Source organism: Melitaea cinxia, chromosome 16, assembly GCF_905220565.1.
Source record: "Melitaea cinxia chromosome 16, ilMelCinx1.1, whole genome shotgun sequence".
NCBI classification, from domain to species: domain Eukaryota; kingdom Metazoa; phylum Arthropoda; class Insecta; order Lepidoptera; family Nymphalidae; genus Melitaea; species Melitaea cinxia.
Genome location: NC_059409.1, coordinates 12,414,194 through 12,486,282, shown reverse-complemented (window position 1 = coordinate 12,486,282; position 72,089 = coordinate 12,414,194). Strand labels below are relative to the sequence as shown.

The 72,089-nt window shown below is 32.4% G+C and overlaps 2 protein-coding genes across 2 annotated transcripts; one reads left to right on the top strand and one right to left on the bottom strand.

The window, feature by feature from the left end:
* The first annotated feature begins 21,519 nt into the window (after window positions 1–21,519).
* LOC123661018 (UDP-glucosyltransferase 2) lies at window positions 21,520–24,278 on the top strand. The gene is made up of 4 exons (XM_045596034.1): window positions 21,520–21,588; window positions 22,254–22,751; window positions 23,112–23,340; window positions 23,546–24,278. The coding sequence occupies exons 1-4, from the start codon at window positions 21,535–21,537 to the stop codon at window positions 24,124–24,126; spliced, it is 1,362 nt and encodes a 453-aa protein (XP_045451990.1). The 5' UTR covers window positions 21,520–21,534; the 3' UTR covers window positions 24,127–24,278.
* Window positions 24,279–26,700: 2,422 nt separating this feature from the next.
* Window positions 26,701–71,573, bottom strand: LOC123660953 (indole-3-acetaldehyde oxidase-like). The gene is made up of 25 exons (XM_045595971.1): window positions 71,531–71,573; window positions 70,623–70,768; window positions 68,047–68,207; window positions 66,294–66,655; window positions 65,883–66,106; window positions 65,119–65,221; window positions 64,916–65,043; window positions 63,663–63,953; window positions 60,592–60,879; window positions 59,622–60,115; window positions 58,968–59,151; window positions 58,627–58,822; window positions 57,764–58,530; window positions 57,147–57,339; window positions 55,452–55,562; window positions 53,810–53,868; window positions 39,423–39,542; window positions 36,641–36,798; window positions 34,132–34,282; window positions 33,027–33,284; window positions 32,124–32,335; window positions 30,783–31,068; window positions 29,796–29,921; window positions 28,040–28,181; window positions 26,701–26,831 (listed from the first exon to the last, which is right to left on the bottom strand). The coding sequence occupies exons 1-25, from the start codon at window positions 71,571–71,573 to the stop codon at window positions 26,701–26,703; spliced, it is 5,334 nt and encodes a 1,777-aa protein (XP_045451927.1).
* Between the last annotated feature and the right edge of the window lie 516 nt (window positions 71,574–72,089).

The following is a 72,089-nucleotide window of genomic DNA, read 5'->3' as shown; positions in this document are numbered from 1 at the left end:
GTAACACACATTAAAAATACAATCGAATTGTGAATCTCCTCCTTTGTTTGAAGTTGGTTAAAATAGCGTTAAGTGGAGGCACGTCAAGTCGTTAAACTTTGTTAAACAGTGAATGGTAAGTTAACTTTTTAATTACAAATCGCAAAAATAGAGCTAGTATCGTTGTCTGACCTAGAAACTTAGCATGTTCAATTATTTTAAATGAGTAACTACCTCTTATTATTTAAGTGGTATTATCCTTTATGGTTTAATAAAATAAAGTATCTATACTAATTTTATAAAGCTGAAGAGTTTGTTTGTTTGTTTGTTTGAACGCGCTAATCTCAGAAACTACTGGTCCGATTTGAAAAATTCTTTTTGTGTTAGATAGCCCATTTATCGAGAAAGGTTATAGGCTATATATCATCACGCTAAGACCAAAAGGAGCGGAGCATCAATGAAGAATGTTTCAAAATCGGGGGTTATTTTTTCCTTTTGAGAGCTTCCGCTGCGTGCGCTGTGAAAACAGTTAAAGTTTCGTAAAAATCGTGTATGACAGAATTGATCCTCTTTAAAAGTTCTAAAAAAAGTCCGCGACAGCATATCTATCTTTTAAGGTTGGCTCACTATAACCTTTTTAATGCTAACCACGTTTGTACTAAAATAATGCATTATTTGCGAAGATGTTTTTATAAACATGATATTAATCCTTATCTAAATAAATACGTTATTCATCACAAGTATTTAATGTAAAATAAAATAGCCTTTACATAATTCGATTTCAATGAGTATCTCAGGAGATATCGCAGTTTTAAAATAACATCGCAGCAAAATAATGATCGAGTATTGCGTGCGCCTCTGTTCCACGCGGACGAAGTCGCGCACTGAAGCTAGTGTAGAAATAACACGTTACATTTTATTAATTTATTAAATTTGAAATTAAGTTACTTTATCTGTGAGTTAAGACGGAAGAAGCTTTCAAAGTTTCAAATTAAATTGTGCTTTCGAAGTCAATTTAATACGCGTTATTAGTGATAACTCAACAAGCACTCACTGATTTCATCCAAATTTAAATGGGACACCATAACAAACACCAGTTTTCGAATAAAAAGACAGCCATTAAAATTGAAACATCCATTTAAAAGCTATGAGGTAGCAGATACAAAAAGAACAGTCGCATTGAAAATTTCTTACTTTTTTTGAAGTCGGTTAGTAAAAGATTATGTCAGCCCTCAACGGAAATCAAATACAAGTTATACTTTTTAAAGCGGCTTTTGCTGCCAACTGTGTCAATTGCCCCGGGATTATGTAAATATAATGTTTACGAGAGTACAGAGGTATTTGAGTTAAATAATAAATTGTCGAAGTAGTCGTGTTATACCGACTACTAGCATTATAAACGAGTGTGCCGCAGTAAGAATATAGCAAAGTATCTCGTTCATATTTGAGATATTGTGAGATAACGAGATTATAAATAAAAAACGACCTTACTTTAGACCACACGACTAAAGTAAAACATCTGAAACTTAACTCTCTCTCTCCTGTCTTCACTGACTTATATCTCCCTCTTAACTTCCATTCACCTCACCCGATCACACTTTTCGTAACGTTCTCGTCATGCATTCAACAGCTTACTCCTAAAGTTAAGTGTTAAAAAGTTATAGTCCAAAAAGTATCTGTGTCAGCTCCGACAGGCTACTGTAGTTAACTCTCTTCGAGAATCAACTAACATAAAAGAATTCAAAAATACTTAATATAAACGTAGACTTAACAAAGTGCAAAGGCGTTTTTGTGACTTATAGATATCTTATAAACAATCTCTGGATATATAGGAAAACTTATTATAGTTTCAGATTTATAGATTCGATTTGTGTTCGAAAGGTTTTTACATATATTTTAACATTCTTTATTGTATCTGATTAAAGTAACATAAATGTGGGCGAAATTGTGCTGGTCGTTTTATTTAGTAATTTTTAAAATTTATTTCGTATTTTTTGTAGATAAGAGAATTTTCCAATCAAAAGTAATTAATCAAAGTCTTGTACTTGTTACAATTCTAGAATTTTCCTCTGGGAATCGCGAGATCTATATTGAGAGCTTTATGTCTGACGGAATTAATTTTGATGTAGAAATTGCTCACCTATACTATACGAGCTATTTAAAAACATCAGGTACTAAAAATCATAGTCACCAGTGTATATGCCATAAGTTTCACATATTTATTTGAAAAATAAATTAAAAACTATTATCTCTTTTAAAAAAAATTTTGCACTGCTACTCCAAGATCCAAGTGTTTCGATTGCAAACGACATAAAGATGTAATTTGGAATTTGTGGTCAATATTCGTGCCAAGTAATCCGAAAGAATCAACCTCCTTTCCGCACGGACATGTGTGTTCAAAGCACAGTGGAGCTCTCAATCGGAGACCGACAGCAATTCTAAAACTGTCATTGTTAAAGTATCCCAAGGTTTTTTGACTGCATTACGTGTAACCAGTGCCCTTCCTATTTGCCACAGCTTGATGCCTGGCACAGGTTTTTCACTTGTAATATTTAGCGTCTAATTTATATGCGTATTTATTTATTTATACTTTATTGTACACCAAAAAAATAAAAAAAACAAGCAACATTAACCATAATTGGTAGAAAAATTTACAAAAGGCGGCCTTATTGCTTAAAAGCAATCTCTTCCAGGAAACCTTAGGGTAAAGGATGAGTATTGTGAAGTAATAGCACATCCCAAAGTTTTTGTTTTCTAACATCCTTGAGGATATAACTATTAGGACACCTTAACTTCCAGTTTTCTATTGCATATCTATCTTCTAATACTTTGTTGAAGGTTTTTATGGAATGTGAAATTCATAAAATGTAGCGATTACTTCAACTTCACGCGTTTAACAATTCGCAGAACAGAACAACGTCTGTAGGCTTAAACTAAATAGTTTGTAATAAAAGTGACGATATCGTCATCAAATGAAATTAACTCGGACAGCGTATAGCATTGAATCACTGGGCAAGGCCTTTTTTCCATATATTATATATATATAATGTTTTATTTTATTTTATTTTTGTATATTATGAACAGTAAAACAATAATTGTGTTGCTCTGAAAAGAGAAACAACATTTAAAGCTATTGCTTTACCAGTTCTTTATAATAAGTATTATTTAAATATTTACAGTTACAATATAATTCTCACAATCGTTTAATATGAAAAAACAGCTCCATAGCAACCAATTCGCAGATCAAATATCCATCAAAGAACAATTACAAAATAAACTAATAACTTAAATGAAGTGTCACGCACTTTGTTTACATCTCCCCCCCCTTTTTTTTTCTAAATTACAAAGTTTTAGTGTCATACTTTACTACTGGAATAAGTTTTGTAATATGGAAGAGGTTTGATTCTGCTTTTTTGTGACCCGTGTCTACTTTATACATTGAATTGGATATTTTGTCTACAATTTCATAAGGTCCTATTCTCAATTCATCAAGTTTTTTTCGGTTTAATTGGTTTCCGTTTTCAACGTATACATAATCTCCTACTTTTAGTTGATGATGTTTTCTGTTTTTATCAAATCTTTTTTTATTATAATTGTGTGATTTTATACTATTTTCTAAGGCAATTTTTCGGTCTTGCAAAAGACAATTATGTGTTGTATTTTTCTTCAGTTCATCTGGTAGAACGTCAAATTTTTTTCCCTCCAATAAATATTTTGGAGAGAACCTTGTTACACCATGTTCAGTTTCGTTATATTTTTCTGTGCATTCGTGAGCAATAGTTGTCCAAGCAATTTTGCCCTTCCTTTCATTAATCTTGCAACGAATTTTATTAACCAACGTTTGGTTTAACCTTTCATTTAATCCGTTTGAAAATGGTGCATTTACTGCAGTGAAAACTATAGGTATATTTTCTTTTTCTAAAAACTTTTTAAAATCTTTTGAATTTATGCCTGGATATTGATCTGATAAAATCATGTCAATTTTATAATCTTTTGTTACTTTTTGGGCCAGTTTTATAAAATCATTCGCACTTTGGGTTTTGGATGTCAAAATATAGGCGTAACGAGTGAAGTGATCTACTAGAAGATCTAAATATTTTTTTGTTGAACGAGTACCACCAAATCCCCCTATGGTATCTATAGACACTATTTCAAACGGATAAGTAGCGGGACCTAAGTGAGACATTAATCCAAACTTGTATTTTCCTCTAGATTTATTTTTTATACAGACATCACAATTTTCGCAAACTTTTTTTATATTGTCCAATAAATTTTTGGCGTGATAAAATGGTTTAATCTTGTTTTCCATTTGTTGTCTGCCTATGTGACAGTAGTAGTGATGTACATGTTTTATAATATTTTTACTAAATTCCTCAGTTAATACAATCTTTTCATTTTTTCCTATCTTTTTATAATATATATTATTTTTTAAAATAAGTTTATTTATATTTTGTTTTATTTTTTCATTTTCATCTTGATCATTTCGTATGTCTTCTAATTTTACAAAATTTACTATTTTTAAACTACTATCTTTATTTTCATACGATTCTAACACTGGGTTTCTGCTTAGAGTATCTGCCTCTATATTATATTTGCCTGGAAAATATATTATTTTAAAATCGAACTGCGACAAATAATATGTTAAATCTCCTAGTTCTTCGTCCGTTCTGGCTTTAATATTCATTTTTTCTAAAGGTTTGTGATCTGAATAAACCGTGAATGTTTTTCCCATAAGCCAGTGCTGCCAGTATTTTACTGCCTCTTTTATTGCTAAGCACTCAAGATATATTGCTTTTTTCTTTTTTTGGGAGTCATTTAATTTTTTTGAAAAGAATGCACAAGGTTTTTCATCACCGTTGGGTTGAATTTGTTTTAAAATCGCACCTACACCTTGTATGCTAGCATCTGTATATATATGTATTGGCAAATCTGGATCAAAGATGGCTAGAATAGGTTTTGAGCAAAGTAATCTTTTAATAGTATCAAAAGATTCTTGGCATTTATCTGACCAAACAAATTTTTCTCCTTTTCTTAATAAATTATGTAAAGGGTCCAGTATAATTGAAACATTTGGCACATATTTTCCATAGAAATTAATTTTTCCTAAAAATTGTCGTACGTTTTTTTGTGTTTTTGGAGTTGGAAATTATTTTATAGCAATCAAATTATCTTTTAATGGAGTGACAGTATTGTTTTTTATTATGTGTCCTAGATATTTTACAGAGTCCTGTGCAAAATTACATTTCGTGAATTTTAATTTAAAACCTTCTTTTAAAATTGCTTCCAATAACAAAGATATGTGCTCAATGTGTTTTTCGAACGTTTCAGAAAATACTAAAATATCATCAATGTAATTAACAGTAAAATTTGACAGATTATATTTTCTTATAATGCTACTTAATATTCTTTGAAAAATAGCGGGAGCAGTTTTTAAACCAAAAGGTAAGCAAGTCCATTGGAAGTGTGCCTCTTGAGTAACAAATGCAGTTTTATGTCTATCTTCAATTTTAAGAGGTATTGACCAGAACGCTGAGTTTATATCGAATGTTGAAAAAAATTTACATTTCCTTGTTTTAACCATTAGATCCTCGATTAGCGGAAATGGTTGCGATTGGGGAACTATAATTTTATTTAATTCGCGAAAATCTATACAAAGCCTCGATCTCCTTCCTTCTTCTTTTTTAAATGCTAGTGTTACCGGAGCGGCAAAAGGGCTATATGACTCCTCAATTAAATTATGTTTTAGCAGTTTTGATATTTGATGTTCAATTTCTTTCATATCCTCAACAGAACATCTATACGGTCTTTTACTACAGTATTTATCTATTAACAAATCAATATGGGCTTCATAGCCTTTTACAGTACCTATATCATATTTGTCTTTAGCAAATACTGAATTATATTTGCGTATCAATTTATCAATTTCATATTTTTTTTTATTGTCTAAATTATTTAATGAAATATCAAAATTATCGACTATTATATTTTCATTAAAGTTTATTTTATACTCATTATTTATAGTTTCTTTTTCATATTTTTTTGTAATATTTACACCTTTTTTTTTCATAAGATTTACCTTCTTTATTCTCTATAGCACTACCTGAACTGCCAGGAATTTCTTTAGTGCTATTAGGTTGCTTTCCTTTATCTTTTATGTAGTCTTTATTATTATTGCTGATAGCATTTTGAGTTATACATAAATTCTCATTTTGAGTTAAATGATATTGTTGTATACAGTCTAACCCAACAAGAAAATCATAGTCGAAGTTGTTTTTATCTATAACAAAAACATTAACATGTTTTTCAATTTCAAAAACTTTAATTTTTAGATTTACCATTCCTATTGATTTTTTTACGCCATTAATAGTTTTTAAACCTGCATTTTTATCATAAGTATTTATTTTTTTCAAAGATAATAACCTTGAATTAATTAAAGACACATTAGATCCTGAATCATATATTCCTAATGTTTCTACAGTGTCATTAATTAGTAATTTAATTTTTATTAATGGCGGCACTATTAGTTTTTTTGATCGATTTCATTTAATTCTACCTCTAATTCAGAATTGTTAACACTCCTTATTTGAGCTTGTTTTGGATTATCGTTATTTTTATTTTTGAACCAACATAGGGATTCAGGATGGTAACGTATACCTTTATTCTCTTTTTCACAAATTTTACATGGGCTAACCAAGGGCTTCACATTTTTCTCTATAGTTTTATTTTTCGAAGTTTCTATTTTTTTATGAAATACTTTTTTTTGTACCATATGCTCTAAGCTTCTTAAGTTATTAAATAAGTCTTCAGTTTCCTTTAAACTATTCCTATCAATCATATCTGCAATAAAGTTCGGTAATCCGGTGGCAATCAGATCAATTATAGTGAGTTTATTTATTTCTAATAGTAGTCTCTCTTTCTTTAATGCATACTCCAGTAATGAGCCTTCTCTGTATTTAAATAGCATTGCATACCTGATCGGCGACCAACCTTTATCCGCATATGTTTCACAAAATTTCTTTTTCCACATTGCCCATTCTGAATTTATTGTATGCTTTATAAGCATGGAACTATACCAGTTTAAACAAGAATCTTCTAAAAATAACCTAAAAATTTCAATTTTTTTGATATCTTCTTCTATTCCTATACGGGTACATTCCGATTCAAAGGTAGTCATCCACTGCGACACATTGGTAATCTTGCTATTAAATTTTTCTATTACAAATTTTTCTACCACTTTCCCCATATTAAAAGGTTTTACTGAATCTTTCTTCATTTCAGCGAAGTTTTCTATGATTTTTGCTAGAGATTCTTCTGAAAACCCTGTTGTAGTTTGTGGTATTGTTTGTTCCTCCAGTATGTATCCCATAAATTGTTTATTTCCATCTTCATCACAATAAGCCGCTTTCATCTCCAGATTCATGGATATCCATACCTGTCGTTTCTCATGCCGTTTTTGTAATGTGGACTTTACTTTCTGAAATATTTGGGTATGTACTATTCCATCATGTAATTTTACAGGTTGTAACTTATCTGGGATCGCAAAAGTCCGGCCATCTAAATCCGTGATTCTAGTTACACAAATAATATTTGTTTTCGTATCTTCACTGGCTTTGACTATGAATTCGAATTTTAATTTTTCCATCTTTTCTGGTAACAAGCTGTAGAAATGTTGTTTTATAATGTTTTATTTTATTTTATTTTTGTATATTATGAACAGTAAAACAATAATTGTGTTGCTCTGAAAAGAGAAACAACATTTAAAGCTATTGCTTTACCAGTTCTTTATAATAAGTATTATTTAAATATTTACAGTTACAATATAATTCTCACAATCGTTTAATATGAAAAAACAGCTCCATAGCAACCAATTCGCAGATCAAATATCCATCAAAGAACAATTACAAAATAAACTAATAACTTAAATGAAGTGTCACGCACTTTGTTTACATATATGTAACTTTATTTACAACGCTGCTCCACTGGAGATTAGCGGAATTTTCTCCATCAAAAGTTCCAATCGCTATAAGGTGTCTATGTTAACATCTGTTGTTGCACATTATCTCTCTGTTCTAGTCTATCTTTCATCTAGGACCTAGGTTCTAGTAAAAACTTGTGTATAAAATAAACACTAATATGTCATAATAATCAGCTTAAGTATTTTGACCTTCAGTCACTTTTTGTAAAGTATGTGTAACAAACTCTAGACGTCAAAAATTTCGAGTTATTCGTTGTGTATTTGTTTTATAACAACGAACAGTCGGGTCATTGACCGTCGCTTTAAGCTTCGTTGAAATAATTATGATAATAACATGTTGTTGATAGATGTAAATTTAAAATCAATAATACGTAGGTTTTAAACAATTATCAAAATATCAATATTATTTAATAAGCCCATAACCAGTTAGAGTTTAAGATAGAGTACCACTGAATATACTCTGGTTTTTGGGTTAACTCCTTAAAAAGAAAGGACATAAGACGCCCGGTGTGAAAAACATCCTTCCATCTATTTTCCACCTACATGGAGACAGAGGCTATAGAGCTGAATGCGATAAAAAACATATAGGGATTGAAATCGTGTGAAACAACGCTGATAAAGATGCTGGAGAGTAACGCTTTACAGCGCTTTTAGCTGTTTACACAAGATATAGGTAATAGGTAATAGTATACGAGTATTTATTGTTTCGCGTCAATTTGTGTTTTGATTTTAGAGTTTTATTGTTAATTAATTTTAATTTAATTAATTTAAAAGAAAAATTGAATTAGTAAATAGCGCGGTAATCGTTTTTAAGGGGTCAACTCCGGTCTCGTATCGGAGCTGATACACACATACTTTTTATCAGCCGTCTATAATCCCGGTACCACTCATTGCTTTTTGGATCTCTGCTCGCGGGTAACTAATCCCAAAATTCCAAGTTTAGAAAAATCGGATTGAATTCTCCTATCATGATACATGTATTACATTTTTAAACACTTGTTTAAAAATATTAAATAAATAAAAAAAGTATCTTAATGACTTTTCACTTACCTGTACTAGGTCTGCAACAGTAGTATCACACATATTTAGTTAAGACATCTTTACTTAATTTATGAAACGTAAGTATTAGTGATAATATAAGTATAGTAACGATTGCTAATATAGCAAGTACGATGAATATTAGGATGTTGAAATTTTGTAACTCGTCGAAATGGTTATGAAATAAACTTGTCCACTTCCTTTTTGATACAAATACACTCGATTAAGTAACACCATTTTTATTTTCTAATCTTTACTAAGATCTGCCTTATTTGGAGGTTTGCTTGCGCTAAAACTGTACCAATTTGCATAGGTAAATCATATTTACATAATATAAAACAAAGCGTTGTCAATGCGTAGAATTATATAGCGCTATATAACTCTATGCGAAGTTGTCTAGTAAATACCTAACCTAATATATTTGTAAACATTGATTTACATGACAATGAAGCGTAGAATTAAATGGTGCAGATTATCCATCCTATTAAGTCTAGACCACACGTGATACACACATTAGGTTTTATTGACTCACGGACCATTTATAGTGTAATGACTTTATTTTTAAATAATTGAATATCTTCTGAGTTATTTGTATGAGTAGGTAACATCTTTCGCTGTGACTCCTAGATGTTTCTAAATGACTAATGCTCAAGGACTTATTTATAGACAATCAATCAATACATATAATAAAAATGTAACGGGTCGCTGTCTGTACATTTAAGATATATTAGAAAAAATATTATTGGAACCTTTATCAACGCAAATAGCACCCAAAACAATGATTGTCGGAATATTTGTCTGTTTGTCTGTGCGTTTGTGCACGCTAATCTGTAAAACGGCTTATCCAATTTAGATGTGATTTTTACTAGGTATATTATTATACTGTGGCAAGCTTAGCTTAACATTTAGTCTTGGTTTCATGTCAATCGGTTCACAATTAAAAAAGTTATGCCAATTTATAAAATCACGTTGAACACGTAAAATCACTATTCCACGCGGACGAAGTCGCGAGCATAAATTAATAAATAATTTAACATAGTGCCTACAATTTTCAAAGACTTTATAATCCCATAAATATCAGACGTGTGCAAACACCTGCAACTTTTAAAAAGACTGTTTGGAAGCATTTTCTTCAAACTCAACAATAAACAAGTAATTTATAATTATAATGTATATATGTTTTATATGTATGCATGCACGTATGTATATGTTTAATTATTTGAATATTTATTATAAATTTGTTGTAACTTGTACACCTATACTGACGCTAGACCATTTCCTTTACCCTAAGGTTGCCTGGAAGAGATCACTTTTTAGCGATAAGGCCGCCCTTTGTACCTAGTGAATATATTGTTAATTTTTTTTTCTTTAATTGCTATGTATTTTTTCTGTTTTTGGTGTACAATAAAGTGTATTATTATTATTGTTATTTGAATAAATTCATACATAAAAAATAAAACAAAATAATAACTGAATACAATCTTATTGCTTTTTTATTTATGAATTTTAATAAATCTTTTTTGAAGTCAGTATAGAAATAGCAACATACCGCCATAACCCGCAAGGGACACGAAGAATATTGAAAAAATACCCATCATCACTTTACTCTTTCAATTTATTCCTTAACTTTTTCGATTAAAGTTTTAGAACTTTACACTAATATAATGGTTTGCATGAAATACACTACAGCTGAGGTGTTGGGAATACTAAGTAAAACTCTATAAAACTTTTGCAGATTACCTTTATTAGGTAATGAGATTTGAAAGAGGACAAATTTGACTAGAGGAATGCCCAGCGGAGCAAGGAACCTCGGCCCTTTTGAATATTATATAAACTCATAGAATTACTATTGAGTTAACTGGATAAGCAATGAAATTCTGATTAACCTCTCTTTGAATTTTCTCTTAGCGACTTAACGGTATCGGGTCGTTTAAAGACATATATATTATATTTTATATGCCCTGTCCTTATACCCTAAGGTTGTCTGGGAGAAATCGCTCTTAGCGATAAGACCGCCTTTGTACATCTTTCTTCGTATGTATCCCTTTTTGTAACATTTCTTTGTAGTGTACAATAAAGAGTTTTTATTATTATTATTATTACATATGTATATGTAGATTATTTTTGAAAGGTTTTGAATCACATAAATTTCGTAACGCAATCTAATTATACAAATGTAAAATCAGACAGCTTAATATAAAAAAAGATATATAGTAGTCGTTATTATTATTAAAAATACATTCATTTTTTATTTTATTTTACAGTTGCATGTGCGAGGCAGTTCGAGTTCTCGAATTTTTTTATTACCACTTTAGTACGAATTTCATTTTTTTTCATAAGGTTTATTGATCTAATTTCGGTGACATAACATAGAATACATTTTACAACGTTAATCTTTCTCTTCTTCTTTAGGATTAATGGCTTTCTATAATGCCAAACGAGCACAGAAGATTTCGCCTATGTCACATAGATTGAAAATACACGAACAAGATTAATCGGTATGGTCGAGGTTACAAACAACGTTAATTTAATAAAACTGGCAGAATACGATTCTTGTAAAATATCACTGGCAAAGCCGGCTACTTCAGAGATTCTTTTAAAATTTGGTGAAAAATAACTAGCATGTGTAACTAGCACATTTTAAAAGTTTTGCACAAAAAATTGGTTGTCTGTAGAGTTGGTTTACAGACGATAGTTTAAGGTGACAACGTCATAACTAAACATCTCCTTAGACGCATACGCCAATCGAGTGGAAGAGAGATAGATGCGGCGCAAGCGTACTATGAGGGTAATGGGACAATTAGCGTAACGCTACAACCAGTCATCCTTTTTCGTGCATGCAACCGACCTTCATCGATTTACTAGACGTTGCCACGTCAAAAATAAAGTATATTTAACAAAGTTTTCTATATAAACATTAATTTCATTTAATCCTTCGTATACAGATTTTTAACAGATGCTGTGTGGTTCCGGCATTAAAGAATATAGCCACCCCCTCTCTTCCCGTGGGTGTCGTAAGAGGTGACTAAGGGATCACACAGTTCCACCCTACCTTGGAACTTATAATGCCGACCGATGGCGAGATAACCATCCAACTGCTGGCTTTGAAATACACAGGTCGAAGACGGGCAACAGCGTCTTCGGTGCGACAAAGCCAGCCCTGCGGTCACCAACATGCCTACCCAGCGTGGTGACTATGGGCAACACAAAATGGCGTAAACTTGTGGAGGCCTATGTTCAGTAGTGAACTGCGATTGGCTGATGTGCTGATGATGATACAGATTTTGAGACAACTTAACAAATGGCGAACTGCGTAGCGTATGTACTGTGCTTGATAATCACATCGTGTGTGATATACATACGCTGTAAGTTACGAGTAAGATTCTCCGAATCAACATTGAAGTTACTTCATGAATATGTTGTAACGATTTGCACAAATCATCTATTCTTAAGCAAATATTGGTTAACCGAAAATGTCAGAAACTAAAATAATAATTATTTATGGCAGTGAAATAAATACTTTATAAGTATATACAATTAAATTTATTTAAATTTAAATCGAGTTTCTCTAAATTCTAACCACATTAGATTAAAATTTTAGTTATTTGTGGTAAACAATATTGATGTTGTTTTTATTATTTTGTATGTTGTACCCGATTGTGATACGCCTCACACTCAACGACGCTCAATAGGTTCTACTCCTGAATCAGGGGTCTGGAAACACACAATTCATAAGCACGAACGTCCAATCTAATGCAAACTTTTGTTTGACCAATACAAATGTATGCCACGTGCGAGGATCGAACCCGTAATCGCAATCGTAACAGTCTTAGGCCAAGTGCTGCGACGGTTGCGCTAATGCGTAGTCAAAGACTCTAATAAAGTAAAAGTTTGTGGTCATTGTACTCGTTTGCAGTTTGTATGTGTGTGTATAATTATTAACAGGCCTAAGAAACCATTATGAGAGTCTTTTCTTGATTATATGTGCTAATGACGCAACGTGTATATTCTAAGGGCCAGATATTACGATAGAGCGATTTACATACGCCTCTCTATCCTTTCTGCATTTTAAGATTATTATTTTGAGATTTATTTAAGTATATATGTCGAATTAATTTGTAACTTTTACTAAAATACATGTAAGTACATTTTGACTGTTATAAGTAGTCAGACCCATTAAATTGAGCCAATACATAATTTAAATTATCGGTATTAGTAATGGTATTATCTCAACTATTTTAATATCAAAGTTTGACATTAACTTGTAAATTGTCCACATTTTGACGAACACGTACTATCATTCCGATAGCTCTACAAAATGCTTGTAATTGGAGTTTACTAGTTAATAAACGACATAAAAAATGTTGTATGAAATCACGTGGGGACTGAAACTGCGTGAAATAGTAACTCTAATACACGGCTCTCTCTCTGTTTTCTGATCTTAATTCTTTATTATAAGCTATCTATATTTAATTATATATATCTATATTTTATTATATTATCTATATTTAATTATAAGCTATCATAAAGTCTACATACAAACTAATACGAAACAACTAGCATCAGTACAAATCACTTAATCTCTTACGTTCTTATACTTTTGAAAAAAAAATCCCACCAAAAAACATTTTCATGTAAAATGTTGGCAACATTTTACATGAAAATGTTTTTGGTGGGATTTCACTTCTTTTTGTAAGTTGTTTATGACAATATTATAGCTGCATTTTACCTCCGACACATTTTATACCAAAAATATCATCCAATCTTCATCATATTCGGTTTAAGCACGCTGTTTTTGATTTTATGTTGAACTGATATGCAAACGGTGACCTCCGCTAAAACTTAAATACCTACCAAAATTACAAAATGTAAATTTTCGACATAAACTAATAACCGATTTTTATTTTTTATGTATTTTATTATTATTATTTATAACAAGAAGTAACAAGGAGTCCCTATATCAATTTTCAGACCTCTAGCATCAAAATTTGCGGAAGTCTCATACAAAATTCCATCCCCTAGTTTAAGGGGTTGGGGGGTAAAAGTTCCAAGTTTTGAATTTTTTTGTTGTTTGTGTACTAATACTAGCTTAAGTACTAAATTTCAGCTTTCTGGGACTTCTGGAAGTACTCTAAGAATTGTGATGATCATCAGTGAGTGACGAAATCGGGTTTTTTTAGATGTCAATAAAATCTAAATTATAAGAGCTATGCAATTGAAACTTTATAAGTGAACGTTTAATAAGTCTACTATTGACATCATATCCCCAGAATTTTGTTTATCTGGTATAATCCAAACCCAAGTTATGAGGGTTCAAAAAAACGACGAAGCGCTTCGAGAAAAGATAGGTAGTGCTTTTCGTTTTTTTTTTTTGGCTCGTCTTGGCGGGGGCACTACCGTGCCCCCAGATTAACAGAATACACGAAATTTTTGTGTACAAATCTGATGTTTAATATGAATGACATCTAACATTACTCAACATTTTATTCTTAAAATGTTTAAGTGTGAAATACCGTAAAAAAGGTCAAATAAAAAAATAGAGAACCTGTTATCCATCGAATAATGTACCTAATGTGTAAGTTTTTGCGTTGTTCGTTTCACAATATCCTAGTAATTATTACCTCAAAGTGTGATCTTGTACAACACAAACACGTACGATAACTATTACCCACATTCGCTTCGCAGTCGAGTAATAAATATCGTACTAGTAAATGAGTAAATAAAGGTTCTACATGCATATTGTTGTAAAAGCAATATCGTTAATTGCTAGATCAAAAATTTTGTGCAAATTTGTACGATAGAAATGAGAATTTTTCATATATTTTATTCCGATAACTTTTTTTGGAACAAATTTTAGGTATGCAATTCTCCAATCCGCAAGGGAACACTTTGGTTTATTATTTACAACCCTTTTCCTATACCGAAAATAATAGAGAAGAGCACACTCAGTAAAGTTTACAGGTTACAATCAATCAATTAAAAACTGTATAATTGTTTATTTAAGCTTAGTGATGTTTCATGGTTAAGTAGTTATTTTACTTTTCTTTTTGGTAATTAAACACAAAACGAGTCGTCGAAATTACGATAAATCTTATGTTATTGTGAGATAAGGAATGTAAGTTTATTTACGTAAGTTGTTTTAGACTATACGTTTTGACCTGCTGAGAGAGTGGTCTCAGTCGTTGGCGGCTTTGATTAGAATCATTTATTATTACTTCTTTTGTTTATAATAAATAATTTTTAATGTAGAAAGCCGATTTTAATAATGATTTTAAAGTTTTATAGTAACATAATTAAAAAGCATTCATTCAATTATTTGTCTAGATATAACAATACGCTTAAATGTGACACTGTGACTTATAAAAGTTGAACAATAAGTGAAATGGTCAATGAATCTGTCGTGTAACTATTGAATTAAAAAGTACTCTTTTAGCGATAAAGTTTGATGTATTGTACATTTGTATTGTATTTTGGTGTACATTGCAAATTAAACAAATAAAATAATATAAGCATTGCCCAGTAAAAGAAAAGCAATTCGTCTATTGGTTCATACACTAAATAAAATTCGCGCACCATGATCCGCATTGCTCTCAATGATTTCAGGTTTTTTGAATAAAGTTGTACAATACTCACGGACTCGTAATTGCTCAAGTCTTTTTTAAGCATTTTGCAATTGTGGAACTTCAGACTTCAGCTTGCTTAGAAGAGCTAGGAAAAATAAATAATTTTTGCTTTGCTATTACGGATCAAACTATTACACTTAATACAAAAGAAAATGAATTTGTACACACCTAAGCTAAAAATATCTTAGTTAATTAAACTAAATAAAAAAAAATATTTGTGCGTTAATGCAGAGTAGACCGACAAAGTAAAGAGGATTAATTTAAAAAAAAAAAAAAAAAAAACAGCACGAATTTTTTAAATTTTAAATTTAGTTAAGGGAGAAATGAAATAGAGGATGAAAAGTTTGAAGGAAAGTTCAAAATCGTTATGAAGTCAAAAGTTAAACTTTGTTTTTGAATGTTTGAGTAAAAATAAATAAATAAATACGCATTTCGGAGTTTTGATGATTCCTCTCCTGAAGAGGTGAAATGGATGAAAGTTTGTCAGAAAGTTCTGCATTAAGATATTCTTATTATAAATTTATGATCAAGTAAAAAAGCGCGACACTTAAATGCTATTTATTATATTTATCTGTTTTTAAAACTAACAATTAATTTTCATACAAATTTACGATGTACAAATTTTGCAATTAATGTTTTAAAGTGAGGATATGATGAGTTAAGTGGTAGCATTTATTTAATACTGCCGCTTCTTTTATGAATGTGGCCACTTCATCAACACATCAGAGCAAACAAACAATCATCAGACAATCATCAGATTAAGAAAAACAAGGAAACCTTCAATTCCAAGGTCAAGCTCAAGATTTACTTCAAATATTATAGACACCAAAATAAATATAATGCTTAGCAAAGTATTTTGGTCCAACTAAATAAATATATAATGTTAACTAGCTGACTCCGCAAACGTTGTTTTGCCGTATATGTTATTTGTCCCTCTTAACCCCCCCCCCTCCTTATAACTTGGGGACGAAATATAGATGTTGGCCGATTCTCAGACCTACACGATATGCACACAAAATTTCATAAAAATTGGTCCAGCCGTTTCAGAGGAGTATGTTAACTAACATTGTGACACGTGAATTTTATATATAATACTAGCTGACCCCGCAAACGTTGTTTTACTATATATGTAATTAACCCCTTAACCGCCGCCCCTTATAGCTTAGGGGTATGAAAAATAGATGTTGGCCGATTCTCAGACCTACCCGATATGCATACAAAATTTCATAAAAATCGGTTCAGCTGTTTCGCAGGAGTATATTAATTAACATCGTGACACCAGAATTCTATAAATAAGTGTCACTTAATACTTTTCATAATTTTTCGACACGACTTAATAAAGTAGTACCTGGATGACCGAGCTCAGCTCTTTATTTTAAGTAAATGGTGAAGGACTAGTAGTATTAGAGAGAGTTAAAATGATTCGCTGCCGGTTTGGATGAAGTCTTTTTTAACCGACTTCAAAAAAGGAGGAGGTTACTCAATTCGGCTGAAGAAAACTCAATATATATACAATGTGTCCGGTTTCCGATGTCCGATACTTTAAGGGGTTAAAATACATTTAATTTTATCGACAAATCAGCGATCAATGATTTTTTTTTCGCCATCAATAAAAAATGGCAGCACTTTAAAAAAAAATTGTTGGCGAAGCATAGATGCTTGCATTAATTTAACAATATCTACCCAAGTAGAAGACTTTCAAACACAAAAGTGGTCTCAAATGTTAGTTAATAGTGTAGACAATAAATCTAGATTAAAAATATTATTCTTTAATTTTTCACTATTAGTAAAAAACATTTTTGAAAAAATAAATTACACAACAAATTGATGTTGTTTTTCACATTCTTAGCTTTTCAAAAAAACCATCGTGTTAACCAATTTTTTTTATTTGTTTTTATAATAATACAGGATATTTGCTGTAAATGCACATTTAAATTTTAACTCTGAGTTAGATAAGTGCTGCCATTTTTTTATTGATGGTGAAAAAAAATCATTGATCGCTGATTTGTCGATAAAATTAATTGTATTGTAACCCCTTAAAGTATCGGACATCGGAAACCGGACACATGGTATATTTTTTAATGTAACTTCGTCGCTTATGAAAAGATTTTGAAAATTCTTTTTTTGTTGGAAAGGAGATATCCCCGGTGATACTATGATAAGGAAACCAGGATCTGATGATAGGATCTCAGAGAAATCGAGGGAAACACTCGAAAATCCGCATAACTTACTAACGCTAACTTTTATAATTAATTAACGCAAAATAAAAATAAAAAGTAACGATAAATTAAAAATTGATACAAAATACACAATTACAGTTGAGAGTAATTGCTTCTCAAAAACTGATAGGCGCTCCAACAAATCGTGTTTTTTTTTGAAAATTTATTTAAATACGAATTATATATTTATAAAATATGAATAATAATTTTTTTACCGACAATATTAAAAAATATAAATAAATATAAAAAATCAAAAGTAAAAAATAATTTAAAAATAATAATGATATAGATACTTAATATGAATAATATTTTTCGATTTTACCGACATAATAATAAAAAATAAGAACTGCCTATTTAAATAAAAAATAACGAGTGCAATTAGAAAAAAAAGAAAAGATAATTGATCAGGGACATGGGGATGGTTCAAACCATGATCTTCTCGGTTGATCCCCAACGGCCGATTTCCCACCAAGCTTTTGCAACTAAATTGACAAATGCGAAATTCACCTTCGTATTTTAACGATATTTTTTCACTCCCTCAAAACAGGGATAAAACCACATTTTCTAAAAACAAGTCCGAGATGGATTTTTCTCCCCCGAAACCTCCTATATACTAAATTTTATGAAAATCGTTGGAGCTATTTCCGAGATTCAGATTATATATATATACAAGAATTGCTCGTTTAATAGTATTAATATAGATCATAACAATTTCGAAATAAATATTGTACGAGTACTTGCGAACTTACACAATACTAAATTAGTTTTAAAAATAATTAATGGAAAGTATTCGCTCTTACAACAGACTAATCATAAAATGTTTTTGATGTGGAAGTATTGCTTCATTTTCGTTCGGTACGACCAAGTTGTGCAAAGCTATCAATCTAAGCAAATAACTTATTATCACGTTGGTTGTGTATTTGGTGGTTGTTAATTAATAAACATAATAAGTTTAAGAACATTATGAAACTGTAAAGTTTGTTTTTTTGATCGTTTAAGCGATAGTCTTAGAAACAACTGGTTCAAATAGAAAAATTCTTTTTGTGTTGGATGCATTACCGAGGAAGGCTATAAGCAATTTTTTCCTCAAATTAACGCGTGCGAAACGGTGGGGAACAGCTAGTGTCTGTATGAAAGGATTACTAAGAAGGTTTTAAAAAATTATGTAATCGTATTATTTATACATAGGTATAGGCAAACTTTTTAATGACTTTGTAAAATTTTATATACATGGAGTTATATTAGTTTGTTGTATAAAACATAAAATTTTTACAGAATATAAGTTTAAAAAGGCAACGATATTATTTTATGCATTTGCAAACAGAGATACAACACAACTACATCTGTAGTAGTTGTTTGAAAATTTTTAAATAGCTTCAAATTTACCGAACAATTTCATTATTGTCCTTTCTCTTCATCTACGAAATTTTTTAGCTAGTGAAAGCCATTTATTATTTATTAACTGAATTAATTTATAGACCAATAGGGTCTAGAAATTTAGCGCACTTTATAATATAACTAGCTTCTGCCTGTGACTTCATCCGCGTAGAAAAGTTTATTTGGGCTAACTGGGGAAGCTCTCAAAAGGGAAAAAGCCAATTTTGAAACATTTTTCATTGGTGCTCCGCTTCTATTGGTCTTAGCGTGATGGTATATAGCCTATAGCCTTCCTCGATAAATGGGCTAGTAGTTATTGAGATTATCACGAACAAAAAACATTCAAACAAATTCTTCAGCTTTATAATATTAGTATAGATAATTATTAAAATTATTTTAACTTCAATTTAATAGACATCATTTAACAACATCAATATTGAACCATTTACGTACTGCGTTTTATAATAAGATAATAAGCATACATTAACAATATTGCACACGTACGGGTACTGGAAGATTCGTGTAGTTCGCGCAGATTCAGTGCAAGATTAAATTTGAAATTATTATTGAAAATGAATTAATTTAATGACAATCTTAAGTCTTCTAACGATTTATGTTGAGCTTATTAGATATTTTTGTTTTGTTCAATTTAGTTGATACACATTCAAAAGCTATTTGCGTGGTGTACCGTTAAGTTGTGTTATGATATATTGTGTTATGTCACGTTATGCAATGGTTTCCAAATGTTCTCAAATGTTCCCGATGGTTTACAAATAGCTGTAGACTAGGAATGTCAGAAATCACTATAAATGATAAGATCGCCTTTGCATACAATAATTTTTATTATATTTTTTATTCAATTATATTTATTTTCTATTTTTCATTCAAAAGCGTGCAATAAAGTATTAATAAAATTGAAACACTACTATCGTATTATAAATAAAATTTAAACGAGAACACTGAAAAGCTAAATTAATTTAATGTATTTAGTACAGGAAATTGAGGTGCAAAAGTAATGTAAACAAATTTAATTAAATGCACTAAAAATAAACTTAACAAAAGTATATATTTTTTATTCAATAAAGTCAATTGCTACACCAAGGCTAAGTTTCTTCTTGATAATGGTGACAAACAACCATTAAAATTAACCTTTGCAAAGAATTTGTGTTTATTTATTTATATTTTTGTAAAACCAAATGAAAATTCAAATCTTAATGTGTGAGAAATGTAACTAAGGGCTAATTAAATTGTTCATTAAACTACTCTAACATTCACTCCGATCCCTAGCAGTGTTACTTTTTTTGAAAATGCTTCATGTGCCAGGCCAATGGTGGTAATCAGAGAGAGTTACCCTCTCAACATATAACTAATGCGTTTTGAGAGCTGACAGTTAAAATATCGAACTGCAAGAAGTATAAAAAAATTTAATCTGGAGTTTTGTAGATTCACGTTTCTCATTTTAAAATAATATTAAATTTTGCATTAATATTAAACTTTTTTTTTCAAAGATTCTAAGGGGTTTTATTCCGTTTGCCTAGTATTTTCATTTTATCAATAATTTCATTTTTGAGATACCTATTATTGATTTATTTATTATATTATTCATTAGATTTTGAACGTTTTTGAGTTAAAATATTGTTATTTTCTTTAATGTAATTTGAAATGTGAAATAAAGTATTAGGTAAATAAGTTATATTTTTCTATGATTGGTACAACTATATATTCAATTTTTTTCTTGTGTTTTCAGCGGAGCTCGCGGTGGCCGGTACTATGTCTTCCGATGCTGTTAGCAGCGTCAGTGTGTGGCAGCAACATACTTATGATAACCATGGGAGGGACAAAATCACATAAAATACCATTTTTGGAACTAGCTAGAGGACTCATTCGAAGGTACTTGCAATTTTAATGACTAATATGCAAAAAATTTATATCGTCTAAGAAAATGTATACTTAAACTGTGTAATTATTATACTTTACTATCTTCTAAGATTCATAAAATCATAGTCATAGAACTCTGCTCAGTTTAACTAAACATATAGCTTATGGAATGTGCTAAGCCGTGGATACATTCAGGGCACTGCGACGTCACTGATAAACTTAGTAACTCTCAGTATACGTCCAAAGACAATGCTCTATGAATTTTGAAGTAAGCATTTTTTTTTTGTTTTTCTGTACATTTATTACTTTTTACAGAAATCATAATATCACTCTTATCAGCCCATTTCAACCAGACTTCCATCTAGAAGGTTTAGAGGAAATAACGCCTGAGGGGTTGGCCGCTTTTGTACGAGACTACATGACCTTCGACCTGGTGGGAGCAAGAATGAAGGGAGAAGAACCTTTGCCCTATATGGATATAATTAGATACGGATATGAGGTATTGTTTCCTTTTAATTTTTAAACATACTTGCAGTTTTACTTGCTGTGACATTTATGATTATCTACTTGTTAACATGATTTTCAATAGCTTGTGTGCAAGTGAAGGTAAAAAGTTCTTATAATAGTTTGTGCAGTGTGCCTGTTACAAACAATTAGGAAGTTTTGGAAATAAATTAGAGAAAAATAAGAGTTTATGAACTAGCTGACCCGGCAAAAGTTGTTTTAGCGGTTAATGCTATAAAAAATAGGGGTTGCTAGTAGAAGAATAGAAATTTTGGGTTGTTTGTATTTTTAATGCCAAAACGTAATAAAATAAAGATAAAAAATTTGTAAAAATAAAAAAAAATGTATTTGAGGGTGGGCCCTTATCATTTCGGGGTATCAAAAATAAATTTTAGCTGATTTTCAAACTTACCCAATATACGAGTACATACAAAATTTCATAAAAATCGGTTCAGCTGTTTTGGAGAAGTTTTATATATTAGACTTTATAAAACTTCAGGGGTAGCTAAAACTTCATCATTAAAGTCATAAATAATAAAAGCTGTAATAAAATTAAAATAGAAATTTAAAAACAGACCACCATGTTTTCTATTTATACACTGTAAAGCCTTTGATAGTAATATATTAGTGTCGATGAACAAAAGACAATGTATTTTCCAGGCGTGTGATGCGTTCCTCAGCGACATCGAGACGAGATCCTTCTTAAGATCTGGAAGGAACTACGATCTTATAATGTTGGATGGAGCTTATCCTGAATGTGCTTTAGGCCTGGTCTACCGCATGAAAGTACCCTTCATGTACATTAATACAGTGGCATTCTACGCTTCTCCAACAAGTGTCTCTGGAAGTCCAGCACCATTTTCCGTAACACCCTTTTTTGCCAGATCCTTTACAGACAACATGGGCTTCTTGGAAAGATCAGTCAACGCTTTTTGGCACCTTGGGTCTTTGCTGGGACATGGTATAAGTGTGACTATATTACAAACTGTTCTTCGACGACACTTCGGTTCAAAAATGCCTCACGTATACGATATGGCCAAAAATGTTAGTTTTATTCTTCAAAATGGACATTATTCCGTGACGTACTCAAGACCTTTTCTACCAAACGTCGCTGAAGTTGCTTGCATTCATTGCAAAGAATCAAAAAAATTACATGCTGTAAGTCCGATATTGAATTTAAATTTAAAGTTAAAGAGTTAAATTATTTATTTTAGTTGATAGAATTTTGCATGATTTGGTGACGATATTCATTAAGGGATATTTTTTATTTTGATATAATTATCCTATGTTTTATTATTTTCCTATGTTTTATTTTGGTTTTTTCTCTGTTTCTTAATTATGTTTGTATACTGCTGTTTAATTGTATGGACTTTGTCTGAAATAAAATTATTATTATTATTATTTTGATAACTTAATAAGTATCGTTTAATCATTATTCACTCTTACTGATATATTAACTTAGTTATTTTGGGTAATACGAGTATTTCCTAAATAATTGAGTACCATTTGTATTTTTAGGATTTAGAAGAATGGATATCTGGTGCTGGCGAAGCAGGTTTCATTTACGTATCCATGGGATCTTCAGTAAGAACAAACAAAATGCCACTCGCCGCCCATCACTTATTTATAGATGCTTTGAAAAGACTGCCACAGAGGGTACTTTGGAAGCAAGATGGAGATCAAAACATGACTGACATTCCTTCTAATATTAGACTATATAAGTGGCTGCCACAACAGGATTTGTTGGGTAAGACATTTGAAACTTTGACAAAAAATGTACAAACTTTACGTAAATTATTCTCTTTCTTTTTATATTTGATGTTGTTATTTATGTTTAAAAATCAAGATCATACAAATAAAAATACCAATTGATTTTATTGTACAATCAGAATCAATATATGTTATATAAAATATGCAAGGAAAAATCATATAAAACAACTTTATGGTTTCAGGTCACCCCAAAATAAAAGCGTTTGTAACCCATGGCGGACTACTCAGCATGTTTGAAACTGTCTACCACGGAGTTCCAATCATAACTATCCCAGTTTTCTGCGACCACGACGCAAATGCAGCGAAAGCCGAAGTGGATGGTTACGCAAAGAAACTCGACTTACAGCATTTAACATCAGACAAACTTTACAAAGCTATAAAAGATGTGATTGTTGAACCAAAATATAAGATCCAAGTTAAAAATCGACAAGTTCTTCTTAAAGATCAAAAGGAGTCCCCGTTAGAAAGAGCCATTTACTGGACCGAATATGTGATACGACACAAAGGGGCGTATCATTTACAATCGCCCGCTAAAGACTTGAATTTTTTCCAGTACTATATGTTAGACGTAGCGTTAGTCTTCTTTGTTTTACTAGTTACAAGTCTAGGACTTATTTCGTATTTGCTAAGGTTCAGTTTTATTTGCTTGAGCAATTATGTACAAAGTAGACGTATGAACAAATTGATCGACAAATCGAGCAATTTGTTGAAGAGATCGACGAAGCTAATAGACGAAACATCACTGAAAAAGAAAAAATTATAAGACCAAATGACATGAAATGAAATTTTTAGTTACCACGTGTTACCATAGATTTGTAAGTTTAAAATTATTGTGATGACAAATCCGTAGTAATATGTATTAGTGCGTAGTGTCTGTAAATATTTATTTAAGTTTAATAAAGTTTGGTTTTGTAATATTCGTTTAATTTATAACCTAATGAAGACGGTCGATGCCTGGAAATATAAAGTCATATTTTATGTTACCATAATCCTCAAAATAACTCTGACATTTTGTTTAAATAATATGTGTACTGTTTATTAATCATCAAATATTTGTATTTTTGTGTGTTTTTATACAAAATATCAACCTTACTTAAAAAAAAAATATATTTTCAATCCGGGTAGTTGATGAAATTGACAGCTACTTTATTTTTAAACCAAACGCTCTTGCTCTTTCTTACATGTATTTCGTCGAATATATAGTTTAGCCTGTATTAAATTTCCATCACACATAATAATTATTTTCAAGTTTTAAAAGTTTAGTTTATATATAAAACATTTTAAATGCTTAGATTGATTCGTAAAAAGTATAAGGAAATTTTCAATGATTTTAACCATTTTAATGAGTTCCTTACACAAACAATAAAAACTTGATTTACTTAAATCTACAAACATTATAATGATTTGAATCTGTAGTCTATATCGTCATTAAGCAAAGAAGTATACTATAAGTAAGATAACGTAAAATGGTTCTCAACTGCCAATGAAAAAAAAAAAATGAAAAAAATAATGTGTAAAAAGGTTTAAATGAAACAAATTAAATAGTTTCTGAATTTTAATGAAATACTAAAATAAATAGACCACTTAGCGGACAGTGCTTATATTATGAGTCTAATTTAATGTTTATTTTTAATCACGACTAACAAAATAATTTATAAATTGCTTAAGATGTTATAAATTGATTTATAAATATTAAATATCATGTCCAAGAGTAGTATAAAATAATTAAAATATATATTTATGAATATAATTATAACATTTTAGAAACAAAATTAAAAACCACAAACAATAGTTATGATTCATAATAAGATTATATTTTCATATGTTAATCGAATTTATATTCACTTATTAAAGTAACGTAGTTTTAAATGCTATTTTCTATATTCTATTTAACATTTTAAAAATATTTCATTAAAAAAAAAAATAATATGTTACGGACAAAAAAAAAAAACGTTCTTGACAAGAAATTATTAATAAAAACACTGTAAAAAAAAAATCAAATAACGAACTCAGAATTGTAATCATATATATTAATACGCTAAAATTAAGATGTTTGCCTCCCTTTTTAGAAAAAAAAAACTCAAAATTACCCCCACATAGATTATTTTACATTGGAACGTCTTCAGCTTTCAATATTAGTACAGATTACACGAATTTTCGAAAATATACTTTTTTATCGATCTATATTTTGAAATCGAGATGAATGTAATGATTTTGATGTTTTAACGAAATAAACAAAACACAATCGTCATTGTGTTAATCATTAAATTTTCTACCTTAATCTGTACTTACTATCAACCTATTTACTACCTTAATTCTCTACTTATTCGAGTCCGCTATTTACTACCCTACTAGTGTCATAATTGCTACCCTTGTAGTGCATGCTAGTAAAATATTTGCCGTCGTGTTAAAAAAAAATTAAGGTGTGAATTTTAAGTTGTGCTTTTAAATTCGAATACATAAGTTTAATAATATTTAATTTCTATGCTATAGATGAGACACATGATAAATCTCCTATATTATACACTAGCTTGCTAAATATACATTGTACTTTCTTGCGAACTGTAAAATATTTACTGAAATTTTCGGATTTTAATTTTAATTTTATTTTTCAAAATATTTGAAATATAAAATAAATCAGTTAAAGTTGTTTCAGTCGTTATGTACCCGGAGCTTATATAATTCTTCGGTAACTCGCGTAAAGAACTTAGGATATGATAATTGAAAAATAAGATTATTGTTAAAGGTTTTTGTTATTGAAGTTATGTTTTGTTAGGTACTAAGCTTATCATAAAGTGTTCTACTCACATTAGTACATGGTGTTTACAGTGTGGTGTTTTACAATCTATACAAGTAAATAAAATTGGAGTGTCTGTTTGTAATAATAAAATAGCCGCTTTTTACTAAATGCATATGGGACGTGTACACGTTGCATAAGCCAAAATAACTTTTTTAAAATTTTTGTTTGTCTGTCTGTCTGTTTATTCCAGCTAATCTCTGAAACGGCTGGACCGATTTTGACGGGACTTTAACTGGTAGATAGTAAATGTAGTAAGGATATAGCATAAGCTACTTTTTTTTAAGAAATTTATTATATTTTTTTGAATTCCACGTTGACGACGTCGCGGGCACAGCTAGTATTTACTTTATGAGGAAAAAGTGTTACTTTAAACGTTACGTATTCGTATTTGACAATTATGAGAGGTGCGAAATGTATTTGAGTTACTATATACGAGTATTAGCAACAAATATAATATGGACGGTAACGATGGCAACATTTTGACTATAAATATAGTCACTATGTGATCCTTAAATACATTTTTATTAAAACTTAAATCTAAATTTCAACTTTAGACGGTTCCATAATAGTTTTTCCTACTATACTTATTTCTTTCTCCTCGACGGTTTCTGGGTTTACTTTAGTGACGGTAGTGGAGTCGGGAGAGACGGTGAAGCGCATTATGTAGTCTGAAAATGTTATTTAAAAAAAATATTGTTTATGACAGACGGTGCATAACCTACATTTAGATAATATCTTGCTCATAATTTGGAGCAGCCCGACTGGGGTGGTACTCAACGTTAAAGAAGATATATATAGCTTAATAATACTGATTTCAAGTAGTGTTGTGTTCCTGTGTTGAGTAAAATAGTCAGAGCTCCGGAGAAGGATCGAGGATAAGGTCGGCAACACGCTTGCAATGCTCATCAGACGGACCGTATACTTGTTTGCCGCGTTTGTGGTATTTTTTATTTAAATGCTAGGTTGGTAGTTCTCTAGTTTATAAGTCTTTTGAAATGTAATGTAAAAGATTAAACAATAATTTCAAAAAAAATGAAAACTGCGTTTTTACACATCGATTCGCTAATTTTTTAAACGTCTTGTAGTTAACTACAATCTGTACCATTGGAAAGACATAAAAAGAGGCACGATTACATGTTTGTTCAAAGTTACGAAAAATCCTGATAATAATATATTTTATGGCCCATGGGTAATTTTATATCACTGGTAGTTTTTTACACCAAAACTAATGCGAGAACAAAAATTTCTAATAATTATCAAATATCTAAATATCCTTATAGTACATAATCACAGATAGTAGATATGACATCTAAATAACAATATTTTTTATAAGAAGTCTATTTCATTATGCTCTATAAGTCGAAGAAATATAAATAAATATAATTTCATAATTGTGATATAAGCTAAGCCTTAGGAAGCTAATAAGGTTTCATATCACGCTACATAACACAGCAGAAAAAATAAAATATTTATTAGATAATGTATATTATGAATCTTATAATGCTATAGGCTTAAGCAGTAAGCTCTATTTAGCAGTGAGTAAAAAAGTTTGGAAGAAGATAATGATAACTGCATTTAGTCTGGTGTCCAAAATTGTTAGACACAATTATTTGTTAATACAGAATAACGAATGACAACCGACATAGTACGGTGAAGTAAGGATAGCAATCGTTACTCATAGTTGGGAACTAATCAGCAGTAGATCAGCGTGGTGGATTTAGCTCCAACCCTTCTCCGTTATGGAAAAAAAGCCTATGCCTAATCAGATAAAAAAGGTACATTTACAGCCTCTCCTTCACCTCACCTCAAACTAAGCTTACTGTTCTACTCTACTTAGGATATCAGATCCAATCGACATTTACCACTTTAATACTACCTTTGAAGTGATAGACCAGGCAGACCAGTAGTCCGAGTAAACCAATGGAAACGAGAAGCCAGCGAAAGACCCCGACTATACGCTTTGGTATGAACAGCTGGTTCTTGAGCATGTTGACAAATGTCTTGTTTAACGATAGACCCTAAAAATTAAAATAAATAAGACACTTCAAACTCAACGGCCTCCAGTAGGATTTTCTCCTGTGTCGGGGTACGGAAACACACATTACATAACCACAAATGCCTAGACCACGACAAACATCTATATGGCAAATACAATTTTTTGTCGTGAGTGGGTATCGAACCCGCGACCGCTAGCGGAACAACCAGTGCTGTGACCGCTGCGCCACATGTCGTTATAAAATTTTTTTTAGACCTTAGTATATTTTGTACACTAAGTAGATTATGGATATATGGTATACATCTGTACTACACAATATCCTTACTCTAAATAAGAAATTGTAATATTTGACATATTGTTATTCAAAGTTATAATTACTTTTTATTTAAATACTCTTTGTGTCAGTTAATTTGGTTAAATATTTAGATTTCTCAAGTTAGTAACGGCGGCCTAATTTCTATAAACGATTTCTTACACGCAATAATGAGTACTAGCCACAAAGCAGTAGGTGGGGGGTATTATGGGTAGCGGCGCCAAATGGTTCACAAAATAAAACATTGCTGGAAATATTATATGGTTTTCGAATCTGGGGTAAAAAGGTATCGTGCCCTGAGCGCGAATTAAACTCGTTACATCACTAAATGTTAACATTCTGACACGTATAGTAAGTCCAAACTTTGAGACAACGAACAAACAATAACACAATATAAGTAAATGAGTCTCATTTGTAATGTATTTTTAATTATATGAATGTAGGTAAAGTTTCTGAATCTAACCATGTTAAGCAATTTGACGCGGAATTGCAAACTTGTTATATTATTGCGACCTTTACTGTATACGAGTAGACTGTAACTTCAGGTGACGTTTCCCAAGATAACTCAATTATTATATAACTTTGTCAATTCCAATTAGCATAGCTACTTTAAAAATCGATAGTTAAAATTATTCCTTTTATGTAAGAATACAGATGGTATTATTGTAACTTTGACATTTATAAAAACAGCATACATAGATTTAGAGTACAAAAAAAAAAAAATTAAAGTACAAAAATTTTCATTTTTAAAATACACTGCTGTTTAAAAGACTTATTCAAATTTTTGTTAGACATAGTTTTTAATTTAAAAATAAGTACGTGTCCTGATCAAGCCTCAAGTCGATCTATATATGTACTTACATTTATGTCCTTATCGTAATGTGAGCAAATAATTATTAATAATAATTTATATCGCGATACCAATTTGTATCGTGTGGCCTAAAAATATTTTTTTAGCTATTCAAGTACATATATATAAATGTATGTACTATTTTCTAATTAGTATTAAATGCGAAGTCGAGAGGTTCGATTATTATAAACCTTAAATACGGACTAAAAACGCTGATTATTTTTATGTTTTTGGTCTACAATCATGTATATTTAAAAACATATCTCAAACCTGAACACTTCGCAAGATATTCTATAAAGGTGGGCGATTTTTTATCTAACCAAAAGTCCAATAGTTGGGAATTTACAAGCTTATGTAAATAGAGGCAGAACAATTGCAAGATAAGATGTCTAACATTGAACATAAGATAAACTAAATTATATATAAAACCTCCATCAAAAGAGTTGTGATTAACAATTTAAATTGAAATGTACCTCTTCGATCCAAAAAAGAGGCACGATGACTTCTGGTAAGTCTTTGAAAAGTTCGATCTTATCAGTTTTAAGCAAACGCATGTTGAACTGAATTCTTTGCTTTGCGACCATTGGGGTTCCAGTTATCTATAAAAAAGAATTTATACAAATATTAATAACTTGATTTACTAAGAAGTTCAAAAGTTGCATTATTATATTAAATTGTCAGACTGTGGTGATACAATGTGTAAATTACTATTTGCCATGTACTACCAAAATCGACTATGAAATTTAACGTATGCACAAAATAGGGTTATTATGTACAATATAGGTAGATTTTTTTATCGGAGGTTAAATTTTTGTTAAACCCCGCTGTAACCTTTAAGGTTAGAGTAACGCTTGGCTCCGGCGCTGCGGGAAGTGCAGCCCTTTCGCCCTTGCGTGCTCAGCCGGTCCTCTACGCATTCGTTCGCGCGCTTTCGCACGGCGGGCGAGGGTAACCCTCCCTCCGCACCTCCGGCTTAAAAAAAAACACTCTAGGGGTAGGGCAGACCAAGACCACGTGGACAGTGGGGTGCTCCGATTCGGTTTTGGGTATTTTTCGAATTTCTAAACCTATATTCTAGCACGCAATGTTACTAATTTTATTAGAATATTATGTCTGACGCGTTATTTTGTTTAAAAGTGTCGATTTGTCAGTCGTTAAAGGTCAGTTCGTATCGTATTTTGATCTTGCAGTAAAGATCGTTTTTACGTAAATTTGTTCGAAAATAACGCGTGATAGTCGCCGTACGGAGCATGAGTACACTTACCGCAGCACCAGAATTAAGGTAAAGTCAGAAATAACAAAAATTTAACCTCCGATAAAAATATCTACCTATATTGTACATATTAGCCCAAAATAAACAAAACGCCATAGAATCGTTTAACTTTTGCCTTCCTGATAAACATTGTAAACAAATAAAACATAGGAGACTTATCAAATATATAAAATAGCTTTAAACTTACCGGCTCAAAATCTATAACTATTTCATGTTCATTAACATCTGGATTCAAACCTTTGACATTGTTTAATAATTCAGGATCGCAATCATAAAAGTGTGGCATAGAGACAAGCATTGGCGCTCCAATACATTTAGTCAAATCCATGAGACCTTTTGGCGGACATCGGTCAGGTGCATCACAATAGCATTGTAGTTCTGGGTCATTGGCCAAATCTCCAATATTGGCTATGTAACGGTTGGTCTTAATTCCACGATATGAGGTTTTTTTTTGGTACCAAGGTTTAAAAGTTCTGAAAGTAATGTAGGTAGTTAAATGAACCTAAGTACTAATGATGATGTCGATGAAAAATAACGATTATTAATTTAAGTATATAATTTGTAATTACATATTCAGTAATAGATAGCCAAATACTGTAACTCATTGCCAATAAATATCACACAATAGTTTTTTCAATGTGTTTAAGCAACAACCTTCAGTCATAAATCTTTGGATTCGTAAATAACTATTTCAGAATATGTTAATAATCACTGATAAAGATGAATATTGATAATACATTTGATAAAACTATATAACAGCCCATGTCATAACAAATTGCAGCTAAGCCTATTATTTCCTACCACTAAGTAAAAATCATCTTATAGCAAAAAATCAAAGTATTTGTAATGTTCTTAGTATTCAACATAACTAAACCAATACAACGCTTCAGCCTGGAATATCCCACAGCCTTGTAGGAGAAGGATCAGAGCTCAATCCACCACGCTGCTCCAATGCGGGTTGGTGGATATATATATATGAGTAACGATCCAGCCACAAACCAGTGCTATGACCGTTGCGCCAACGTGTCGTACAAGTAGGTATATCTATTTGGTTTGGTACATGGATACTGTCGATATAATTTTATTAAAATATTCCTATACTAGCTGTGACCGGGACTTCGTCCGCGTGGAATTTAACAAAAAGTTATAGTTCAGTTCGCAGAGTAATAAAATAAATAAATTTCTAAAATAAGAGTAGCCTAAGTTACCCCTTATTATATCAGCTATCTGCCAGTGAAAGTCCCGTCACAATTCAGAGATTTGCCGGAACAAACAGATAGACAGACAGACAAAAATTGTAAAAAATGTTATTTTAGTGTATGCACCGTGTATACATCTATATGCATTTAGTAAAAAGCGATTATTTTAATATTACAAACAGAACGCTTCAATTTTATTTATTTGCATAATAATATAGTTAAAGACAAAATGTAAAATGAATTTGACGACACTGTAAGCTACAAAAACGGCGCTAAATAATGAATATTGAATATATAGTTATTTTTGTCATAAATTGTATATAATATACCTGCATAAATCTCCAGAAAATGATTCCAATCTGTCGAATTCAGTGAGAAAAGGTGGAAACACTGTACCATCTGTACCTTCGTACTCATTGCACTTCCCAGTCCACTTTTCTTGTTCTGTCTTACCATCAATGGCGACCACCTTGCCAACATCCATAACATTTTTGATACCTCTCTTAACGCTGATTACATGTTTGTCCACAGTTGCATTACGCTATTTAAAAAATTATACGTTAGTCACAGAAGATTTGTATATTTGGTTAGTATTATTTTCAAAATTATTTACACTTTTAGTAACTGTATTTATAATATATTATTGTATATTTGGTTTAATGAAAAAACAATGATGATCAATATAATTAATTTTCCCGATTTCTTATGTACCAATTTTTATTCTCATACATTATTTAATTTGATTTGGAAGACAACATATAAAATATGATTTAACAAATTAACAATACCGATATATTTTTTTACAAAAAAATTGTTAAAATCAAAATCAAAAACAGCTTCTTTTTCTTTCAAATAGGCCCCAAGAGCACTTCACTTCACACACGAATCGTCATTTTACAAATTAAAACTTTAAAAATAAATTATTATTATTAATTAAATTATTATTTTCGTAAAAGTAAAGCTACCGCCAATTCGGAATGTAGATTCTGCAGAGAAAAATCGGCAAGAAACTCAGAAGTTAACATCACGTTAACTGCGGTTGTTAACATCTACTTTCCTGACATTTTTTTTTCAATCTTTCGTATGGATTTGGATGTTCTTCCCCGTCACACTTATACAACTTAATTTAAAAAAAAGTGTGATAGCTTACTTATTATTCCCGTTTTCGGTGTCTATTCATTAACTGAAGTTATTGAGTACAACACTAAACAGCAATTGGGTTTATAGCTTACCACTCCAAAAATAGAAAAACGGTATTGGTTGTTTGGTTCAAATATCAAGCTATCCGCTGCTTCTTTCTTCAGCGCCGTACACACTGCTTTTGGAGCAAATTCGGTTCTCGCACAATTGATCACAGTACCTCGGAACAGAAGGTCTAAAACCTTAACTCTTATGAAGATATCACTTGGGCCGTCAAAAATACCGTTCAAGGCTTTACCGAGCATGCTAAGCATGGCTGGTTTTTCTCGAGATACAATTGTTGCTGCACTCTTAAAAAGATAAAGAAGAAATTATATAAATATACAACACTAATGTACACAAGGGTAGTTTTATAAATAATAATGATTTAATAAATAATTTTAAAAAGTTAAGTTTTAAAGCGTTGGGCAAGTAATAAGCATATTAAGATTATGATATTGCACTAAAAGGGAAAAACGTCAGTTTAGTAACACATTGTATATATATATTTCCTTTTTTTTTTAATTATTCTGATGTTCGTTTTATAACTCCTTTTCTACGATAATTTTAGAGTACATGTAATTTTTCCAAAAACTAAAATGAAATAAAAAAGTTACATTTAGCGAAGAAAAAGTATAAACTAGAAATTTAGCAAGTGATTCACAAATTAGTCTATCAAATTAATTGAGACACTATGAAGCTACAATAGAAATACAAACGCATTTAATTGAATCTACCGAAGTTTGTCAAATATTTTTAAAACCAAGTATTGCGAGGTCTTCAATTGACCCTAATATCAGTTGTAATGATGTACTTGATATAGTTAACTTGTCTGTGTCATCAACTGCTATTAAGGAGCTGTACGTCACATTGTTAAATTACGAACACCACATGAGTTAATGAATAAGATACTTGTGTTTATTATTAACGTAACTCGTCAGACCACGATCAAGTTGAAGAAAAGCAAAACCACAGGATAAGCACTAGCTTTAGAATAAAAAAAAACCCATCAAACTCGGAACACCTAGTAAAAAGTTATGAAGTAACACATAGAAAAAACATTTGTACATTCGAATTAAGAACCTTTTCATTTTTTAGTCAGTTAAAATGCAGCATTTTTTATTTAGGATAAAACTTTTAAGCCCGCTAAGGTCTTACCATTATAAATGGGTGAGGTAACACCACCACCTCCTCCCCTGTCAACCCCGGTCCAGATAGATCAGATCTAAAGTAAAACGTGTCCAGTTTTTTGTAATTAATCGTATCAGTATCATCTTGGTCTTCAATATCGACTTTTTCTTTCCATTCTCTACAGAAGAAAAATATGAAAGGATTTTTTTGATAGATCAGTATTGTTTATTGAAGAAAATGTTAAATTTCTTAACACTAGTAAATTAAACATTCGGTATACAGATACAAACACACATCGGGCATAACATTTGTATGTACATAGATATCCAATTTTTTACTTTAATATACATATATTTTATATACATACTGTAGCATTATAATCTAAGCATTTTAACCAGGCAAGTAATATTATATTTAATATATAGTTATTAAGAGTTCTGATGTTTAAAATTGTGTTAATTTTATTGTAAATAATTAGAGCACGGTAATAGTAATGCTTTCGTCCAAACGCTGTTTTGGTAGGATTAACCGGACATCTTTTTATTATTTTGTTCATTATTGGTATGTTAGGTTACCTTACACACTTTTTGTGGTATCTTTAAACGACTTCATAAATGTATGTTTGTCTCACAGTCAGTACATCAGCTTGTTTATAAACCACAACTGTCGGATGCCTACGAGTATAAGGTACAGAGAGTAATACTTTTAGGACCGCGCGTTGGGCCTTCTCTGCAAGCATTACATTTGACTTACCAGCGCCTACCCATCCACAGATGCAATATCTTATGAGGCACTCACAGAGCGCTCGATAGACTTAAATTAGAAGCTTTTCTTCACATATTGAACGTAAATTTTCTAAAATTGTACATTAGCTTTCTGATCCTAGCTATTAAAGTAGTAATATGTAAGTTCTAATTAAGTTGTTCATCCACTACTACCCCCAAGTACTTCAACAGAATTTAATCTATTAAGTGTTACACAGTCACAGTTATAGTTGTTAACGATGTGCTTGTAAGTGTGTATATGTATTTTAAGCCTAAAATTAGGTAATAGTTTATCCGAGCATGACTTGCTAAAGCAAAAATAAATAAATTTGTATAATAAAAGTAGCTTATTACATCAGCTGTCTATCAGTGAAAATTTCACCAAAAGCGGTCCAGCCATTTCAGAGATTAGCCGGAACAAACCGACAAACAGATAGACAGACAGACAAAAATTATAAAAAATGTAATTTTGTTATATGTGCCGTGTATACATTACATATGAATTTATTAAAAAGCGGTTATTTTAATATTACAAACAGACACTCCAATTTTATTCATTTGTATAGATATCCTTAGAAGAAGGATCAAGTATTCAACTGTAATAATGTTAATCCAGATGTTTGCTTTTATATTAAACTCGCCCAAACTTGTTAAGAATAATGGCTACCCTAAAAACTTTCTAGTACACCTCTGAAAACATCTGATTATTACGTTATCTTAGTCTCTATTTTCTTTGGAATATGTCCTATATCATTATGTAAGAATTTCTATACAAAAATTTTTGGACGTACTGTACTTATTCATAACACAAAAAAAAAAATTAAGTGCCATTTACTTTCGAACCTGAAGCCTGAAAAAGTTTACATATTAAAGAATGTTTCGTTTATAAACATCATTTATCTTCCTTAAACATTGTAAATTTAATAAAAGACATTTTCAAGGCCATTACAAAATAATTACTGTTATAATAGCTTACGACTCGCATAGTCATTTTCTTTACGTAATCACATGACATTACTTTTTTTTATTAACATCCACAGGCTTTAAAATTGCCCATGATGCAATATACTTATGTTTATTCCATATGAGATTTATTATTTAAACTATTACGAATTGACAGTCACGTTACTGTCTTTACTGTCATCAATTTACAAAACCACAACAAACGTATCATGGATAATATCATATTTATATAATAACTACTATTATTTATAATTAACGCTCAAAACGGTATGGATAATAATATCTATACTAATACTATAAAGTAGAAAGATTTGATTTTTAACGTGACAACGGCTAATAAATCGATGAATGTCGGCGGCATGCATGAAAAAGGATGACTCATTGCGTTACACTCATTGTCCCGTTACGCTCAGTGATAATAGATATACTTCCATATACGCTCAGTAATAGTATATGGAATATAGATAGATGCGGCTTGCGCCGCATCTATCACTCGATTGGCCTATACGTCCGAGGAGATGTTTTGTTCTGACGTTGTCACGTTAAATTATCGTCCGTAAACCAACTTTACAGACAACAAATTTTTTCTTAAAAGTAAATTCAAAAACTACTGGACCGAATTGAAAAAATCTTTTATCAGTAGAACGCTAGTAAAATATAGGCTTTATTTTTCAGAAAGATAATGAAACAGGCAAAAATCGTGTTATCCATGCAGGCGCTGTCGAGGGCCGACAGATTTCTCTCAGATGTAATAATAACGAAAAGACTAAATTTTACATAAATATAACGTCTACATTTTACATACTTACTCAAAATAAAAAGGTCCAATTTCCTTCACAATAGGCAAGGCTCCTTTTTGAACATCTTCAGCGTTAGTATAGTTGAATAAGTATACCTTAAAGTCGAGTGCAAAAGGAATTTTCTCCCACATTTGCCGAACGTCTGTTTTTTTTGATAACGCCATTTCCTAATAAATACACAGTATTATGTGATTATGACGCCGCGTTGGCGTAACGGTTACGGTCATGGATTGTGCCTGTTGCGCTGGCGGTTGCGGGTTCGATCCCCGCACATGACAAACATTTGTATTGGCCATACGGGTGTTCGCCGTGGTCTGGGTGTTTGTGCAGTCCTTGTGGGTCTCCCCACCGTGCCTCGGAGAGCACGTTAAGCCGTCGGTCCCGGTTGTTATCATGTACACCTGATAGCGATCGTTACTCATAGTAGGGAATACATCCGCCAACCCGCATTGGAGCAGCGTGGTGGATTAAGCTCTGATCCTTCTCCTACATGGGAAAAGAGGCCTATGCCCAGTAGTGGGATATTACAGGCTGAAGCGATGTGATTATCTATTATTTCATATAAATACAGTAAGAAGTCAAAGTTCACAGAAGATAAAGTAAATTATTAAGATAGGGCACAGGGAAATATCATGTTCAAAATTTTGAGCAGCCTGAATTTCATCAGCCTGAGATCCGCTTCAGCAAATGAAATGAAAAAGTAACGAAATAAGTTCGTAAAATGAGTCTGAGAAAAGAGAGAACATTGAGAAATTATCTTGAATCCATAATTTTAGAAATTTTATTATTACTTTGTTTGTTTGAAGGCGAGTCTCTGAAACAGTTTTTTTTTTTCATTTTAGTACATTTCATTAAGAGCTTTAAAACATTATGACACGAGTTTAAAGGTGAAACTAGAACCGTGAATACAGGTAAACGACAATCTATTGAGAATATATATTTTTGAAGTGATACTTCCTTAGGCGTATGAGGGTAACATTTTTACGGATGAAACTTGGAACGTTTTGATGAAACGGCAGCGTTTTTGTCGAACAACAGTTAATGTTGAATTTGGTAGCAACCAACCAGCCACCTAGCGTGTATTCTACTGATTAGATAGAGCTGGAATGGAATTCTTATGCTTTAGATTTGTACAAATATAAAAGAGACTTAAAAATAAGTTTGACAAAGAAGTTTCACTTCTGACATGTGTACTTTGTACGCATGCACGTTTTTTTTTTAAATCTAATTCGGAGAGGAGCTAGAAATATTACATTACATTTAATTCAAAAACAGTTAAAAGAATAAAACAAATGTATACATTTTCCTTTCTCCGTTTTTGAACTAATAATTAAATAATACCAATTATAATTGTAACTAAGTGTAATTACATCGAATAGAATTTAATTAATGGTTATAAGCCAATACGTTCCACAATATCAAATTGTGCTTTATTATTATCCATACTTGATATCAATAAAGTATACTAAAGAATATTTAGTTATTTATTTGAAACACCAACGGCAGCTACATTACACTTACATAAAAATTAATAATAAAAAACAAGAAAATCGTTTAAAAAGCCTTCCCAATTACAGGCGAATACAAACTACATATTAAGAAAACACGTTTTAAAACTAAACAAAATGAAAAGAAATTAATAAATATTAAGATAGGAATAACAAGAGAGAAAAAAAAAAAACAAAAAGAAACATATATAACCATAAGTATACATTATATAAACATATATATTATATGTATAAATAAAACAGAAAAAATTAGTTACAAGCTGATACATCTAAATCATAAGTCCCGTGGAACAGATTGTATCGTTTAGTCATTCTGGACAAAAGAGAACTATACCTAAATTAGTTCACTAATTGGGGATGTATCCCCAAATATATATAATGTTTTGTAAAACCACTTGTAGGTTTTTTGGCGTAGAGTTATTCTTGGAACCTGGAAAGTTAATTCTATTCATCAGAAATGCGCTGTCGATGTTGGTTTTAAGTAACTTGTATAAGAACAAAATATTCAATTGTTTTCAACTTCCTCAATTTTAGCACCGAAGGATCTAGTATCCTTCAAAATAATGTTAGAGATATATTCTTGGATAGTTAATTTTTTATCCATTATGACACTCAAATCTCGTATACTTAAAAGTTTGGTAGTTTCATCATCATTTATATTGTACTCGGTTATTTTTTTTTTGCGTAAGTTGCACCACATTACAAGTCTGTCGATGTAATTCTATAGAAGTTATTGATTCTGTAATGTTCGTATAGGCATTATTTAATTTAAGATCATCAGCGAATAAGAAAGCATCAAAATTTTGAAAAAAGAACAAAAGCATTAAAAAATTCAAAAAGAAAACGTCAAATTAAAATATTAAGAATTGGCTGTCAATCAGTATGTGTATATTATATTTTCTTGAAATATCCACTAAAACAATTAATGAATATTTGAATTAACATGTAAATACAATCTAACAGTTTTACGATGGCAAAAGTAAACCATGATTTGCTACAAGTGTGGTGTGGCACTGTCTCTCACAACAACAACTGTATTAAAGTGGCCGCAAAGTCAAAGCTTTGTTATTAAAGTTATATTTTATAAATAAGAACAATAATCCTTCTTTTAAATGGGAAAAAAGCCTATGCCTGGCCTATTCTGCCTGTACCATAGTACAGGCAGAATCAATCAATCAAAGGAAGACATATTCAGCTCAATTTGCTACTAGCAAATGGATCAAAATTGGTTCTTAAAACGAAAATCTACAAAGAAACAAAAAAATTGTCAAATTATTTATTACCTTTTTCAATTGGCTCTTCAAAATTGTTGGAAATAACACCCAGCCAAAGATGACGCCAAATGTGGCAGCTCCGGTACATCCTGCCGCTAGCTTCAGGTGTTTCGGTAACTGCATTGCTACCTGCCAAGTAGAATTTTTTTAAATTAATATTCTTCTTCGAAAGTTAATTATAAGTAACCGTAGACATAATTCGAGTATGAGATATTTATTCAGTTTTGGGGTTTTAACCGATTTCAAAGAAGGAGGAGGTTCTCAATTCGGCTATATTTTATATACATATAATATTACCTCATAACTTTTTACTGGGTGTACCGATTTTGATTATTATTTTTTTCATAGAAAATTGCTGTTTGCTATGTGTACCATTTAAATTTGACGAGTACTATTTGAGTTATACCCAATAATAGTAATAATGCGTATTTTATTGACTGTTTTACCGACTACCCACATCTTAGTACTTTGTCGATGTAATTGAAGTCGGTTTTCTTTCGTTTGCGAGCAAACATACCGATGTTATGATAATCTTTAGTGTTGTTTTTCTTTGTTGTTTTTTTTATTGGTTATTTAATAATAAGCATTTATTAGTCATTATGTTTATGTTTTTAAAAAGATCAAGAACGATTTTAAAAATGTTAAACGTCGTAATCGCTTTTGAGCTCTTTCAATAACATTTTTGACATGGTACAGGCTTTTATATTTTGACTTATTAACAAGACTTTTATTTATTTTAAAATTTCATTGTTCTTTTGATCACCTTGTATTAATATTTTAATTTCAGTGTTATGATAATTTTTCCGTTCAAATGTCTTCTGGTCATTTAAGTTCTTGACAGTTATCGTAAGTGCCTAACGGCGATTGTTACTATTTGTTAGAATACTACAATCAATTTGCATTTAGAATATTGTGGATTAAGTTCTAATACTTGTATATAAAAACGTTTTAAGAATATATTAGTTTAGTTTATTAATACTTTAGCTTCGCGATACGCAAAATTTTGGTTTTATTGAATTAATTATTTATATATAAGATTTTCATTTAAGGATTCATTGTAAGATTTTTATTTAATTTATTTAAAATAAAAAATAGTGTTAGAATTTTGTATAAAAAATTGATGGTTTTGTTACTATTTTAGGTCGAGAGAAGTTATAAAGAGAATGCATAAGGTTAATAAATAATCGATTGCTTATTCCTATTATATCAGATTATAGAGAAGGATATAATCGATGTGACCGCCGCTTGGCTGTTCTCATGCAGTGACGTTGATTCAGAGCTTGATACTGCATTAACAAGAAAAAATATATTTTATGAGTACTACGTCATCGTACATTATACAAATTATAGGACGTTCAACAGATTTTATCGAAGTAATTAAATTTATAACTAAGAGGGATCACACATATTTCGACATACTGTGATATATCCCATAGTCTTTTATTATCACCATCGTCATTCCAGCCTATTGGAGTCCACTGCTGGACATAGGCCTCCACAATTTCGGGCCAAAAATGCGTGAACCCATGTGTTTTGCCCATAGTCACAACGCTGGGCAGGCGGGTTGGTGACCGCAGGGCTGGCTTTGTCGCACCTAAGACGCTGCTGCCCCTCTTCGGTCTGTGTGTTTCAAAGCCAGTGGTTAGATGGTTATCCCGCCATCGGTCGGCTTCTTAAGTTCCAAGGTGGTAGTGAAACTGTGTTATCCCTTAGTCGCCTCTTACGACACCCACGGGAAGAGAAGGGGTGGCTATATTCTTTGGTGCAATAGCCACACATCACCATAATCTTTAATGGTATGTAAAGATATAATATTCAAGAATATGCAATATATTTATAAGATATCAAATTTCTATATATTTTTTGTAGTAAGCTGGTGAATGGTTGACGAGAGCGTTACGAAAAGTGTTATCGGATCGGGAAGAAGTTTTACTTCAGTCGAGTGGTCTAAAACACACTCGTTTTTTTTAATAATTTTTCTTAATGAAATTCTTTATTACTTTACGTTCTATATTAGCTAAACTATTTGAAATATTTTACATTTTTAGTATTATATATTTGACCATATATTGTTGGCTAAGTTAAAGCTTGTAGTGATAGCTAAGTTTAGTATACTTTTGATATCAAGTACAATAAAAAATAGCAATTAATAACAGTAATAATGTTATTTCTCGCTATTAAAATTACTAACAACAGCAGATTAGCATCAACTAACTTTATCGACAACAGTAATGACAGGAAAAAATTAATTTCATTTTTTTAGTACCTATATTATAAAAAGGAAAGATTTGGTTGTTTGTTTGCATTGGATAGGCTCCAAAACTACTAAACTGATTTGAAAAATTCTTTCACTGTTGGGAAGTAACACTATCCCCGGGGGGCTATATTATATGTTTTTATTATTAATTATTTTTTTTTAAATACCTGTGCAAAGCCGGAGTGAGCTGCTAGTATTTTTTATCGATGGAAAAAATATTTACATAATATATAAGTATATTCTATTTTTTTGGAAGAGTCTTAAATAGTAAGCAAATGTGGCGTACTTCCGACCACAGACAATAGAGTAATATTGTAAGTATAGTAAAGTGACATAAAGAGCAAATGAATGAACAATATTAATAAGCCATAGACAAAAGTAAAATTTATTTTATGTTCAAATATTTAACGCTAACATATTGCTAAAATTGTTTTAAAACCCAATAATATATTGAATATTTTTTTTAAGAATTAGTAGAGGTACAGAATTACGAAAAAAATATATTAATCGAGCATCGAGCATAAAAGGCAACAAATTTATATTTCGTTTATGTAAAATAGTCGGTAAAAAAGACGTCAAAAATAAAATTTACAACAAAATAGGGCCGCCTGTGTCTAGAAAAAAAAGTCGACCCTATTATTGTCACAATATTTGTATTTACTATAAATATAAAGTCTTGCGCCGGCGGCATCCCGACTAGAAAAAAGGTCAGCCTCAACCAGATCATGTATCAGGATAGAATGAGGCACGCCGGATCCGACAAGCTCTATCAGGACCAGGTCTGGTCCAGACAAGGGTAGCCTAATGTAAAATGTAATCAAGTATGGTAAGGCATACTGGATCAGGACCCGGTCCGGTCCGGATAAGGATAGCCTGATGTAAGATATAATCAAGTATGGTAAGGCATAACTGCATTAGGACCAGATCTGGTCCAGATTAGGATAGCCTGAAAGAAATTACGCGAACTGACCCTGAACCACGCTATCGATGTTTTTAAGCGCACTTAGTATATACACAGTTATCAGGACAGTCTAGCAGGGAATCCTTTTCTACACAGTGGAGCAGTCGTAAGTAGTAAGAAGTAGTCAATTAGTAGTTAATTAATAGAAGTTAGTAAATAAAATTTAATTAATAATAATAAATAATTAATAATATAAAAATAAATAAAAATAATTAGTATTTAAAGTAAAAAAATTAACGGAAATAAATATAATGATAATTATTTTAAGTAACATATTTATAATATCAATTCACTTTTTTTTATTAAACAATTTTTCACGAATATACATTCGTGTTTTTTAAAAGGACCGGACCGGGCATACTCGACCCGAACCAGGCACGATATGTAACGCAGATGATTGATCTGGACTCGATCAGGGAAATCTCATCTCATACTGATCAGGTCCAGACAAATCTTCTGCGTTACATACCTTATCCGGTCCAGATCAGGCATGCCCGGTCCGGTCCTTCTAAGGAACACGAAAAACATTCTACTCGGGATATCGATAGAATGCTGATGTAAGTTTCTGCCATATTCTGGAGTTTTTTAAACTTTGCTAAATAATAATTAAATTAACGAATGTATAAATAAGATGTATTTATATTTATGTATTTTTAATTTTTGCTACAATTTTTGTAATTTTGCAGTACTGTATATTTGCATGCTGTTATAAAATAGTTCTGTGTACAAATTTTTTTTCTTGTTTCGCTACCAATTAAATCTACAATTCACATTAAATTGCAAATAAATATAAATGTAGTTATAACGCTATTATGTTATAATAACTACTGATAAATTAAAAAACTAATGCTCTCAATTTTTACCACGATTTTTGAGAAATTCGTAACCTTTTTCATTTCTAATTACAACATTTTGTAGATTGACACATGAAGTTCGAATCCGAAAATCGAATTATTCAAGAGAAAATGCTATATATACTATTCTTTTGAATATTGAACTAAACAGAATTAGCCTATGAAAGTGCCATATCTGGAAAAAGATTATTAAGTACCTATATGAATTTTTTTTAATACTTATAATAAGCGCTAATATAAATTTTCTTACTTTAAATAGATAAAGGTCTCATAATAGCTAAACTTTTCGGTTACTTTACGGATACGATGATATTTTTGTATGTTTATTCTACCATAATAGTTCACATGCATAGCATAATAATATTTTATAGATGAGAAAAATATAAAATCTTAATATATATACACATAAATGATATACGTACGTGGTGTGTGCTCTGAGACAGCTGTTGGTTTACTCGAAGCGCTGCAACGCTTTTCATGGGCGGGGTGCAGTCGGACACTCGTGTGAAAAACACGTTTCCGTAAAATATTTACTTGTTCTTGTACATTAATTTTTGAAATTTATTGAATATTTTATGGCACGTATGAAATGGTACAATGTAAAAATATTACTATTACTTAATACTTCTATGGGGTAAAATAAAGTATAAACATATGTATATTCAAGTTAGGGGTTGTCCTGTAATTACCTGATGTTTTTTAGCAATTTTTGACCCCCTACCTACCCTTGTTGATATATACCCCCATACCTAAAAATCGTGTATTTTTTGGGCAAATGTATATTGAATTTTTCAACTAGAAAAAAATACTCGTGATATCTTATTACAGCCCTCTCTCCCTCCTTGTGATTTCGTGATTTTTCTCCGAACGCCTCCCACCCCTCACTTCCAAGCCACTCATGATTAATGGTCAAACCCCTAGTAATATAAAACCCAGTTTAGGATTTTAATTAGAAGTAGGCTTTTAAAATTATTTTGAGTATTAATTAAAGTATGCCTATAACTTATCATATCATCTATATATCCTCTGCACTAGCGTCATAGTTTCAAGTAAGTAATAAATGAAATAAAAACAATGACCGTCTTTATCGACGGTACCGTCTCCGCCCCCAAACCAATGGTATCGTTAGTTGGAGGTAAATAAGTCATATTTCCTCGTAATTAGAAAAAAAGTGGTTTGTGATTATCGGTACCTATAATAAAAAGATTTATTATGTGGTTGTTATTGTAAATTATTTTAAATTACTTTATATCAAGGGAAAGTGACAATCTGTTATTTTAGAACAGCTATATTGATTTGAAATAGTTCTGTCTGTTTGAAGTATTCGATTATTTTTAGGCAATAAAATTTTACTGATATTGATTATTATTATATATATCGTGGCGTGGCCATTTACCTTCGAAGTCACATACCTTTCTCTCTTCTAAGCAAATCTCCTTCAGTTTATTCGGAATCCGCAGAACATATTCTCTTGGAAGTATTATTTGGCAAGCTAAAAGTACTCTTAGGAGTATTTTATTCTCCCTCACTCCAAATTAACTACTTCCAAACTTTTGAAAGCTTGCTCGAAACTTATGTTCCTAATGCCGATCACACCATTATTATGGGCGATTTTAACACCTGCTTGGTTAAAGATGACTCACGTGCTAATCAACTCAAGCATATAATCACCAGCTCTAACCTTTCTCTGCTCCACACTAATCCAACGCATTTTTTCCCTAACTGCTCTCCTTCACTTCTTGACCTCATGATCGTCTCTTCATTAGACCTTGTTTGCTTGCACGGCCAACTTTCAGCCGAAGCGTTTTCATACCATGATTTAGTTTATTTATCTTATAAGATTCGACCTCCTAAAATGAAGCCTACAGTCATTATGCGCCGTTCTTTCAAAAATTTCAACAACTCCAACTTTACGACCGATTTGAACACAATTGATTGGGACGCTGTTCTTAATGCTGCTTCTATTGATGAGAAACTAAACATCTTTAATTCCCATCTTATTAATCTTTTTGATAAACACGCTCCCTTGCGGCCTATAAAATTGAAACATCTTCCAGCTCCCTGGCTCACTGAGGATATCAGAGCATTAATGACCAAACGTAATGCTGCGAAGTGTAAATACAAACTGAAACCCTCTGAACTAAATCACAATAATTACAGGCGTTTACGTAATAAATGCAATAAGATGTGCAGGGACGCTCAAAGACAATATGTACATTTGTCTGTGAATAAAAAGAGCTCATCAGAGGTGTGGCGATTCCTTCATTCTCTTGGGTTAGGACGCTCCAAAAATGAAACTTCCCTCAATATAGACCTGAACGTCCTCAACAACCACTTTTCCAATTCTTCTATCCCCAACCCTTACAAAGCACAAACTGTTTCTCTCCTCAAAGGCCGTACCAAACCCAATCACCCTTCATTTAAATTTGAACAAATAACATCATCTGATATTACAAGGAACGCATCAGCTATCTCATCTGATGCCGTTGGCTCTGACGGAATAAGTAGAAAAATGGCTATGTTGGTATTGGAAGAGATTATGCCTGTAATATGTCATATACTTAACTTCTCTCTTACTTCAAAGACTTTCCCTAGTGTTTGGCGTCTTGCTAATGTCATACCAATCCCTAAACTCTCCAATCCTTCATTACCCTCACACTATCGACCTATATCTATACTTCCTTTCTTATCTAAAATCCTTGAACGAATCATTCACTTCCAACTTACCTTGTTTTTAACTAAACACAATATCTTGAGCCCTTTCCAGTCCGGTTTCCGACCCGGCCATAGCACTGCGACGGCACTTGCGAAGGTTTTCGACGACATTCGGTTTGGAATGGATAACAAGCAAGTAACCATACTAGCGTTACTGGATTTCAGCAATGCATTTAACACCGTTGATTACGACATACTCCTAGCTATTTTAGAGTCCATTAATGTATCCGCTGAAGTCATAGAATGGTTCCATTCTTATCTATTCGGGCGTCAACAGCGTATCTGTGCCGGAGGTCGCGATTCCTCGTATTGCCGCCTCAGTGCTGGGGTTCCCCAGGGTAGCGTGCTCTCTCCACTACTATTCTCTATCTTTATAAACACTGTTACTGAACTTCTCTCCATCTCCTTTCATCTTTACGCTGATGACTTGCAGGTTTATTTGACAACGCCTGTTGAGAATATTGTAGAAGCTATAAACACCCTAAATTCTAACCTGAGCACTATCACCAACTGGAGTCGGTCGTTTGGATTGTCTGTAAATTCCGGCAAGTCACAGTTCTCTATTTTAGGTACTTCTAAACAACTAGCAAAGATTGCTCGCTATAACCTTCCTGACGTTATATTCGATGGCTCCGTGGTATGTTACTCCAACGTGATAAAAAATCTAGGGGTTATTGTTGACAGCTCTCTCTCTTGGCGTCCACAAATTGCTGAAATTAGTCGCAAAATTTTCGCAACTTTTCATTCTCTGAAAAGATGGAAAAATTTCCTACCCATTAAGACTAAAATATCGCTAGTCAACAGTCTTATGATGCCAATCTTGGACTATGCGGATGCATGCTATCCAGACTTGTCGGAGGAATTGATCAATAAACTCGACCGTCTGCAAAACCTTTGTATAAGATATATATTCAGCTTAAAGAAGTTTGACCACATATCACAGTATCGCTCAAGGCTTGGATGGCTGCCAATAAAACATCGACGTAACCTACATATTCTGTCTCTCCTCTACACAATCCTTTTTTATCCTACTTCACCGCTATACCTCAAAGAACGATTTTCTTACCTTGGCAACCCTTCTCTTCATCTATGCCTTCGCTCTCAAAACGACAACAAATTGAGTGTGCCAATTCACAACTCGAGTTCGTACTCTAAATCTTTTACATTAAAGGCTGTTAAATTGTGGAATGCACTACCATCAGTAATTCGTCAGTCTCCTTCTATCTTTGTCTTTAAAAACCGCGTGAAGCATTTCTACCTCACTATGACTTAAATAGCATGTCTATGCATACTTATTTCCACTGTTTGTACCCATCTCTCTATCGCGTACGTTTATTCATTGGCTTATATATGTGTATTTACATGTTTATTTTTATGTATTTGTATATATATGTGTATGTGTTTGTATATATGTATGTGTTTGTATGTATGTATTTATGTACCCGTGTTTGTGTATATGTATGAATGTGTGTATATAAATATATATAAATTTATATGATTTATTTATTGTATTTTAGTTGCATGTGTATATATGTATGTATGTTTGTAGAAATTTATATATGTATTCTGATTAAACATTATTACTATTGCGCAAGCCCGTTACACTGCTAGCTTTTTTCTGTTGGGTAATCTGGAAGAGATCGCTATTTAGTGATAAGATCGCCCATTGCACTATATGTGTCTAGAATTAAGGTTTGCTATGTATACTATCTTTAGTTGCAATAAAGTGGTTTATTATTATTATTATTATTATTTCTTTTTTTGTTTTAAATCTAGAAAAATGTGACATATTAACTACAGAATAAAATAAGCTAAAAACTTTAATCTATATTATTAAGAGCAACGACGAGAAACGGATATTACCTTTTTTATTAATGATATTAAATGTATTGAAAGTATTTTTAAATTTATTTAAAAATAATTTTTATTACAATTAGCTTCGTAGCAATGTCATATTTATAACTTCTAAAACGTTCCAAAGATGCAAAGAGAACATCAATAGTGTTTATAAGGGTAAAAAGTAACAGTATATGATATATTATATATATAATATGACAAATTTTTATTTGTTTTTTTTTTGTTTTAAGATCTAATGACAAATTTCCAAAAGTTCTGCTTGAGGCTTGACATTGAAGATTTATTTGTTTTGATTATGTAATGTAAAACACTTTTTTATGAAAAGAGAAAGTTTTCAATTCGACTGTTTTTTCATGTATGCCCTTATAACTTGTTACTGGGTATACCAATTTTTTGAAAGTTTTTTTTAACCGACTTCCAAAAAAGGAGGAGGTTCTCAATTCGATTGTATTTTTTTTCAAATCGACAACCAACCCTCAACTTCGGTGTGTCACTATTTATATTACCAACCCTCCACTGCGCCAAATGTCAGTCGCACAACTATATTATTTTGTATTCCATTACAATTTCGAAGACTGTGTAAACTTAGGTTTAAGCAATAAATTAAAATAAACTTTCATTCCTTTACTTAGATCTATTGTTGCTTATATACTTGTAAAGATATTGATGTAAAATAAGCGGTTGATACATTTTGTACGAAAAACTCGCGTGATACTGAAAATTGTTATCAGATTTTTTTTTATTAGGATTACAGTAATTGTGTTTGTTAATAATAATAGTAATAAATACTCTTTATTGTACACTACAATGAAACGTTACAAAAAAGTAATACATACGAAAAAAGATGTACAAAGGCGGTCTTATCGGTAAGAGCGATTTCTTCAAGACAACCTTAGGGTATATATAGGACAGGACGTATAAAATGAGAAGCGGTAGGGAAGTCATCATCATAATTTCAGCCTATCGCAGTCCACTGTTGGACATAGGTCTGCCTCCACAATTATTATTTTGCCCATAGCCACCACGCTGGGCAGGCGGGTTGGTGGTGGTGATGAAAAAAAATATTAGTGTCAAATCAAAAACTATTCGTTTGATCTCGCTCAATTTTAAATAGGGCCACATGACAAGCACCAGCTTCCAAATAAAAATAATTTTGTTTGCTCGCAAACGAAACAAAAACCGACTTCAATTAAAAGTAACACCGCGTTATCAAAGATTACTCAAAAAGTGGTCATCAGATCTCGATCAAATTGAAATGACACCTCAAAACAAGCATCAGCTTTTGATTTAAACAAGAATCATCAAAATTATTTATGAAGAACAAACTGCTACTGCCCTCTAGTGGATATTATAGCTCACTACGTTATAGCAGATCTTTGCCATGTAACATCATTTGATTGATAGTCCGAACTGAAGTAGTTTTACTGAATTCCGATAGATGGCGTCACGACAGTACACATCGTTACACAAATATGCTTTATCAAAGATTGTTCAAAAAGTACTCATTAATCTCGATCAAATTTTGGGACTACAAGATAAGCATCAGCTTTCGATTAAAACAGGAATCATAAAAATCAGTATACACAGTGAAAAGTAATGCGGTATAAAACAACGTAGGTCGACGAAAAAATAGTCAAGCAAATACGCAATATTACATATAGCTCGAAAACCGCTTGTTAAATTTCAATTAAATTTAAATGGGACTACATGACACGTACCGACTTTTGATCAAAATGAAAATCATTGAAATAAGTCCATCCAGTCAAAAGTTCTTAGGTTAAAAGTTATACATAAAAAAATACAATCGAATTGAGAACCTCCTCCTTTTTTTTGGAGTCGGTTAAAAAAATAAAACGGCTTTCAAAAAAATTTGTATGCCCAGTATCAAGTTATAAGGATAACACATGAAAATACAGTCGAATTGAAAACCTTCTTTTAAGTCGATTAAAAAGCCGTTAAATTTCAATTTGTAGCAATCTGGAATTATTCTCGTACAAGCTATTTTCATCAAGGGAGAGTATGGCAGGATATATACTGCCCTAAATCTGGCGTAGCCCGTCTGGGGAAGTACCCCAACCTTTAAGAAGAACACATCTAAATAACATTGCTTTCAACTTTTGTGTTCCTGTGAGCGGAGGTAGCATCTGCAACGCGCTCGCGATGCTTCTGGTGTTGCAAGCATCTATAGGTTATACTATGATATCCGTGTATCATCAGGTGTTGGTAATTGAATGTATATTAGTATTAAAAATTAAAGTTTTTTGAAAAACATTAAAGTTTTTCCATATGTTTGACACATATGTAGGTACATATGTATGTTACTATCATTTATACGACACGTGAATTTACAGAATCATTTTTTGTAGAATATATATATAAATAATAATATATTTATTACTAGCTAATCTGATAGATGTTTTCTCGTTTTGTAAGCTGTCAAACATGTAAAATTTAAATAACCGTTATGTTTTCTGAAATTTTCTGATATTCTGCTCAGTTCTAGCGCCTAAAAAAGAGCCTAAAAAATAGCCAAATCGGTCGAGCCGTTCTTGAGCTCTGCGCTTACAAACGTATTTAGCGATTAATTGTTTTTTCCATAGATTTATTTATTTATAAACAATACATTAAATCGATAAAAAAAACAACGCTACCATGTATTTGACACACACACGCATATTATACTCTTTTGTTGATTGTCAAGTCTGCGGTTAAATTGAGAATAGTTTTAGATTATAAATTAATTAATCATAGTCGAATTTCGACCACTGGCGACTACTAGTAATTTGTGTTCCATTTGAATGTCATGTGATAATTCGTAATTCATAAATATTTAAAAGTCATCTTATATATATAAAAATGAATGTTTGTCTGTACGTCTTTTATGGAATCGTAAACTGTGCATTTGATCAGTATATTATAAAAGTCGAAAAATATTGTTTCAGTTGCTGGCAAAGCCTTGCTTCTACTTTAAAATTCCTAACGTATGTTTTTCCTTACAAAGGAGTGAATTTATGATTTATTTAATAGTTCGCGTCAAATTGACGAATAGGGCGGTATTTTGAATATTTCATAACGATTGTTTCTAATAACGTTTTAGAATTCTACAGTGACGTACGCCTGTTTGGCCTTGTTTCTTTTGAGGTACTTTTAAACGGAAACACGCCTCTTCATGGGTTTTTCTTAAATATTAGTTATGCCAACGATTACGCTCATGTGACATTTTTTTTGCTCAAAAAAATTCATTTTGTTAATATCTAAGGTTCTAGCTGCGTATTAATATGAAACATGCAACAGTTTTTAAGTTGAGCCTTTAATAAACCAACTCCTAAGCCACATCATATTTCGTTCTGTAGTTCTTGTGTTGTGTGCGTTCAAACATACATTATCATATAATAATCTTCAAAAGCAGCTTTGAATCGTCGTTTTAAAATTTAAAATGTTAGTTGTTATAAAAATTGGTAATATTTGCATGAAATACAGCGTCACGAAGTCCACACACCCTTAATCAACTATGTAACCCTGCACCGAATAATAAAATTTAGCAATTAATTTCTTTTCAATACAAATTTTAAAATTATTCTCAGACAATTTTAATATGGTTTGTGAAATTTTATTATACATGTGAATACCTACCATAACCCAAAAAAAGACGTTCACAATTTTGTTATTTCCTCCCGTAGCTTAAGCCCTTCAGTTCCTGTCATTATCATAAATATATAATGATACTTATTACTCTTGATAGGCAAATTGTTCTAGCATAAAGGATTATTGGATAGCGCTTAAGGATTAGAGAGGTCAGTTGGTAATTTATTGGTAAATTATAAGTTATTAAGATTATAGATACCAGAAATATATCTGCTCTAAAATGCACCTATAATGCATTTGTTCCATCTTAGAATATTGTTCTAGTCTTTGGATCCCGCACTACAATTATCATATTGGTCGAATAGAGCGTATACAGAAGAGATTTCTTTCCTACCTTGCAGTTCACCAAGGCAAATTAGGTGAACTGCGTTCCTATGAGGACCGGTTAAAATACTTAAACATCACCGATCGATCGCCGTTGGATTGCTAACCAAATCTTGTTGTACAAGATTTCTAGAGAGATTTGTTGTTCCAAGGCGTAACTCTAGGGTTGTTAACTTTAAGCCATTGTATGTCAAAGGATATAGAACCAACTTGGGCTTCAATAGCTTGTTGCCGAGAATCTGTCGGGATCATCAACGTTTTTTATCAAAAAACCAAGATAGACATATTTCACAGTAGTTTTGGTGGATTTAGAAATTAGTCAAAAAAAGTTTAAAGCTCATAACTTAACCTAAAAAATGATTCTCTTAACTTAACCTATAATTATTATTCTCTCGCCTTCAATATTTTGACTTTTGGAAAAAGAGGAAGCTGTGTTTGCCTGTAATTGGATCTACACCCTAACATGATGATTTATATACACTGTACTCTTAATACGGTAATTGATGTGTATCTGTTGGTAAGCATTAAATAAAATAAAAATAAAATAAAAATAAGTGAACCATGAAAATGTCGGTAAAAAGCTAATTGAGTGAATATGGAGTGATCAGTTTCTATACTGATATTATAAAGTATGGGTTTGTTTGTTTGGAAGCGTATCTTGTAATTTACTAATCATATACTTTTTTAGTGTAAAACTATATTAAAACAAAATAAATACTAATCATTGGTATTAATTTCATCGTTGGCCTTAGTCCGTCTATTGCAGACGACTTAGACAGTGCCAAACAGACACTGTGTCGCCTAGGACTTCAGAAAAACGCAGAGTTGCCTAAGCTCTGCGACACCCTCTCGCCAACTCCTGGCTAGGCCCACAGGAACGACGTACCGATATGTGTGGAGCCAGTTCGGCTGCCAATGCCACGAACGCTTGACGGAGAGTCCATTCCGGATTTCACATGAAGTCTTCCTTCTCCAGGACCCTGATGATTTTGAGCTAGGTTTATCCCTTGGTTGCCTTTTAACCACGGGAAGAAAGGGGGTGGTGCTATTCTACTCAGCCGACACCAAATGGCATAATTTCATACTAATAACTAAATTAAACAAAATGTTATATCACGCTGTAACGTTTTTAAAATATCATAATTAGAAATGTGTAACTCTAATAGAATATATACCTAGAACCTACATGCAAGTAATAAGTTTTAATAAAAGTTTCATACACAATGTGATCTTTCTTTTTATTTATTGTTAACATAATTATTAAGACAAGCACGTATAACACTACATTTATTTCCAAAATCCAGTAAATGTAGGATGTCCACAGGTTCTCAAACATTTTATATAACACTTATACATATATTGCAATAACATTTACAAAACACAGATATTACAAATATTAGTAAAAAGCAAGAAAAAAAAAATTGATTATCTGGACACGTAAATTTATCGTACCTTATACTATTAAACGAGCAATTCTCGTATGTATATAGGTATATAATCTGAATCTCGGAAACGGCTCCAACGATTTTCATGAAATTTAGTGTGCAAGGAATTTCGGGGGAGATAAATAAATCTAGCTAGGATTTATTTTTAGGAAATGTAGTTTTACCCTAGTTTTTAGCAAATGAAAAAATATCGTTAGAATACGAAGGTGAATTTCATCAGCAACTGTCAGTAAAGTTGTAATAGCTCAGGTGGGAAATCGACCGGTTGGGATCGAAAAGAAAAAATTTTCCCTCCTGCGTATCTGTTAAACCAAAAATGAGGTGATTTATTTCAATTTGAAGTGCTCCAGCTTATGTCCGACAGCCATGAATATGTTCTCAGTGGTGCAGGGATTTGCTGAAACGTAAAAAAACAATTATTGCATAAGTACATTAAAATTTGTAGTCCAAAGAAAAGTTCATGGTGTAACTTAAGAATTCTTTTAGACAAGTAAAATTACATAGCGTTAAAAGTAAAAAAAAAAAAAAAAACAAATAAAAATTGGTTTTTTAGTCCGATATTATACAAATCTATAAACTATATCTTTTTAACCGACTTCCAAAAAAGGAGGAGGTTCTCAATTCGACTGTATTTTTTTTTATTTTTTTTATGTATGTTACATCAGAACTTTTGACCGTGTGGACCGATTTCGACAATTTTTTTTTTAGTCGAAAGGTGGTGTGTGTCAATTGGTCCAAATAGAAGAACAGGTAAATTTTGTTTATTTAACATTATTACACAACTATACAAAATACAGTGCGTCAAAGGCGGACTTAAAGCTATACAGCCTTGTCTACCATTCAACCTATAATTATGTTTGCAGGCAAACGAAAAAAAACCGACTTCAATTATATCGACAAGTAATACAACGTAGGTAGACGAAAAAAGAGTCAAGTAAATACGCATTATCAAAGATTACTCCAAAAGTTGTAATCAGATCTCAACGAAATTTAAATGTGACCACATGATAAACATCGGCTTTCGATTACATTAAAAATCATCAAAATCGATAAACCTAGTAAAAAGTTATGGGGATTTTCAAGGGTTTCCCTACATTTCTCTGGGATCCCATCATCAGATCCTGGTTTCCTTGTCGCGGTACCACACTTACGATATCTCCTTTCCAACAAAAAAAGAATTATGAAAATCGGTTCATAAACGTTGAAGTTATCCCCGAACATACATAAAATATATGTATATACGATCGAACTGAGTAACCTCCACCTTTTTTGAAGTCGGTTTTTATTTGCCAGCAAACACAATTATTTTGATTTTTTTTTAATTTAAATTTTTAGTTATGGTCGAATTTCGACCTCTGGGCCACCATTACTTTACATAAATGTATATGATTATCGTGAAAGTTATTTGCAAATATCACGCAAAAACACTACTTTTTTAACATACAATATGTTTAAAAAATACCAGATTAGGACGCTTATTATTTTATTGCTGCATATATTTTACATGGTACCTCAATATATTAAAATATTCTCAAAGGCTCTCGAGCAAAGATTCTAGTTACTATTAAGTCTGATAAATATATTTTTTATAAACCTTACTTTAATTTTTTTAAAGCATCATAAGATTGATAGATTAAAAGATGTAGAATATTTAAATCATAATAGCTTTAGCATATTGTTTCTACTGTTTAAGCGACTTCACTCATTACAATGAAAGAACTTTCGAATTTATCGAGATTTATTAAGTTTTTTCAATGCCGACGTTTCAGATACTTTAAGCAACCATGAACTGCGAGTTAGTCTTACCGTGAAAGTTTTTTCATTATTATTATAATCATAAATAATTATATAATCAGGTTTTAGCATATCAAAATCGATCTTCAATAAAGTAAGGTCTTTTGTATTAGCATAACTATACGAAAGAGCTGTCAAAATATTCTATTCTGACAAGTTTCAAAGCTTGCTGTAAGATTTAATTACCAATGTGGACCCATTGATCCTCATATCCTGCATCTAAACGAGCTGATCTGACCGCTTCTCGTAAGGCGTGGGTGATAACCGCCGCGAGACATAAGGCCGGTTCTCCTGTCGCTGTAAATTAAAACACCTTATACTAAAATATATAATACATAAGTATATACTTTCAGCACCTCCTTTGATACAAAAATCCAACGTCCCATCCAAGATGATTTTAGATTCAGTCAGTCAGTCAGCTCAGCCTATTGCATCCCTAATCCCCCTGAGCTCTGGTCACCTTACTCACCAACAGGAACACAATACTGCGAGGAAACTGTATAATTTTGCTGTGATCTTCTGTAAGGTCGAGGTACTACTGGTTACGAGGTACCTAGTCAGGCTGTTCCATATTTTGAGCAGGAAATTTCCTGCTGTGTCCTATATGATTACCGTGGTTACTTTGTTGTTTGTAAAACGCCTGGACGTGACGTGGCCGCAACATATTCGCAGTTAAAATATAATGTAATTTTTAAAAAGGGAGAAAAAAATGATAAAATTTTCAGTCTTATTTTGAATGCAAACATAGTAAAACTGTAAAGAATCAAACACCGAAACCACGAACAAATGAAATACTTATTTATCTACTAGCGGACCCGGCAGACGTTGTCCTGTCCGGAAAAAACCTACCAAATTTGATAGCTTACATACCGATAGCACCGCCACCTACCAGGTTCGATTGAGATAAAAACTACCCTATCTCCCAAATTGGACCAAATTACAGATGCTTAAAAAATTTGATAAAAATTTGTTCAGTAATTTCGGTTTATTTACATACATTTAAAATTGTCATTGTTAACGCCCACCTCCGCAATTCTTATTGGGAATGAGTTATCCTTAAATCCGCTCATTGATCATTTACATCACATATAGGAGATTCGTAGCAAATTTGGAGTTAATTATATTAAAATGCGGTCTACGATTAATATCAATGTAGTCATTAATATCTTGCAATCAATGCGCTCTAATATATTATTTAACATGAACTTTATTGAATAGCAATAAAGTTCAAATTGACTTTACATTTTAGTTAGAAAACGTTTGTATGGGAAAAAGAAAAGCGCTGTTTTTAGGGTTTTCCCGGAAATCATTCGAATTTTTCTCACCGCAAAAACCATCCTTGGAACATTTAAAAAAAAAGAATTTGTAAAATTGGTCCAGGCGTTGTTGAGGTATGCGCTTACCAACACATTTTGTGATTCATTTTTTTATTATAAGATATATAATAAAAATGACTGTTAGCTGTATGTATGGTAATGTAATCGTAAACTATGCATTTGATCATGTCATGATCTTCAGCAAAGTGTTGTGCATGAGCCCACAAAGGTTTCTGTGTTGGTGCGACAAAAAAAGTTCTTTTCTCCATTTAGGAGAAATTTAAATGGAAATTGTTTATTACATTATTCCGAATAACCATAATATCACCCAGACTCGAACCGAATAACTGATATTTAAAATTTTAATATTTTTTTTCTAAATTTAGCCGAACCCCCCCCCCCCCCCCTTATTGTAGCGATGTAGACAGTGAAAGTTAATAAAATTTGCAGTAAATATAAATAAATTAATTTTGTACTACTTTAAAAAAATTGGGTACGCCCATGGTCATGATCAATACTTCAGTTTGTAATTAATATTCATCAATAATTTAAATTTGTTATTTACCTTTTGATTTTAAAACTCCATTTTCATTTGTGCCATTCCTTCGAAAATAAATTCTGAAGTCAGCCGGTATATCCTTAATACCAGGAGGCTTATATGTCCACGTGCGATCAGTAAGTAATTTGCCTGTTGTTTTATCGTATACAATTTTCTCCGAGGTCCAGTATCCTAAGCCCATAACGAAGGCTCCTTCGATCTATGAATAAGTATAACGTTACACTATATAATATAAACAGAAAATAATGATTTCTGTATCATCACCATCACTTCAGCCTATTGCAGTCCACTGCTGGACATAGGCCTCCACAAGTTTACGCCAAAAATAACGTGAACTCATGTGTGTTGCCCATAGTCACCAAGCTGGGCAGGCGGGTTGGTGACCGCAGGGCTGGCTTTGTCGCACCGAAGACGCTGCTGCCCGTCTTCGGCCTGTGTATTTCAAAGCCAGCAGTTGGATGGTTATCCCGCCATCGGTCGGCTTTTTAAGTTCCCAGGTGGTAGTAGAACTGTATTATCCCTTAGTCGCCTCTTACGACACCCACGGGAAGAGAGGGGGTGGCTATATTCTTTAATGCCGTAGCCACACAGTCTTTCATTTCTGTAAGTTAAATCATATTAACCTGTGCTACGTCAATCTCTGGATTTAAACTTCGACCAGTGTCTTCCAACAGATCAACTCTTATTACATCGCGATTTCCAGTTAAAATATCTACTTCTAATTCCAAAGCTACAATACCATAAATATCATATGGTTTTACGGGTTCCATGGTAGAATACATGTACGTAGCTTGTAAGTTTACACCAGAATTGTGCGCATTCACAACAATTTCTTCCCAAGTGGCATTTGGCATTTTCTCCTTTATAGGTTTCAATCGCTCATTTAAAATCTCGCAAGCTTTCATAGTGGCGTACGAGGCACATTCACTGCCAACGCTGGCTGCAGTCGCCATTGAGTTTGGTGATGTAAAACTAGTTGTTGATTTTACACTAACTTTTTCTAAAGGTATTCCCAAAACATGTGCGCATACTTGGGCTACTTTAGTATTAACACCTTGACCCATTTCAATAGCACCGTGAATTAAAACTACTGAACCATCCCCTTGATATATCGACACAATCGAATTATATGGTCCTATGTACAATATTTCGTAAGTCATTGGCATTAATTTAAGAGCTCGCTTTCTCCAACGATTGTTTTTATTAAAATCTTCTATTTCCCTCTGTCTTGTCTCAAAGTCGGAATCTTTTTTAAGTTGTTCAATGAGTTCTGGGATGGGATTGTTTTCCTTTTTCATATTTAATTGACGAACTTTTAGAGGATCTTCACCCAGCTCTTGGGATATTTTTTCCATTATATATTCGATAATTGCAATGCCTTCGGTTGAACCTATTAAAATAATGGACAAGGAAAGCAGTTTATAAAACTTTATTCATGATGACAAATTATTAAACAGTTCAAGAATGATTGTGACATATAACAAACCTGGTGCTCTACACCACGTTGTAGAAGGAATGTCAGTAATTACGCTATTAGCTTCTATGTGCCATCGCTTTGAATCATAGCCATTGATTAAATGAAGAATTGTAATAGTTGATATCGTTTCATTTTTAGAGCAACCTTTGTCCTGATAATACATTACTTTTAGGTACTGTATTTCACCAGTTCCATTTACACCAGCCTATAAAATATTCTTTTTACTTATCCTTGCTTCAAAAACTGTAGCAAATATAATAATTCAACTAACATTACACGTATGGTTAAAAACTTTAATCCTCTACACACCACTCTGTTTTCATATTTTTTAACATATTTTTAATACTTACCTCAAATTTACAGTATGTTGGTGCTCGTTTTCCAACCATTTTCATATTAGTTTGTAGAGGTAAGATAAATCTACAAGTCTTTCCTTGCAATTGTGAGACAATAGCCGCTGCGCAAGCTATTTGGGAAGATCTTGTAATTTTACCACCATAAGCTCCGCCTAGTCTACGGACGATTATGTTGACGCTAAAAGTACCATAAATAAATACTCAGCAGTATAGCCAGTCAAATATCCATGCCAATTTTGACAGAAATTATAATAACCGAAATAACTCCTTTTGTAGTGAAATTATACGTCAAAATGAATTTATTTGTGACCAACATACAAAATACAATCAAAACATCGTATTTAAATCCATACAATTATTCGAATGATATAAATGTCAAAGAAAACAAAAATATTTTTGTGTAACAAAAATATTTTTCAAGCGATTTACCTTCTACTTTCCTATAAGTTAATAATAATAATAATTCTTTATTTATTTGACCAAAAATACTTAACAATTTTATAGTTGTTCTTTAGTATTATAATTCAAATAGTTTCCTGCTGATAGTAACTGATTCAATTACGAAATTCAAAAATACTTGGAAAACACTTATTAAATAATATAAATTTAAAGTGAAACACAAACGAGTACAGAAATGTACAAATATACCTATTTACGGGAACATTCAAACATTGAGCTACAGCAATATTTGTCGAATCCAGATATTGAGTTGATGAATAAACTTCAAATCCATCTTCTGATGGTTTTACTACACACGTCTGTGGTTCTAAATAATAATGGTATTGTGTTTCAAAAACAATTTCATCACTTATAATTTTTTTTACATCATTGCCGCTATCAGTCGCTTCTACTATCTTGTCTGTCGATATTCTTTCTTTTTCAGTCGATGCTAAAACATCTTGAACGGACAAAAGTGGTGTCTTTATAGAAATTGATTCATATTTAATTTTAACGAGCTTAGCAGCGATTGTTGCGACTTTTTCTCTATTTGCTACAATAATCCCTGCAGCTTGACCATTAAATTTTACTTCTTTTGAACACAATATTTCTTCCTCGAAATGTAAAAGTGCATTGAAAGGAGTGAAGTTATTTTTACCGGGTATATTTTTAGCAGTGTAAAACGCTAGAACGCCTGGCATTTTCTGAAAAGGAGATTGTTTATAGTAACTTTCTATTAAATTAAATAAGTAATTTAAAAGTACTAGAAGAAAATATACTTGTTATCTCTTACGAAGACAGAGATGAGTTATAATTTTTACAAATTTGATGTTATATCTTTTATTTATGTTATTACATTAATCAAGTTGAAAAACAGATTTTAAGAAAATGGATTTCTTATTTAAAATAGATTATCTAGACGGGCTTAAGATCAATCGTGACCTTATTTAGTAATGCGCTCAAAAATTGATGATAAATTTTATGCATTAAATCGTCAATCGTGACGTATGCTAGGAAAATATATATTTGAAAAAGAAACTAAAAAAAAAAAAAAATTGACACAGAGGATATCTTTAAAACGTCGAATAAGAATGTTATAAATGCTGTAGAATGATAATATTCTTGTCTCAGATATTTTTTTTAACTTTAAAATAATTAAACAGTACTATTATTCACTTACAAAAGCCTCTGATGTATCAAATCCAGCAATAATACTGCCAGGATTAACATCAGCGGTGACAAAGGCACCAAATACTTCATTTGGCTGCGTCGGTAAGTCATTTGCAAAGGTTCCCTCTCCACTACAGTGCATCAGTGCCTCCAATTTCGGCACGGGTTTGTTTAGTGGCCAAACACTTTCATCTGTGTCATACGTTTGTGTTCCCTTTGAAGAATGCCGTTTAATAGCGTTCCCACCAGAACGATATTTTTCATCTACTTTTCCTTCTGGACATAAGCTGAGTATTGTCTGAAGGATATTTTAGCAAACGGTTATCTTACCCTTTATCTTTAGAGAAATTTCAATTTAAGCACATGAGTATAATAAACGATAATATGAAAATTCTTTGAAATAACTTGATACTCAGGAGCCGAGGCTTAAACATTTAATAAAATGAGCTTTTAAGTTATTTTTTATAGATATAAGTTTATGCCTTAGATTTCTATGCAAGTTTTTAAATTTCAAAACAATTAATAAAGAATACAAGCTACCCCGGCAAACGTTATTCTGTTATACAGATGAGAACATCCTTACCTTCCAGGGGTATAAAAAATAGGTAACAAGAAATGTGACACTAGATTTTTATATCATCACATCACATCATCACTTCAGTCTATGGCAGTCCACTGCTGGAGAAAGGCCTCCCCAAGTTTGCGCCAGACATCCCGGTTTTCCGCAATCCTCATCCAGCCTACACGCAATAATACGTAGATCGTCGGTCCAACGGGCCAGAGGACGTCCCACACCGCGTTTGCCAAGACGCGAACTCCAGGACCCATCTACTCCAACAGCCATCGGTCCTGCGACACAGATGACGAGCCCACTGCCACTTCAACTTGCTAATTCTGTGCGCTATGTCGGTTACTTTCGTTCTCTCGCGGATAGTCTCATTTTTAATCCTATCTTTGAGAGAAACCCCAAGCATAGCCCGTTCCGTTGCACGTTGAGTGACTTTAAGCTTGTGGACCAGTCCCTTTCGCCACTGTCCACGTCTCGGCTCTGTATGATAACACAGGCAAGACGAATTGCTCGAAGACTTTGGTCTTCAAGCATTGCGGAATCTTCGAAGTGAGGACTCGACGAAGCCTACCAAACACCGCCCAGCCTAATCGAATCCTCCTGTCGGCCTCTTTCTCGAAGTTGTTGCGGTCTAGTTGGATAGTATGGCCTAGGTAAATATAATCCTGAAAAACTTTGAAAAGGGTACCATCGACCGATACCGGTCTCGGTATGACCTGGTTGTTAAACATAAATTTCGTTTTGTCCAAGTTCATACAGAGACCGACACGCTGGGAGGACTCGTTAAGGCCGGCCAGCATAGCCGGCCTAACTCATAAAACGTATCCGCAAAGATGACGATATCGTTGGCGAAACGAAGGTGAGAGATGAATTCACCGTTGACGTTAATGCCTCGTTCTCCCCAATCTAAGATCTTAAAGAAATTCTCCAGCGCAGTGGTAAACAGTTTCGGTGATATTACATCTCCCTGTCTTACCCCACGCCGGAGGGAAATAGGTCCTGTTCTCTGGAGCTGGACTTGAACGGTCATTGTCGCCGCGTTGTACATACATTTCAGTATCTCGATATATCGCCAGTCGATATGAAATTTCTGCAGACAGTTCAGGACAGCCCAGGTCTCGACAGAGTCGAAGGCTTTCTCGTAGTCCACAAATGCCATACACAGCGGTTGATTATATTCTTCTGTCTTTTGAATAATCTGCCGAACAGTATGGATGTGGTCCACGATGCTGTAGCCATTTCGAAACCCAGCTTGCTCTGGTGGTTGGAATTCGTCGAGTCTTCTGGCGAGACGATTCGTAACAACTCTTGTTCGATATTAAATTAGGCTCACCAGTGACTTACCGATCTCCGATGCAACACGAGAGCTGGCTCGGTCTGGGCAGATCAGCGACTCGGCAGGTTTACTAATAGTTCCAATTAATGTATCGAAAACCACCATAGAGACACACAAGTTCGGATCTCCAGCGAAAGATGTATAATGTTAATCTTCGATCGAGTCAAACAAGAGGTAGTACGTTTCGTATACGCTTGCGGCAACGGTTCTCTCGGGACTGGCCATGTGCCCTCACTAGAGGGCGCGCAACACTGTGCACTCGGATACAGTAATATATCGCTAAGCAACCTATTAGCAATTAAAGAAAAAATAATAATATGAAATTGAAATTGTCCAATTTATGTTATCTTGTAAATGCACGAAAATACGAAACAACACAAGTTTTCTTATTCGAACAAAAGATGTTGTTTCGGTGCGGAAAAACCCTCGAAAACAGCTTATAGACGTGGCTCAGAAGTGAGATCAGCCTGTAATTCTTTAACGAAGACTTATCGCCTCTCTTAAAGAACAGCACCACCACACTCCTGGACTACGCCTCCGGCGTGGTACCTCGGTGGATGACGGCGTTAAAGAGTCTTGCCAAGGTTTTTAGTACAGGTCGCCCTGCAGCTTTAAGGAGCTCAAACTCGACGAGTACAGCTGTCCACAAAAATTCTCAACCTCTTCTCGGATCTGAGGGCGAAAGCAGATGGTTCTGCCATCCACTGTTTTGAGTTTCGCAAGAAGGCTTCTCCCTAATGGTCTTTGGAAAACTTTGGACCCCCTATTCTGCTCAATAAGAGTGGCAATGTATGGTTACCTTAAATCTATTGATATAAACCAATATATAAAAATATTGCTGTGTGGCTACGACAGTAAAGAATATAGCCACCCCGTCTCTTCTTGTGGCTGTCGTTAAGAGGCGACTAAGGGATAACACAGTTCCACTAACACATTTGAACTTAAAAAGCCGACCGATGGCGGGATAACAGCCCGGTGGGACAAAGCCAGCCCTGCTGTCACCAATCCGCCTGCCCAGGTTGGTGACACACAAACACATGAGTTTACGCCATTTTGGCGCGAACTTATGGAGGCCTATGTCCAGCAGTGGACTGTGTTAGGCTGAAGTGATGTGATGAGTGACCGTTTGTTTTTAAAATAAAAGAAAATAAAATAAAAAAATAAAAATATTTAATACCTTATAATAAAGAGATACAGCTAACATTTTTCTATAGTCAGCTGATGGCTCTGGTGGTACTGCATCAGGTTTAATTTCCGCATGCAAACTCTTAAGCGCCGATTCTAATACATCTTCAGCAAAAGGATCTTTATCAATTAATAATTCTTCAGTTCTTGAAGCGTGTATGAATTGTGGATTCACGTTTCCGTAAACTATGGTAACTTTCTCTAATGTGTTTTTATTATTTTTGAATTTAAAAAGAAACCCCGCATTAATTATGGCATGGGCATTCTGAGATCGCGGCATTATCTGAAAATTAAATGAATTGAAAGTTTTATAAAGTCATTTGTTTGGATCGCAGGGAATCCATTTACGGGTGATATTCAGAACGCCCGGGTAGGCAGTCCGAGACCGTATGTCGGACTTAGCACTTGGGGGTGCAATACCGACTAAACCCTTGCGGAAGCCTTCAGCAACTTTGGAGGGTCCCGGATCTACAAGCAACAGGATAGAAGCCCTGAAGCGACAGGCTTGCCTCGGCGAAAAGGCCAGACTTCTCCTCCATGGGGACTATCCGGCTCACCTTTAAACAATCTCGACGACGCCGTTTCTAGCATGACCGGGTTCTCATCCCGCCCCGACACGGGCACCGGGGGCATTACTGGAGACGCACTAAGTTGCACCTTCTACGCACCCCCGTTCGTCGTCTGCGAAGGGAGGCCTCGTCGGCGACCTTCTCTCTCAGCCGCTCGTCATCATCCTTCTGGAACATTACTGTCGCGCAGAGGGAAACCACCGCCTTTCAGGACTCGTTGTCGCCTAGCCTTGCGGTATCAACGCTCGGGAAAAACAAGTCCCCTCCGAGGATTGTCGTCAGATCGCGACACAGCACCACTCATCTTGGGCACACCTCGAGGGTGTGCTGGGCCGAGTCCACCGCCGCACCACAATCGTGACATCCAGTCGTCGCCTCCCTGTAGGCCGTCCGACACAATTATTCACCAAAGCTACCGTTCCCGGTGAGAACCTGCGTCAGACGGAAGGTGAGGGGCTTGCGCTTACGGCGCATCCACCGCTTAAGGACCGAGCGCAAGACAGCCGTTACGCGTATGCCATATGGCTGCTCCTCCAGGTTCTCCCTACATCTCCACATTAATTCTTCTTGCCCTATCCGGGGCACCCGTAGGATCCCGTCCAACGTGGGGGCGAAAACTTGTAAATATATTTATTAAATCTTTAAATTTTTTTAAAACAGGTAAAGACTTACAAACCTTAAACGTTTTTACGTGACACAATGCTGACAGTGGCGGTAACATCACATTTACGATTATTTTGCCCTTCATATCAAATTTTAAGAAATCCACCAATGTTATAGTATCCAGCTCATCGGGAGAAGACGCTATATAATTAGAGTTAAGTAAATTTAAAATATCAGATCATGATGGTAAAACTTTTGATTTAATTGAAACCTTACCGATAGTTATCATGGCCCCAACTGTTTCGAAAAGAAGAAAAAGATCGGAGGGAAATTCGTTATTAAGAAACTTCATATATAAGTTCCCTCCAATAGTTCCGATCTGAAATTTTAATTTTTTATTAACTTTTGTTAGTGACAATTTAGGCTTAAGGCTTGACGTTGATATAATTTTATGTGGTTAATATTAATAGTTGTTTGGTGCAACAACCCTGCTTTCTGTTGTGGGGATTCTGGGTAATATTCTCTCCCCTATATACGAGTATATATAGCCACACAACAGGTATTAAATAATATTTTTATTTAATTAATTTATTAAATTGATACTGTGTTCTCATCTTCACTTATGATAATTAATATAGTCGATAATCGTTGTACCAATACTAAAAGAAACTTGATACTTAATTGGTAGGACTTAAGTTTAGCGTATCTTAATAAACAAATGAAATTTTAAAGTTATTTTAATTATAAAACCTTTCTATGAATGACTAACTCTAGATGACGTATACGAATATAAAAAGGTTATACAACATGATACTGAGATACAAAATAACTTATACAAAAGTTGCATGTAGTAATACTTAATGTGCATACTTGCTGTGTGGTTACGGCAGTAACAATATAGCCACCCCCTCTTTTCCCGTGGGTGTCGTAAGACTAACGGATAACACAGTTCCAGGACTACCTTGGAGCTATATATTTTTTTACAAACAATCATTACATTAAGAAAGAAAAGAAAGAAAGTTTTTCTTCAATTTACTTACATTCCTTACTGGTATATGCGCAACCAAGTCCATATGATCGTAAAACTCTTTTAAATATGAGAAATATTCGTTTTTCATTGACAATGTCATAAAAACATCCATCATATCCGTAAGAGTCATCCCGGCACCTAGTATTAGGTTTACATCTATCGAATATCCCCTTAATTCAGCCACATTAAAAATATCTATAACGTTCTTTGGATACTCTGTTACATGATATACACCTGAAAATGATAAATTAATGATTTAATTAAAAAAAAATATGGTGGTATATTGGAGTAATTTATTATGGCTTTTATAACTTGAAAACAAAATTGTATAGGCATACTAAAGATACCGATTTTAATTTTCCAGTATCTGCACACTTGTATTTCACAGAGGTAAGGTTATTACTCAAGTATATTGTTTTACCTTGTCCAGTATTTCCAGCTAGTAATTTGTAATCGTCAGATTGAGCTATCGCCTTAAATACATCTTGTAAATTATAAACTTTAAACCAACTATGGCTATTTCCACTGATCGTTACGGCTTTATTATTACAATTTTCTATTACACACCAATCACTCTCTGCTGTGCAATTCTTTTTGCATTGTTTGAATACTCCTAAATCTTCTATGTCTTGTAATTTCGCTAATATGCGTTTATCAGCATTAGCAGCAAAACTCTTCAAAGCATCTGCTATTGCTCGGTATCCGGTACATCTGCATATATTACTTCCAAAAGAATTTTCGACTTCTTCAGTACTTAGTTCCTTGTTCTTTGACGTGTATAGACTGTAAAAATATGTCAACTACATTTTTTTTGTTTACATAAATCATTATTAATCAATAGTTTTACAAGGGTTGCTTATATGATATGTCACAGCTCTATTTATACATACACTAGCGGCCCCTCCCGGCTTCGCACGGGTGGCTTCGTGCTTGAAATATTTTGGATAAAAACGTAGAGTAAACATATTGTAGGGGTAACGCACATTGAACAAAATGATTGTCTTGCCAACAATTTTCTTAATTTAGCTTATTTATTACGAAATTGTTATTTGCCTGATGCAGATTTCTAATAAAATTGTCATTTGTTTGCTGCGGATGACGTCTGCACTTCTGCCTATATATACTCAAAATAATCTTAATAAACTTAGCGATAGATCGACTATCATTGGGTTTGGTTTCCGTCATATTCTTTCCTCACATGTCATCTCTCACTCAACCAGAGACTGCACCATGCACTTATCTTTAAGAAGATTAAAAAAAATAGTTCAAATTATTATTTATAGTTTTCTTATAAAATTCTAAATTTAGTATATATTTTTTTAAGGAAACATACACACACACACACACACATACACACACACACACACACACACACACACAGACGCTTGCACACTCAAATATGAAATTAGTTCGTTGAATAGAAGATATATCCACTCCTTAAATTACAAATTTTTTATTTTATTTGAGCGGAGACACTGATCTTTACAACAAGTTTTTCTAGCTTTATTATCACGGGATAAATCACTAAAATGCACATAAACCTTTAATATAAGTACAGTACGAAAGCATGAATGTACCCACCAACTTTTTGTAAAACTAATTTATAAATAAATGTTCATTGTATTGTATATGTAATGTACGTAATAGAAATTGCTTCCAATTGAATATACGAATCTAGCGATAACGCGAACTCAAGTGTTAGAGGTTACATTCATTGAGGTCGCTTTGAGCGTTATGTAAATAATTCAAAATTATTCTTTTATAAATTACAGACTAAAAACAAAGAATACACCTCATATTTTAGATATTGATTATCACACTTATTTCACTGTATTAAACGTTTTGAGGTTAAACTTTTACTTTTAATTAATAAAATTATTATATCGGTGCCATTGTAATTGACTCTTAATTGTTGTTGTTGTTTTTGTTACATACTTAACTTTACTTAATAAACACCTCACACTCGATGGCTTCAAATAGCATTTTCCGTATCAGAGATCAAACAAACAAAGTACAATAACAACCATCCAGAAACAATCACCTGAACGACCTGTAAACGATGATTGAATCCGCGCCTGCCAGAACTACATCCAGTAATATTACACGGTAACGTTGTTAGCATTGCATCGTCAGTATACCAAAGTATACCTACGTAAATGTATATTTGTTATTACCTATACATGCTCATTATCCACCCCGGTGTGCAGTATCCGCATTGAGTGCCGTTAAATTTGGCTAGTCTTGTCTGAATCTCATGATAACCGATGGTCCTATTCCCTAACCCTTCAACTGTTAATATTTCCCACCCGTGACATGATAAAACCGACACAAGGCACTGAAACAATAATTAAAATATACATTATAATTAAAATATACAATATGATAAAAATAAAAGAAAAAAATTAAGCAAATGAGTTTGTTTGTTGTTTGACTGATCTTAGAAACGTGGTTAGGGACGCTTTTCCTTAAGTACCTAATGATCAGTAGTTGACTTCGAAGATATTTCAAGCGAGACTGTTTTATACAAAGATTTATAGTTTTTTCATCAGATTAGCACCTATTAAAGAAACACGGCCCTTTAAATTTATCAAAGTATTTAATTTGGAATCTGGTATTTTGTGCTATATATTACTTATATAACTGGTGGATAGTGGCTTATAGTGGTATATGACTATTTTCTTTTTTTTTGGAATCAATCTGGTATTTTTTTAATTGATAAAAGCCTATACGACGCCTGCGTCTTTCTGTATTAAATTACTCTATGTGGTGTACAATAAAGAATAAATAAGTATTTATACAGTCAGGCGATTTTAATCCTTTTCATATCATATATCTGATATACATATAATAAAATGGTAGGAAAGTCAAACCTGTACATTGAATATTTTTTTAAAAGAATACTTGGGGTGTGATCTACTATCGATACCGAAGCCAAAAATATAGTTTTTAGAATTTTTGTCTGTTTCTCTGTTCGTCTGTTTGTCTGTATGTATGTCCGGGATAAACTCAAAAAGTGCTGCATGGATTTACTTCAAATTTGGCACGAATATTATTAAGAAATCGGGTCAACATATAGGCTACATATTATTATGCTATCACCTACTGGGAACGAGCAGTGAACCTTTATTTCCTCAACGTATTCTGTAACAACGTGTAATCTAACGACGCATATTTGAATGTTGTTGTTATTATGTTAATAACCATGCTATATGAGCTAGCTTCACACTATAAAAATCACGCAATATAAGTAACTAAGCCGATAAACATAATAAAATGACTGATGAAATGATGAATGTAGACTTAATTACTAAAATTAAAACTAACATTGATAAAAAGAACATTGCATTAGGTATCTTTATTGACTTAAAAAAGGCCTTTGACACAGTAAGTCATCAAAAGCTTTTATCCAAATTATGTAACATTGGCGTAACCGGTACTGCGTTAGCGATGTTTAAGTCATATCTAACAAATAGACAGCAAGTAGTTAAAATTAATAACTTTTCTAGTGCTTCCCAAAATGTCATGTACGGTGTCCCTCAAGGATCTATTTTGGGATCTTTATTATTTTTAATTTATATAAACAACATAGAAAAATAGGATTGACTGGCCACCTTACACTATATGCAGACGACACTTGTCTTTTTTACTTCCATAAATCTATTCATGAAATTATAATCAATGCACAAAATGATCTCAATTTGATAAATGAATGGCTAAAACACAATTTACTAACAATCAATACAGCTAAAACTTCATTTATTATTTTCTCTGCTAAAAATAAAAAGATACCTGACTTCACTCCGCTGACGATAAACAACGATATACTACAGCGCTCTCATCATGAAAAATACCTTGGCTTATGGTTAGACGACAAACTAAATTTCAAGATACATATTTACCATATTAAAACAAAGTTACAATCAATATTAGGAGCAATCAACAGGATCTCCACTTGTCTACCAAAAAGAATCCGAAACATTTTGTATAATTCATTAGTAAAATCACATTTAGAATACCTAATACAGGTTTGGGGATCCGCTACTACTTCAAATTTAAATACTTTACAAAGAATACAAAATAGGATAATCAAAATTCTATATAACTATCACTATTTTACTCCAACGACACAACTTTATATATACAATACATGCATTCTAATCAAAAAAATTAAATCAGGTTCCGTGCAGTCGGAAATGAGTATTTATGAGAGATCGCATATTTCGAATTTAAGAAACAAATATAAACTACATATTGATAATGTAAGAACTAATTATGGTAAAAAAACAATTCTGTTTGAAGGAGTACAGCTGTTTAATAAACTACCTAGCCTTCCAACGGCCCAGATGTTAAAACTGTTCTCTTGCAAATGTATAAAAATGTCATTGTATCTCATTTTAAGTGAATGTTAAATTCTTATGAGAAATAAAGTTCTTTAAACCTAAATGAATATAAGTAGACAAGACAATTTTAAAGCAGCGCCATCTATGAGATTTTTCTGTAGATATGAAATGTAAAGAAGAAACGGGTAAATGAATGTTATTTTAAAAGGTATAATCGTAGGTATTTTTGGTGCTGTATAGCGTTCACGCAGACGACGTCGCGGGCAGCAGCTAGTATATAAAAAACAGTCAATATACTTTCATATATATATATATATATAATATATACAAATGTTTCTTCATAAAATATTTTTTGGGTGTACAAATAAACTACTGTATAAACTTACTGAGTTAACAGAAAATAATTTCACTTTATTCATCGGTGGCAGCGAGGTGCGTACAGCTACTATGCAAGCACCACAGCCCCCCTCTTGGCACATCGCTTTAGTACCTCGAAGATGGGCGACATTACGGATGAACTCATTCAAGGACACATCCGGTCCGTATCTTCCATCCACTGGTAAAATAATTGAATTTTAAATTGTAAATAAATAATAGTAGGGTAAAGTTTTAAATAAAAGTAATTCTGTACATTGATAAATATTTTACTAATAGTTTTTGTATTACTTTCAAATGATTAAATTAGAAAACCGATTATTTTAAGTCGTTAAAAAGAGGAAAATTCTTACCAATACATTTTGTTTTATTATCGGTGTGATATATGTGTCTACGAGTATTAGTTGTGAAAAAAACCAACAAACTGTGCGTTTAAGTGAAACACTAATCGAATGTTTTCATAATTATTATAACATTTATCCAAAGGACTATAGGCAAAAATGTATGGGCTCCGTCCCCACCTATCAACACATAGAACCGATGCCAATATGTTTCTAAAGTATCCCTTATATTATTATATTATTGACTCCTTTGTTTTAGATAAATCAGTGGGAATATATAAAAAAAAACTACAAATTGCAACTATACACCGAAAAATATGCTTTAGCTATTAATTTTTAATACAAACGCTAAATTTATTTTTAGAGAAGACGGAGACGTTTACTTTACGCAGTTGAAAACTTGGATTGTGTGAGTGAGGATATGAGAAAGAATGGAGTAAGCGCTGAAATGACAATAATAGAGAGGAATGGAAGAGGAAAACATGTTGTGCCGACCTTACATAGGTAGAATAGATGGGCAGGAAGATGATGAGTTGAAAATTTGTAAAAAATATTTATATGTAAAAATAACATTTTTGTAAAAATAATATAATTAGACTCACCTTCATACTGAACATCGTTAATTTTTAACACAACCTTTGACATTTTGAGAGTTTTCTACACATTCACTTCCTTAATATTAACATTTATTTTCAAATATATTACAAATTAATAAACAACCTATTACAAAATTATTATTTACAATTATTAAAAAATAAAGTTTAATTGATCAGAAAAATTGTGTAGGATTTATGAGAATTTGAGAAATTATTATATACTCTAAATAAAATAAAGGCCAAATACTTTTCAGCTACTATTTCTTATTAGTAAGGTTAAACTAAGAAAAAAAAAACTATGAAAAAAAAGCGAACGTAACCTTTTTTGATTTAAAACACGTTTATGTTCGTCAACACACCAAAACTAAATGCTTACAATACTTCGATTATTACTCATCGTATACCAAACATAGATCCGTTCTCCCAAATTTTTGCATCAAAAATATTAGCATGAACTTACATACATATTTTTTAGAAATATCAGCATTGGTTTAGACGTGCTCGTAACTCTAATCCCAATTTAATAGTGTACTTAGTGTTATTCTAAAGAGATCACCATCTGACC

What these genes read in the sequence shown, in the direction of transcription:
- LOC123660953 (XM_045595971.1), bottom strand. Translation starts at nt 71,573, where the DNA reads ATGTCAAAGGTTGTGTTAAAAATTAACGATGTTCAGTATGAAG. An exon ending in TTGAATGTTCCCGTAAATAG is followed by an intron (nt 59,152 to 59,621) that starts GTATATTTGTAC and finishes TGGTACTTTTAG; the next exon opens with CGTCAACATAATCGTCCGTA. An exon ending in GACATAAGCTGGAGCACTTC is followed by an intron (nt 39,543 to 53,809) that starts AAATTGAAATAA and finishes TCTACTTGGCAG; the next exon opens with GTAGCAATGCAGTTACCGAA.
- LOC123661018 (XM_045596034.1), top strand. Translation starts at nt 21,535, where the DNA reads ATGAAGGGAGAAGAACCTTTGCCCTATATGGATATAATTAGATACGGA. An exon ending in AATCAAAAAAATTACATGCT is followed by an intron (nt 22,752 to 23,111) that starts GTAAGTCCGATA and finishes TTGTATTTTTAG; the next exon opens with GATTTAGAAGAATGGATATC. An exon ending in GCCACAACAGGATTTGTTGG is followed by an intron (nt 23,341 to 23,545) that starts GTAAGACATTTG and finishes TTATGGTTTCAG; the next exon opens with GTCACCCCAAAATAAAAGCG.